The sequence below is a fragment of the Balearica regulorum genome, chromosome 3 (genome assembly GCF_011004875.1).
Source record: "Balearica regulorum gibbericeps isolate bBalReg1 chromosome 3, bBalReg1.pri, whole genome shotgun sequence".
Lineage (NCBI taxonomy): Eukaryota > Metazoa > Chordata > Aves > Gruiformes > Gruidae > Balearica > Balearica regulorum.
This window is the reverse complement of record NC_046186.1, coordinates 98,834,768-98,906,856: the sequence shown is the minus strand read 5'-3', so window position 1 is coordinate 98,906,856 and position 72,089 is coordinate 98,834,768. Positions and strand designations below refer to the sequence as shown.

Below are 72,089 nucleotides of genomic sequence, written 5' to 3'. Positions count from 1 at the left end.
GGAAAAATGCTTTAATTCTTGGGCTATACAGTAATGGGATCTACAGTGTGTGTGAGGTGATCGGAGCTATACATCCCTCTCATTACAAGCTTTCCAGAGTCTGAAGTCAGTTAGGAATGTATACTTCCCTGTCTGTGTCTTCACAAATGTATGGTAAAATACCAAACTAACCTGGTGCTCTAAAAGAGAGAGCTGTGAGGAGGAGTGAATTCTGCAGTGCATTTTGTAGTCTGAGAATGATAACTATGTGAAGTCCCCATATTTTCATTTCACTTGCTTTGCACACATTCTGAAAGGCTCTATGAATGTTTGGAGCATCTTTTGTGTATAAGAGTATGAAAAGTCAAGTATTATTAGAAAACCTATTTTCATCTAGTTGTGAACTGAATATTCTTCTTGGCAATAAAATCAACATCTAAAATTATCATTTGGAGAAATGGAGAAATGGGTTCCATATGGGGACGATTATGTGGTCGTCTTCTCTTCAAGTAATACGGAAATCACTACCCTGATGAAAGAGTCAGGAATAACTTGTTTATTGGGCATTTATTTGGGCATCACAACACTAAAACAGGTCAGAAGGAATATGACCCAGATATTTTCTGTCTTGATTACTGGTTACGAATGTGAACAGTAACCTTCAGCTAAAACAAGCTTACCGTTTTTTGAGGTATCATCTCTCATGGTGAAAGGATTGTTCTGCCTCTGTGTTCAACTTAGTCCTTGTTTTTTTTCAGTGAAATATCCAGTAAAGGTTCCAATTGTGGCAGAGGTTTTAGTGGCGTGGATTCCTGTCCATGAGATCACCAGCTCATTGACCAATGATGACTTAGTAATGACCACTTGGTAAATGACCTACACTGGATTTGAACTGGTGACCTTAATGTGGAAGACTCTGAATGCCACTTCTAATCTCTGGAGGATTTAATTTCTGGTTTTTATTCTAAAATAAACTCTGTTCAACCTCAAACTTCTTCCTCGGGCAGTGTTGTGACAGTAATCTTTTCTCCTTTACCTGGAACTGCTTTGTATCTTTCACTGTGCTGAGTTGATCGTTTTCATAATTTCATTCAGAAATAATCTGAATATACATTTAATTCATAGGATATTAGAAAATGTTGGGTTTTCAGCTAGTGTTTATGGGAACGAGGAGAAAGAATTCTAACAGCTATATTCGGTATCCTTGAGAAAACACCATGCACTGAGGCATGGGAACAGCCCTAAGTTCCTTACTCCAGCAAAAGCCTAAGTCAACAATATTTGTGCCTGAGGAACTACCACAGGACTGGCACAAATATTTTGATGTTTCTAGTTACAGAAGTACATAAAAAGGAGAGTCAAAAATCGTTCCAAATTTCAGACTACGCAGGTGGAGCTTGTTTATGTAGCATGTTTTAAAAAATAACTATTCTGTAAGATTGTGTAGCTCTAATTGAGCCCAAATGTGTATCAGGTATACTGATTTAAAGCCCACGATGGTCCAGTTATTTGAAAACATTTTGACAGTGTTGACTTTGAGTGTTTTTTCAAGTAGTATTTATGTATTGATTACAATTATCAACCCTTCACTGAAATCTTCTAATTTCATCATCAAAGTAAAAAAATGAAGGTGAAAACTAAATTGTTAGTGTATCCAGGATTCATGAACTTTCTTAACTGACATTATTGCTCAAGACATGAACTTTCATAGTTATTTACCCTTTATTTTTCATGGCAAAATATTCAAGCTTTCATCTTCGAAAAACTTTGACTTTGTAAACCCTCTTTTGGGGAAAAGAGGGAATATGGGTGTGACTTAGGTGCAAAGTTTAAATTAATATTAGGAAAATATGAGTAATTAGATCCTATGAATCTCAGTTGATATGCATTTTTGAGAGTTTTTTCTTCTATGTGTTCCTGATTCTTGGCTTAGGGGGAAAAAATTTACAATGAAATCCTCCTTTATTGGTGCACGACCTATACGTCCAGGCACAAAATTTAAAAAGGTAAGTGAACAATCCTTCCCTGGAACATAGAACTTGATCAGACTGAGTGCACTAAATCAGTGCTGCTGCTTCAAATAATGATACAGAATAACTCAATATAAAATATTGAGTAAAACAAAAAAAAGGACAGTGAGTTCTTTTCTTCTTACATGTCTGCTAATTTGTTAAATACATTAAGGAGCTAGACATACAGCTCTTCTCCTGTATAAATTATAATGTGTATACTGTGACTTCCCAAAGATTCCAATACTGCCATATTTTGTGACTGATATTTCTCCATCTCTTTGATCAAAATGGCCATCTTCAGCATCTGGTCAAATACTTAACATATTTTGTAGAGCATAGCGAGGGAAAGATATTTTTAATTACAGATCCATGAAGCCTTTGTGGTTAAGAAGGCAAAAGAATCAAAAGTTTCATCTGAAGTCAAGCTGGCTGACTGATGAAGTGAAGTCAGATAGGAAATGAACAACCATACACATTACATTTTGTATTTTTATATAGTATACAAAACTGAGATCAGTTTTGGAAGACTGTTGCCCCTGACTTGCAAGACTGAGCAAATCTGGCAATGGCGTGGACATATGCTGAGTTTTGTTTTCCAATGTAAAGTCTAGGCATTTTTCCTACAAACCATAATGTCTATCTTATGAAGTCTGTGTTATGCTTTCAAAAACATTTTTGTATCATACATCTGCTATATAGCCTTAATCCAAGTGTGCTATACTTCTCATAGGAAAGCAGATTAAAATTCTTATTTCAAGACATTTTTAGCTAAAAAGGAGTGACCTTTTTCATTTTTTCCCAGTAAAATGTTAAATTTTTAAAGGAAAATTTAGGTTTTTGTAATTTAATTACCTGAACAAATAATGGCCCTTCTCTCCAGAAACATAGTCTCTGCTTTTCTCTGGAAAAGAGAACTTTTACGACAAATTCAAAAACTATGGAACTTTTATGATAAATAAATAATAAGAAGAAAATCTTTCACTTTTCTTTCTAAGTTTCTCATTAAAATGCTACTATTTTATGACCTGCTTCAATATGGTGATTTCTGTTTGATTTAGCTTGGAGCCAGTACTTTCTGAACCAACAGAGAAACTCCGTGTGTAGATTCACTTGGACACAAGAAACATCACTTTCATTCATGAGACTGTAGTGTTTGCTTCTCATGGCTGCTGAAAATTTTGAGAAAGCACTTTATTTTTGCTTACAGTTTACTCTCTCTTTTCCTGCCAATTTTTTATTATAAAATATAACTTTTGATAACTCTGAAATGGAGGAAAGAGCCTTGCAATATTGTCCTCTGAAGGATGAAATGTTTATAGTGTCTTATTTCTAGATGTAAATATGATTCATTCTGTGCTAAAGTGTCTAAATTTTATTTCCAGCCATATGACAGCCGGTTGATGGTGGTTTAAGGGGCTCACTAAAAAGCAAAGCTGGCAAAGTCTCTTTTCAGCTGATAGCTGAGTAGCAGGAATTAGCTGTAACACCAGCAGCTGCCAGGAGGCAACAGCACAGAAGACAGCAGCACGGCATGGAGTGAACAGAAGGGAAGAGATACTGAGAACTGGTCTATCTTGTCACCCACAGAACTCACAGTATAGCAGCCATGGGTAATGTAAGCTTAACTGTTAGAGTACCTTTCCTTTAACTCAAGGGGGGTAAACCCACACAAAAGATTTAGATCAAATTCATATACAGGGTTGCAGGCACCTTGTGTCACTCTGCGCAGCACAGAGATGCCTCCCGGAGCCCTCTCCTGTGGGGAGAGGACCCTGTTACAGGCAGACCCAAGGGCATCCTCTCCACACGGGCTGGACCAGGCTCAGCCAAAAGTGAGATCCTGTTTTTCAAGCTCGTCTTCTGTTTTCCCATCAGGTCGAGCAAGGCGATCTTGGTGATCTTGGGAAGCTGTTTTCCTTCTCTGCATCTATTTTCCATAGGGAGGGTATAAAGATTTGAGATATTCTGTTGAAAATATAGTATGTATACAGTAGATGTGATGACACCCTAGGCAGCTGTGCAGGGTTTCTGCATTCCCTGATGTTTTTCGGAGAAGGCAATGCTTCTGCTGTCAGAAACATATACACAGCTCATATATTTTTCATTCCAGTTCTATAAAGACAGTAGTCTTTATAGAGTGGTCTACAAAGGAGTAGTCAATGGGATGATCTTATGTGTAAAATTACTCCAAGACTAGCTCAAAAATTGTGAAGTGCTTTTGGATTCTTTTGAATGAAAAGCATTACAACTTGTAAGTGCAAAACAGTGATATGTAGGTGGTTGTGTGTACTGGCAGACAAGGGAGATGTCATCTGAAAGCAGCTAATAGCAGAGGTTTGTACCTGAAAACCTTTCTGCTACAGGTTTTACTCATTTCCAGCTTTTCCCAGATCTCAGCCTTTCTTTTGGTGCAGCTTGTGGGTGAATCAGTTGGTCTTTGATTCAAAATTCTTCACAGCTGAGAAAAACAGTTCCACTGACGTGAGTGAGGCTGGATGGAAGATGTATGGCTGTGTTTAAGATGGCAGTCTAACTAATATATAAATCATGAGTTTTTCTGTAATGAAAAAAATTTTACTTAAAATGTCACAAGTCTAAAATTGATTCTGCTAGTGTTTATATATGAAATTTCATATAATACATTTACATCTGTTTACATTATAACATCCTCAGTTACATTTAAAGTTGAGCAAATAAAAAAAAAGGAATTATCTACTGATGTTTTAAAGAAAAGTAGGCTCAAGTAATTCATCATGCTCCACCAAAGGCAGCTGGATAATAAGGAAAAACATTTATAGAGGTAGTTTTATATAATAGGAATGTTATCCTGAAAGCAAGTGCCATCTTACAATTTGTGTTATAAAACACTCAAAGCCTAATTTCTTTTTGATGATTATATGCTCCATTGTTTTCCCTGAACTGGAAATTAGATCCAGATAAAGCTCCAGTTCTCAAAAGGTGGAAGAAAAGTTGAAGTCAGAGTTGAGGTCTCATTTGAATTACAAGTTTGTGAGTAAGTCAGAAAATGGGCTGTGTAATGGGTCATCCTGTTGGGAATCTCATCTTCATTAGCTGCTGTCAGTATCATGGAAATGCTAACGTAAAACTCAATTTGATTTCTACTGCACATGTCTGAAATATTTCTAAAGTAATGGTACAGTAACTAGGCTGTTCTTGATATGGGCTATGTAGTTCTATCTGTCGCAGTGCCGTACTTTGTCCTGCATTTTGGATGTGATCTTTGACTTTTGTTTATTTGGTAATGAGAATGATTCTTTTGGCGACATAATTACAGCCTGCAACTTCCTTATCGGGTTCTGGTTCTCCCATAGCACATTGCTGCTGGAGAGGGGGAGGGAAGGGATTGATGTTCAGGTGGATAGCAGAAGAAATTTTCCAGAGACCTCTTCACAATCCCAAACAAACAGTGGCAGAAATAGCCCTTATTACTTGATCCCTATGACTAGTGACATTACTTTGATGACTACAAAGCTAACTGAAAAGGGTTTTCTCTATGACCTGATGACTTTTTCCTGTTATACAGTCACAAGTTATTACAGCTGACAATTGTATACAATGTAATTTTATATAGTGCTATTCTAAACAGACTGTTTCTTTCGCAGAGTGTAAAACAAATTAATCATACAAATTTGCTGTATGTCACTTAACTTCCAGGTTACATCTGTTTATATACATATGCCTATTTTGTTAGAGAATTTTATATAAAAGCTTTTAATGTCCAGACAGACTTTTCGAATATCTAATTACATTCTCAAAAAATGGGAGGAAGGGGATTTATTGAAAAGAAAATATTTGAAGTAGTGGAGGCTTATTCTTCAGGCACTAGTGGTCTCCAAGTATTTTTGGCAAGACATTCGTACTCTTTTAAGGTCCAGTTCTAATGCACAAAAGCTCAGAAGCTTGGGCATGTAACTTCTCCTTTCACAGTAACGATCTGCAGCGGAGGATCCAGGGACCCTCTGACTATGGGCTGCTGGGAAACACGCTCACCTATTTTCACGTTTGATTTTCCCTGACAGTTTTCCCTGAACCTTCAGTAGTACACAAGAGCTAACCTCAAACTAACATTAGTTTTTTTTCAGTGACTGGAGTTTGTGGGTTTTGGGGGAGGTGGTGGTTTTTTGGTTTTGTTTGGTTTGGGGTTTTTTGTATTTTTTTTTACCAAAGACTACTAAATTATTTCTTTTGTGAAAAACCCATACAGCTGTAGAGAAGAGTAAGCCATGTTTGGGATTTTGCAGCCTTGATCCATCTTTTTTTATGCATGAGGCAAAAGAATAGCATCAGGCAGAAACACGCATCCCTCGAAAGGCTCCATGATTTGAAACATGATGCTTCCTGTGGGAAGCTTTGTCATCGCCCTGCCCGCCCACCCATTTCCTTCTTCTGCTCACACATGGAGTCGTTACCACATCCAACAGTGTTTGGCTTAGCGGTCAGGTAGCGTTAGCACACAGTTTTGTGTGGGGCCTCATTGTACAAAGGAACCTACTATCAGATTTTCGCTGTTAAGAGTGCCCTGCTTTTTCTCCTTCCACCAGTGTTATTGAGGGTGGCTCGGTCCAAGTCAGGACTTTGGGCCACACCATCACAGCTACAAGACGTGCTTTTCTTCAGGTATAAATGGGAGAGAAAAGGGCTGGAAGAGGTCCTTATGTAATCACTCACGTGTAGACTTAGAAGACAGAGTGACAAATGTGGCTCCTGTGTAATGACTTGCAGGACAAGCCTCCGCGGAGGCCCATCTGAAGATGGCATAACTTAGAGCAACCCTATTACTGTTGCAAGCTGTGTCCATGGCTGAGATCCAAGCTGAGAGTCAGCAAAAGTAGATGAAAGCAACCAGCACTGTTTCCTCTATGCCTCTTGCACTAATGAGCTCTATTATCTTTATGAAATTGTTTCTCACCTACAGCTTGTGAACACAGTAATAACTCGGTCCTTTTAGCTGTTGCATATTCTTTAATATACTGTTCCCAGGGCAATTCAAGATCACCACAGCATAAAAAGATTGTTCTCCACAGTGCTTTTATGCTGTTGATTTGAAATACTTTGAAAACCATTAGATTGTTCCAGGCTTACCGGGACATTTCCACAAAAATAAGCTGCATGCCAAAGAATCTGAGATTCATACATTACAGGATATGGTCTCCTCACACCCTCCGCCTACTCATTTGGAAGTGTCTCATGGTTTTCCTGCATCATTTGACACATCTGTAGTCATTTAATTGTTCTAGCCTTTCAGACTGTATTGTGAAACAATTGCTTACAGGACTCATTAAAAGAAAATATAACAAAAAATTCCCATGCGTTGTACCTCCTCCACAGTAACATAAGCCTTGGAAATTTGCAGGGTATCCAAAAATATTTTTTTTCCCCAAACTGGACATTTTGACCTGTGTTAGAGTAGGCAGCAAGTATGCAGCATGAATATTTGGACAATATTTCTGTATGCCTAAACAAGTCATGAGTGGAATGGGAGTATGTTATACATTGCATGGGATTTTTTTAATTGTTATTTGTTTATTCCAGTTTTGGCCCTGACTCAGAAAGGTACTTAACCACTTTTTTATGTCAACCCTCAACTAGAAAAGCCTTTTCTTAAGTCCTGTTGAAATGAGTGGAAACTAAACATATGCTCAGAGGTAAGCATTAGCTTGAAAAATTTTGCTGACTGGGATATTCTCTCACACTAGTCTTTGGAAGTTGACCTGGCGAGAGATGTTATTGGAGTGCATTTATCTCAATTGGTATTGTGTCATACAGAAAAAACCACATTGCTAAATGCTTGAAATTCCACTGTTCCTTATTTCACTCCTTAGCAGAGAGGAGAACTCCCTGCATCTCCAGCTGCATACCAAACATCTGGCAGATCTCTAAATTCGCATCTGACTCAAGGTCATAGAACAAGACACTTGATATTGATGCTGAACTAGGCTTCTGCAATGTAATGGATGTATCTAGTTGCAAATGTTTAGAATTGATTACAAAAAAAGACATTTAACAGTTTCTGTTGAAACATGCATTATTGTAGACACAAATGTGGCTCGCAGGCTGATGGGAGCCTATCTGGAGAGCATCACAAGGAATATACAAAAATGCTGCTTAGGTTTTGAGGGAAGGATCACATCTGAATCAGTCCAGAATTGAATTATCCACTGACAAATCTTGATTGTGAGAATCTTTTAGGTGGAATTTGGTAGTCAGGCTGAAAATGGCAGACAGGTCAGCTGCCTTAGCGTGAAAATGTCTTAGCAATAGGAAAATAGAAATTAAACATTTTTTGCTTTCTACCTTCTTTTTAGGGGGTTTAACACACTTATTTTCTCTGAGGTGAAATGCTTTATTTTTTCTGAGGTAATGTTTTGGAAAGACTAGAAAATTTTTACCACATCCATAAATGTATTTTACACTGACTTTAGAACAGGATACATAATAGCAGAATCTATCATATGGTACCTGAAGCAGAGCTAGATGTATAGTTTTCTTAGCTTAATAGGTAGGCCCAATTGATGAACAAGCTTCTGCAACAATGGATTTGAACATATTTAAAACAGATGTCAAATGTATTGTGCTGCTCCTCAGAGTACCAGGGGAGTCCCTCTTTATTCTAGTCTGTCCATATTTTTATGCCACACTTACCATTACATTTGACTGCCTGGAGACGTGAATCTCCTCCAGTTCAGCTTTTTGGGCACACAGATGTAGTAGAGATGAGCTTTCATTCAAGCTCAGGCTCTCAGGCTTCGCGGTCACTTGCAGAGGTCTAGAAAGCTCTTCCTTGAGAGCTGGGGATCTCAAATGCTGGCCCCAGTGCTCGGGACTAGCAGGAGGAATATCAGCCTTTCCTGCAAAACAGCAGGGCCAGGTGGGATACGTGCTGGTCAGATGCCATGAGATCCCGTGGGAGCAGAGGCGTCTTTCTGGTTTTTCATTCTCCATCCCTAATCACTTGCTCCTTGATTTCTTCCACCTCTGACCCCAGGACCATATGCTGGATTTGGCAAACACCTCATCAGCTTTAAGTGAAACATAGTAGGTTCCACAAGTGATCCTTTCCAAGGTAACTTCATCAGAAAATCACCGACTTTCTCTGGATCCAACCCTTGCCCTAATGAGTGGGAAACACGATAACCCATAGCAGTTTTGTTGGGACACCCCATTGCTAAAGATGTTTAGCAAGTCTGCATTGCCTGGGGAGAAACAAGGAAAATTATAACTTAGCAAACATGGGAATAAGGTTTGTGATGAATGTGAGCACTTGCAGGTAAGCAGAAACAGTACCGTGGCTTTGCAAATCCCTCCCCAAAGGTTAGTGGTGTTTAATAATGCAGGTGCCTCTCTTTGCACCTACTGTTACGCTCTATGCCTTATAAACTGTACCTCAGTATTTCACTATTTTCATTGCAAGGCCTAATTTGGAGTTCAGACTGTACAGGGGAATAGTGTGTAAGCACAGATTTTATCGTACTTCCCATCTCAGCTGGCTTTCCAGCAGAAAGGTGATGTAAGTACTCTGAGGAGCAGTTTGGTTTTATTCAGAATACAGAGTTTTCTATAGGTTTTCTCTCGTGTCAGTTTGTTTTTATTGACGAATTAGAATAGAGACAGCTACATAGGTGTTTGTTAATAATTGTTTTTTAGATTAAGCACCAGTTTCATGTTCCCTTCCAGTAGTAGTTGAATTGAGTGTATCTAAAACACTAAGGCTTAGCAAAATCCAGTGGACTAGACTGGGCATCGTTCGCAAAAAGAATCCCAGATGTAACTGTGTTATAGCAAGTCATCTTCCTGGGGCCTGACACGCAATGTGTTTCTATGCAGCAAATTTAACAGGGCATATGCAGTTTGCATCGTCTCTTTTTCCTCTTAGCCAGTTTTTCCAGCTAATGGAAAGAGAATGTCATTGGCTTCATCTTTATTCCACCCTCATTCCATCAGGCCCAAACTCTGAGTTGGATAACTCCCAATAGGATCAGGACACATATGGTCAAAACATATCACTTAAGTAATGCTTCTGAATCAGCACATGCATTTGCAAAAGATATTTTTACTCTTAAATTTTTTTGTGAGATCAATTCATTGCTCAGCTTACATTTCTTTATGAATAAATATACATGTAAATGTGCATATATGTATAAGTAAACCCATTTTCTCTATCCTACTAGACCTCCAGAAGGTGGTGCTTCCAGCTCTGTATATGTGAGCTGCAAACAGACATTTACTTTTGTATATGCAGTGACAGGAAGTGGGATGTACCAGTTCACATCTGTTAGCCGTTAAACAGCGAAATACTAACAACAACAATAATAAAATATTATTTTAGCCAGGCTGAAAAGAACAGACATCAGACATAGAAAGCTGAAGGTGAGTCAAAAGAGGGCCCACATCCAGCTGATTTCTTCAAAGGCAAAATACTATGTACTCTTTCCTGGTTTTCAGTTCTGGAAATACCGCCTTCTTGAATCATCATAACATGCCATCAGAATGAGTGGGTTTGAGGATTTCCTGTAGAAAACTATAGCAGCATTCATTCCTGCAGCACTGTTCTGAGAGGAACAAGCACGGGTCTCAGAAATTGTTGGATTCAGAAAAGCGACACTTTTCTTACATTTTTTTTTTTTCTCCCCACTCACCTTCTACACTTCGGTCTGCTGAGTTTTTCCCAGGAAACTGCCAAACGACTGTAATATGGATTAATTAGAAATGCATGCCATTTTTTAGTAGATACTACCTGAGTGGTTATCAAGGGTTGTGGGTGTTTTTTAATAGCTCTTGTGTGATGTATTGCATCGCTAGAAAGAACAAGAGGACTGACTTTCACTAAAATCTGATCAAGTCAATCAGAGTAAAAGAGGTTTCAGATGATCATGCCTCAGGACATTGCTTTGAGTGATAAAACAATCTATTATTAAATTTAAAAAGAGAGATTGCTCTTTTCCTGATATGCATGATAGTTGTTACCAGATAGCAGCTGCCATTGCAGAAAACTCTGGCAAGCTGAAGGAACATCATGATTAATTGGAGAACTGGTATTCATAGAAAATGGCTGGCTGCCAATGGACTGCAAAAGTAAATAGCATCAATTAAGTCAGCATAGCTAATTTTGTCCTGAGCTAGTAATTATTCTCTGTGCACAATGACCTCTTTATTAAAATAACAGAATACTGTAGAAAGTATAAGTTTACAACTGTTGAGCATTATTCAAGCTATTTCTTGGTGATTTAATAGAAATAAAGATAAGCACTGAGTTTTACCCACTTTGGTCCCTTTGGAAGATGACTATTTCTACGTGAGTTCTCTATTTGTACTGTTTCTGTTTCATCGATCTGTTTATGCGTAAATAAAAAAGGCAAGCGCTAGGTAGAGCATTTTATAAACATCGATGTGCAAATATTTGGTACAAGTTTGGATCTTAGTTTTAGGCTGCTTGTTTGTTTCATTTTTCAAAGTCGCAGTGTGTTTCTCAAGTCTGAAGTCAGGGACCGTGTGGTGGTGATTCAATGGTCGTGTGTTGTTGGTCATGCCTCACTGAGAGGACAGCACCGAGCTTGGCCTCTCAAGTCAAGTGTTCATGTCCTGTGCTCAGAGGGACAGGACAAAGGGTGTCCAGGACAAACTGTTCCAGGCTTTGAGGACCTGTTGATGCAAACAGACTGGCAGGAAAGAGTCTGTACCAAACTTTGCTATTTCAGTAGATATCGCAGGGCTCAGTGACTCAAAGGCCCCTGTACCGCGGATTGTGCTCACTCCCATTTGGCAGGAATGGTAAGGGTAAGCCTTAAGTGCTGAGCTCAAATATAATGTGGTGTTGGCTGTTCCCCGAGGAATAGGAAAATGACCCCAATGACAATATCACTGTCTTTGCCAGGTGAGAAGGGAATGGTCTCTGCGTGTTTACACAGTGTCAGGTCGTAACCGCGCAGACATGTACATTCAGTGTTTTAACTGTCTCACGGAGAAAGTCAACAAATTATCTGAATCCTGGCCAGACTTCAAAAGTTCAGAGGTTTGGTTCAGAAAGAGCTGCAGTCACTGATCCAAAGTTTATAAAAGCTCTCCAGATTTTCTGAGACTGTAAAACTGGGCTGGAGCAGCATTTTTCCTGTAGCTTTCAGCACTTCTGTTTCCCATCCTAGCTGGACAGTGGAATTGAAAAAACAGTTCTTCAGAAATTCCAAGAGCTTAAGAACATTTGGTCCCAGTCTGGTTCTAAAAATGAGTAAAGATCTGGGAGGCTGTCTGGTGGGGTCATATCTAACCTACCTAGTCTGTCCCATTTTGTCTGCAGCTCTCTTCAGACTGAGCAGTGGTTTTGTAGCTGGAGTCTGGTGCGACGCTCAGCATGCACCCCAACAAACCAGCTTGTTGTCTTTTCCCAGCTGTGTAGAGGTTCCTATTGATATTAAAACTCTTGATTCAGAAGCAGATGCTGTTTATTCTTTGCTAGTTAGCGCTGTATTCTGGTGAAGAAAGAGCCCAACAGTTTGACAGCTGCAATATTGCGATGTCAACGGGGAGTCTTAAATTTCGGAAAAGTAGAAAAGCATGCTCCTAATGCCTGGGTGTTTCAGATAGGAAAATGCTGTTTATAATATCACATGACCAAGGCATGGGCTAATCAAGTCATGGGAAGAAAATAAATTTCAGCTCCTGCTGTTAACTCTTTCACAACACTGCTTTGGGATTATCTTGTAAGGACTAGCTATTCATCCTTTTCCCTCCTGCCTGGAAAATGCTTAGGTTTTTTTCCAGAGGATAGATGTAGAAGTGCTGGACCACTGGGACAAGTGGGTCAGTCACCAGCATGCTTCGTGCATGCCAGCAATGACCACTGTAGAGGCAACAGCCTCAGCCCTGTTGGTTCAGCTGAAAGAGAATTTGTCGGGTTTGAAAATTTCATTTCCAATTTGTCAGGCTACATAAATACATACTTAGCCATTCTCACCTAAATCCTAGGGCCTTTTTAATTTTTTTAGTTCATTAGGAAAACTAGACTTTAACTTGAAGTCCTGGGCAGTGAGGATTGGTATTACTAGACTAATAGTTTCTACTGGCAGTAAAAGAGAACTAGCTAACATAGCCTCATAAGAAATTTCAGGTATGGAGAGGTAGGCAGGCTTTTGTAGAGACCCCTAAAGCCGCAGATTCCAGTTCTGGCCTTCAAACTTAAAAAAAATTGAATTGCAGCGGTATTTGCATTAAAAGGAGAGAAGATTATGTTTAAGGCAATTACAAAGAGAGAAGAAACGTTAACATTCAGTTCTGGACCTGAACTCAGATATTAAGCAGTTCAGAAGATTTTGGATCTGAGACTCTGGTATGAGTTCATGCCTGTTGCTGTGTACAGTAAGAAACTTCCTGCAACTGTGCTCGTGCCTTCTCTGAGGAGCAGACACTACACGGGGCTTCCTGGATCCTTCTGCAGGAACAGGCTGCAGCTGCGTGCGGCCTCTGACTCCTCCAGGGACAACATGTTGTATATTCCGCATGAAGGAGCTCTGAGAGATACGTATTCTCGCTGAGACAGAAATCTTCCTGTCATTTCCCAAGGGATTGAGTTCTGCCTAAATATTACAGCTGATTCCCCACAGACCTTGGAAAAAATCCCTTAAAATCTTATCTGCAACTTTTAACCACTTGGTATGTTTCTTTTCATCCCAGGAAGAATTTTCTGATGTTTTCTTAACTGTATTCGAAGTCCAGGATAGTCAGGTTTATACCACTGTAATGGTACCTTCGTACATTCTACTAGAGTTTTCCTTTATCCGTGCATACAACAGTAATGCCCTACAAGAAATCTAAGCATAATTCATATTTGTGTAGTACTTAGAACTCTCTAAGTTGAAGGGAGCGTATGAATGCAGAGTTCACTTAATAGGGTACATTTCCTTGTGGTGGACACACAGTACGGTTAGGCAATGAACTGTGAATGGCAGTTGCTGCTTACTCATGTCAAAAAACTTGCATGGGGCTTAGCAGAGGTACGTTTTGTGGAGTGAAACTGGATTTCGCATCGTGTTAAATAAATATGATCTTTTAAGCTTTCTTTTGTATGAATAGAGAAAGTTTAAAAAATAGTAGCTAGTTAATAAAATTAATGTAAAACTTTGTCCCCTTACCACAAGATAATTTTACCAATTACAAGTTATTTGGACCCCGAAAGTAGGAGACATTGGGTTTAATATTGTGTATGGACTTATAATGGCCTCTTAGAGATTAATTTGATCCTTAGTAGATAAAATTTTGCCTCTCTCGTTTTTATTCCATATTACATTTTACTCCAGTTTCAACCTTCTCATATGCTTGGTTAAAAAATTTAGTGTAATAGTGAGGCTGAGAGATTCAGCAAGACTTCCCACTAAAAATATTATGCATATGCACTGTGTGTGCAAGTCCACACTAAAATAATATCACTGATGTTTTTGAGGCAAGTAATTATGAAAGTGAAGTTTGAGACTGCGTGTACAATTTCAGTTCGGGTCACGCATTTGCATTTTAATCATATAGTTTGTTTTTAAGCCACAAGTCGCTTGCATTTTTCAGCACAGAAGATGTGTCTGCTCTTAGGATGCACCAGAGCTGTGAAGTCAAGAAGGCTAGTGCCTTTGGACGTGGATTCAAAGATTATATTATCATCAAGTGAGGCAGAGGACAACTCTCTGCCCATCTCTCTTCCAGAATTCCCATGAGATGACACTAAGCAAGTCACTAAAACCAGACTTTATAAAACATCGCTCAGATTTTCACATTTCTTATTTCTGAATCCCACGTTTAGAGGTGCAGCAAAGGGCAATAGGACCTGTACTTTGGGCAGATAAGTATCATGAAAATTAAGTCCCAGGTGTCACAACTAAAAAAATGGAATTGTGACCATTATTTCAGCTGCAAAATGGAAACTATACCATGAAGATCATTAATACATATGAAACACTCAGATACTATTGTATTGAATATGACATAAAAAGTCTTGAGGAAATTAATAAAGCTATCTTGAGAACAGCTTTTAAATAAAGTGTAGTATGTAAAGGCCATGATCGCACACTGAAGAATAAGTCAAAACAGCCAACTGTACATTGTTTTTTTGTGAGTACTTTTCATTTCTATTCATAAAATGAGGTGAGGACCCACTCAAACCATCCCCCCCCAAAAAAAAAACCCAAAAAAACAAACCCAACCCAACCAACCCTGAATGTTTAATTGTCATATTATATATTCACTGGGGGACCGAAGTAAGGTCAAGTATATTGTAATTTCTGATTTTCTGAGTGTTTGACTTGGCAACTTTAACACTTTTTATGTGTCACATATGTACTGGGAGAAAAGTGCTCTAAATTCATGGTCAGGTCTTTTTTTTTGGTATTATTCTTACTTCTCAATGTCATGAAATAACTCAGCGCATCCCAGTTTCACCTCACTTTTAAAATAAATACAGTATTTTAGGTGTGGGTTTGTACTTAGTAAAGAATGTAAATTTGACATAGAAGAACATTAGTTCTTTTCAGGGAAAATTTGGTGCTAGCAGCTTTCAGAAATAACTATTTTTTCTCATCAGAACCTGAGTAAAAAATGAGCTACATTTGGAAATACAGCTGACCTCCTCCTGCGAAGACACCAGCACTGTTTCTTTTAACTTTCTAAACAGTGTTGGGCAGTTGTTCAGGAGGGAATGGGAGCAGGGAGAGATCAAGGGAAAAGCTCCTCTTAGCGAAGCAGAGGGTGAGAAACAGACCACCTCTATGGGAAGTGCTGTTTGCCTCATGCTAGCAATGTTCCTTGCTCCGCGTCAAAAGATAACGTTTCTTTCTTGATTCTGGACCATTGTCATATGCTGCTGTCAAGGGAGCAAGAAAGAGGAAATAAGGCAAAGGAAAAAAAAAAAAAGAGACCTGTCCATGGGAAGGGGATAACAACTTTAACAGAGCTTGCAGCAGAAACCCACATGTGTCCCCCTGAGCCAACTGCCCTGAAACAACCAGCACTGCGACAGCCACGCGCAATATCCTGCTGGGCCTCCGTCCAGGGCTCAGTCGCCCTCGGAAAGGACAAAGAGGTCTTCAAATTGCCACTCAGTTATCCGAATTACCTGCTTTTCCTCATAAACCAACACCATTGTTCTCTTCTAGAGGGTCTTATGCCGAGTTGCCAAGTGAAGGGGTGTCTGCTGAGGTTAAATAAAGGGAATGTTGTTACAGAAGTATTTAGACTCTACTCAAAATGCCGAAGGTGGCAGGGGCTCTGGATTTTAGTTATCATATTGTAAGTTTTTTTCTCCTCAGGAAGTTGTTCCTGCACAAGAAATTTGCAGGATCAGGCCATTGTTCACACAGACCTACGTGCTGCAGCCCTTACATGGCACAGCCGTTCATTTATTTGGTGAGAAGTGCTGATAGGGAGCAGTTGCCTTGGCACAGTTTTACCCAGCCGAGGTGAGGTGTAGTACTGGTCCAGATATGCCGCACACTAGGTGAGCAGGGAGCTCCCCAGCTTTCCCCAAGGAATGATAGCTTCCAAAAGTGTCAGCCGTGTTTACTTCACACCAAAGCACTGGAGATACCAGGGTCTGGGAGGAACAAAAAGAGGGTGAGAGAGACTAGAAAGTAATTTTCCTTATTCTCCAGTGGACATTTGATGAACTGATTTTCTGTGACTTTCTTCGTTGCTTTTCTTCATATATTTAGCATCCTAGTTTGGGAATGGGGAATAATAGGTCTAGGGTGTTTTCCACTGCCCTGAGGAAAATGTTAACAGGAGTATATCAGAAAGATGGAGAAATGTGTGTGTCTGCCCTTTCAGTGTTTGTATCTCTGACTGTGTTCTTTTGTGCAAGCAACAAACATATATTACAGTGTTGTATTGGGAGTGACTGGATGAAACCATTCCACATTGCCTCATAACCTTTTTTTAGCTTGAAAAAGACCCCTTCAGACTTTGAGGAAATTTTCATTCGTTGTGAGTTTAGGATGATACAGTTTATTTTAGGAGAGTTGCAGTAAGGAAAAGGAATATTTGTTTTGTTCACTCTTTTCTATAGTCTCTAAATAGAAGGAATGAAGTGGCAGAGATGCAGTGTCAGTGTCTTTGTTGAACTCTCTGGCTGAGGATGTTCCCTAAAGGTTGCTTGATCATCTCTGTTCAACTGTTCACAGTAAGAAAATGTCAAAACTTACCATTGCCCAATACTTCTCTACAAGAAAGCTAAACTAGGGAAATAAAACCTGCTCATGGTCAGCGTAGGCTTGATCCAATAAGAAACTAAGTCTCATAGATAATGGATGCTAATGTCAGTGTGAAAAGTCCACATACCTTACAAACCCAGATTACAGTTGACAACAGGCTGATCGTGGTGACAGCAAGCAGGTAGATGGTTCAGAGTCTTCATACTTATTTGCTGTGATTTCATCACCGTGGTAACACTTTGACCATCTTTCTGTGTAGGCATTTCTATTATGTACTCGGTCCCTTCATCAGCTCCATTTCCTTGTTCTGGCTGCTTCGGGCACCAGGTTTATTTCTGGTGGTTGTTTTAGCTGATGAAGCATATAACCTTGGATCAGCAGAGTGTTTCAGATTTGTCTCTCAATATTGTCTGTTTTTCTTGACTAGGAAAGCCTGGGGTAAACACTACATATATTAGTAGTGAAATGCAGTACAGATTGCCTCTTCAACAACTCACACAGTCTATTTCGTTACAGAAAAAATAAATACATTGGGCAGACAACAAAATTGCTTACAGCTATGTGTGGGAGTTTACAAACTAACCAAAGAGCTTTGATTCCTGTGTCCTCTAGTTGCACTAAATACCAAAAGATAATATCACAGCATAGCATAAATGAAAACACTGAAGGCAAGTAATTTGTTTGTTTATCACTGTTTTGTTTAAATTTACGGATACACATGTTCCACTCTGGATGCTTATAGAGTTGCATAAATATGGTTTTGCCAGGGTAGGTTTCTTTTTTATTTTTTTGGAACCACAAATTATAATGTTTATCATGCTGATGAAGCAATGGTTGAGGGACAAATACGACATTAAAAATAGACTTGGATTTCCCAATCATCTGAAGTGCTGGCTTGCAAGCCCATGCAGCAATGTTGATTTGTGGGTAGTTAATTTTCTTGGCCATTGTTTTTCTACTGTGTGATGCTGTGAGGTTATTTCTAGGCAAAATGAAATATACAGTTATACATAGTAAGAGAATTGTATAGTAGAAAATGTTCTTGGCACACACACGCTACTCAGAATGAGTACATAACGTGCGCCTGAATGGACTAGCTGTTTTTTGTTTGTTTTTCCATTGGCAAGCCAAGAAATAAAACACAATCCATTTTGAACTTAATTTTTCCATTTTTTTTTTTTTTTTTAAGATTAAGATACAAAATCTTATTTTCCTTTGGACCCATTTCCAAGACTCTGGACCAAAAGCTTACTTAAGTGATATTTCCATCACTCTACAGATGTTACTTATTCACTTTTCAACCCAGTTCAAAAATCTTAAAAGATCCAGATATTTGAGAAAACAAAAAATGATTTCCTTACGGCAGTATTGAGTTCAGGTTTTGACCCTGATATAAATATAGAGGTGAAATTCACCAGGGGACAGAGGCCAGCAGAAAGCCATGCACAAACACTATGTTTTGCAATGTTTGCATGGGGGAATAGCTCAGTACCTCCTTCATCGCTTCAGGTTTGCATTACCTGGAGCCGAGACAGTATGTGGTTAGACAGGGCAGAGAGCATAAGCTGGGGTTGGACTTGGGTTGGACTCAATGTCTGAGGGCTGGATTCGAGGCTAATTGAAATAGAAAGGAGGTTTTCCTTTTATTTCATTGGTCTTTGGACCAGCCTTGGATTATCTGGCCCTAACTCGTTTGCTCAACAGGAACAGAGACTGTGGATGCTGTTCCAATACGTGAACTGAAGCTGCTGATTCAGAAGAGCTGCAACTTACTCCCAGGTTGTTTTTCCTCAGGAAATCAAATTATTTGAACTTTTAGAAGGTGAAACTAATTCCATGCACAGGAAGTAAAAGACAGAGTTCAAGCATTCCTGGTACAACAAAACTTATCTTTCAGGGCTTGTTAAACATTCTCAAGCTGAACAGAAGTTGTGGCACAGCGTCCTGTGTTATAATTCCCCATCATTTTAGGAATATATTCTCTGATTATTCTGCCTTGAAATGGAAATACTGGGAGATGGATAGAAGCAGGATTTGGTCTATGATTTCTAGGTACAAAAAAAGTCACTTCTTTGATGAGGTGACTGATCATTTTGTTTATAAAAAAGAAGGGAATAGTGAAAGAATTCAAGTGAATTGAGCAATTTGCATGTTTAACACCATATATTTTCTTCCCTTTTTATCCTCTCTTACATATGTAAAAGAAAGGATATCCTCTTTTACTTTGGAATTTTGCATTTATGTGAAGCTGTAGATGCCCCATCCCTGGAAGTGTTCAAGGTCAGATTGGATGGGGCTTTGGGCAGTCTGGTCAAGGTTGTCCCGGCCCACGGCAGCGGGGGTTGGAACTAGATGATCTTTGAGGTCCCCTCCAACCCAAACCATTCTATGATTCTGTGATCTAGACAATTTTTTAAAAAATTCAATTTGTGTAACTGTCATCCTCTTTCTGTCAGGCACAAAGTGTGTTCAGTACAGATGAGGATGGAGTCGGACTAGGGTCAGAACTCTCTATCTTTTGGATTCATGCCCTAGACTGGAAAAAAAATGGTTGATAAGTTGCAGAAAACAGATTGGGTTTATTCTTCTGACACAACAGTTAGAGATTTCTATCTGCTGCTGCTCAGGCTGTCAGATCTTCCTAGAAACAGTGGTTATAAGCAAACTGGTAAAAAAGGGGATTAAAAGAAAAGATGCAGCAAGTTGAACAAGGACAGCAATCCAGAATGGACACCTAAAGAAAAAAAGTCACTGCGTTCACATGTATTTGTATTCTTTGTAGAAAGCAAGATGTGGCAAATCATCAGTTTTCTAACCAGACTGTGCTAGTAATTTTGTTATTCCAGGGTTCTTTTCCTCCTCCCTCCCGTCCCCAGCAGTGCTTCAAAATTAGCTGTAATTTTCATGGTTCAGTTATTAGAGTATGAAATGCATAAGGTTTGGCGGGTAGCAACAATGAACCCTAAAATTAAGAATTTAGTACTGAAATGTCTGTATTATCCTGGATAAATATCCCTATATTTTTGTTGGATGGGTTCAAGAGAGCTAAACAGGCTGGGAAAACCTGAAGTCTCCTAAAACTAACTAGGTGAGGGGAACGGAAAGCAGTTATTTGACTCAAGTAGTGGTTGGAGAGTGGGGAGAGCAATAAGGGGAAAACTGAGCAAGACACTTGAGAGATGCTGTAATAGAGTTGGAATACAGTGTTAATATCAGAGGGCTGAGATGGAACTGCTTGTTCTCTCTCTTTATACTTTCTTTTCCTTACCTTTGTACTGCATTATCTTACATTCATATTTCCTGGACTTACTTAACTTTTCTTTTTTTTTTTGGTTTTTCTTTTTCTCACCAACTATCACACTTGACCCACTGTATGCACTCTATTTCTATACATCTTACAGCAGCTTTTGGACCCAGATAAAACCTGGATATTGCTCTATACGGTGCAGCAGAGGACTTCAACTTGTGCTGAAGGTTGTAGCAATTCAGAGAAGCACTTATTTCAGGTGTGCACTTAGGTCCCCCATGGAGCCGTAAGGTATTTACTGGCAGACAAGAACATGAATAAGGATTTTGTTACTATAGGTGGAATAGTGAGTGACTGCCTACATAAATGCCTCCAGCAGTCCTCATTTTGGAAATCCCTTTGGGCTGAGCGCTGGACTGGTGGTTCTGTCTCTATTATTGTGGTATTCTGACCAAGAACAATTGCATGAGATGATGTCGTATGCAAGATATGCAGTAACTCGTATTTCTGTTTGCCGCAAACATTGTTTCCTAGTCTTTTTCTATTTCAAACTGGCACTCTCCCTTAGTGGGAAGTTCAGCTTCCCTCCAGAGTGCTCACAGATATTTCTGCTTGAAAGGGACTTCCCTTCATCCACACTTCGTTCTTCACCTGTTATCTCTTTCCATCTTTCTTTTGTCTTCTTCAGGGTCTAACCTGAAATAGAAAGAACTCCTGCTCTGTACTGTGCTTTGTGTTTTCCTTCCCAAACTCATTACCTCTGATCTCTTCTTGCTGTATTCGCTTGTTCTGGCTATGGAGCATTGTTCCATCCAGTGCATCAAATTTACTTCTCATTTCCCATATGTTCAGCATCATCAGCTGTTATCATTTGTCAGGCCTGTATCCTTTGCCTGTACTTCATTTTCCAGAATATCAGGCAGGGTCCTGTCCTCTTCCCTTTTACATAACCAAAAAGGCAACATCCTACTGACCAAGGCAACTTGGTTGCACGGAGGCTGCAACAGAAAAAGTTCCACGTGCTCCTTATAAATGACCCACCAAAGCTGGTGGAGGTACAGAGAATTTTAGCAGAAATGTTAAAATTAGTATCTTAGGAGGGCAAATGGATAAGTCTGGTTGCAGAAACACCAGAATGAGTAGAAAGTTGCAGAAGGGTTACAAGAATGGTATGTGCTGATGGCAGCTGGATTAGTGGGTCGTGAGGATCTTAGCACACATGTGTGTGCAGCTTTTCAGGTCACCCAGATTGGGAGACAAAGTAGAGTGAGTAAATCCTGGTGACTCACAGAGGTGGAACAGGATGGAGGGATTAATCACTGTCATCCCCTGAAGGGTGCAAAAAGGCACATCCAAAACCAGCACAGGGTCGTCAGCTGAGGAAGAAGAGGAGACATGAGGAGGAGTTGATAGTTGACAGGCCCTCTGCGTCACTGCAGAGAAGCCTGAACAGGACAGCTGGTGTCATGGTTTAGCCCCAGCCAGTAACTAAGCACCACACACCCGCTTGCTCACTCCTCCCCCCAGCACCCCGAGGTGGGATGAGGAGAAGAATTGACAGAAAAAGGTAAAACTCGTGGGTTGGGCTAAGGACAGTTTACTAGGACAGCAAAGGAAGAGGAAAATAACAATACTAGTAAAAGAATATACAAGGCAGGTGATACACAATGCAATTTGCTCACTGCCCGGAATCTGATGCCCAGCCTGTCCCCAAGCACCAATCCTCCTTCCCTGGGCAGCTCCCTCCGTATATACTGAGCATGACATCATATGGCATCAAATATCCCTTTGGCTAGTTTGGGTCAGCTGTCCTGGCTGTGTCTCCTCCCAGCTTCTTGTGAAAGTTAACTCTATCCTAACTGAAAACAAGGACGTTTTCCACCCCTTGTTCTGTGTCATGCCCAGATTCTACACTGTCCAATTAATCACCACCACTCTTCCTGTCTTTGAGAGAGATATATATACACATATAAATATATATATACACACACACGCAGATATCATTCCCTTAGTCTATGGGCCATCCTTTTCAAATGTCCATTGAGTCCTCCTGCGCAGGTCCCTTGACCTGACTTTGTTTTATGGCAAAGCTATCTTTCAGAAGGATTTGAACTATTTTCTTCCCTTTTTCAGAAACTTCTCCCATGTTGCCCCATATGATGATGTTGTCAAGGTATTGTAGGTGCTCCAGAGCTTCACCCTGTTCCAGTGCATTCTGGATCAGTCTATGGCAAATGGTGGGGCTGTTTTTCCACCCCTGGGGCAGTTGGTTCCAGGTGTACTGGACACCCCTCCAAGTGAAAGTAAACTGTGACCTGCACACTGCTGCCAAAGGGATTGAAAAAAATGCATTAGCAATATCAGTTGTGGTATACCACTTGGCTGCCTTTGACTCCAGTTCATATTGAAGTTCCAGCATGTCCAGCATGGCAGCACTCATCGGCAGTATGACTTCATTCAGGCCACCATAGTCTACTGTCAGTCTCCACACTCCATTAGACTTCCACACTAATGGAACTGTTAAAGGGTGAGTGAGTTCTGCTGATCACTCCTTGGCTCTCCAGCTGATGAATCAGCTTATGGATGGGAATCAGGGAGTCTCGGTTGGTGCGATATTGCCACCGGTGCACCATTGTGGTAGTGGCACTTGTTCTTAGACCCTCAGCAACCCCACAACAGAAGGGTCCTCCGAGAGACTGGGCAAAGTAGACAACTGTTTAATTTCCTCCGTCTCCAAGGCAGCTATGCCAAAAGCCCACCAATACCCTTTTAGGTTCTTGAAATACCCTCTCCTGAGGCAGTCTGTGCTGAGGATGAATGGATCCTGCTGGCAACTAAGTACCACGCGGCACCTTGCTGACTCCTCCCCCTTATATGCTAAACATGATATCATAAGGTATCAAATATACCTTTGGCTAGTTTGGGTCAGCTATCCTGGATGTGTCCCCTCCCACCTACTTGTGAAAATTAATTCTATCCCAGACGAAAACCAGGACACCTGGATATGAGCATCTGGGTGCTTGTATGGTGGACAAACCACTCATATCCAACAAGCCTTAGCACTTGTGAGTGGGGATGGGGATATGAGGGTGTGACTGAAATCAGCTTTGTTTTAAAAGAAAATCTCCCTTCTCCTTCAAGTTCTTGCATGATTTGCTGTATTGTTGCTGCAGCACTGTAGCATTATTTCCAGCAAGCGGGGCAACTTTGCCAGCTCTGGGACGGCAGGGAGTTGAGCTTTCCCTGGGACAGCTGGGACAGCTCTGACCCTAACCCAGAAGTGGGAGGAGGAAAAAGGAGGAGGATAGGATGTAGTCCTCTAGCACGTACACAGGGCAGAGAGAGTGCAAGTCTCCGCATCATAGGCATGGGGACTGAAAATCTTATTCATTGGGCCATCAGCTTCACCTTTTACAGTGTAACTGGGGCCTGGACCTTAGCCCTGACCTCCAGGACTGATGTTACTCCCTCTGTGTTGCCAGCATGCTTTCCTACTCTTGGAAGAAGTAGGAAAATGCTCTTTCTCAACAAATACTACCGACTCCAGCTAGGGCACACTGCCACGCTTTTATCATTTTCTGGATAAAACAGGAAGAGGAGACCAGTATTCTGCGTAGAGGGAGAAGCATGCCTCTCGTTGACAGATGTGTCTTTGATGCTGGAACATACAGTACTTGGCACAAGCTGCACCCTGTTTAGCGAGTCTGGGCTTCCTTAGATGAACTGATTTGCAAGGTGCTACTCAGTGATCTGAAATCTTAGCAAATTATGTTCCTTCATAAAGGCTTACCGTAAAATTGGAAATGATTGAAAACCTGACTATTGTGTTCCCTGTTTTCATTTGAGGTAATAGCCATATAATCTCCTCCTCTTAAGCATCACATTCCAGATTATTCACCATGTTTTCTAGCTAGAGAAAACGTTTGATGATGTCTAAGTGATTTAGAAGCAGAAGAGTGTTTGCAAACACAAAAACATGCTCCTGAGAGGATCTAAGTAAGGAGCTGGGGGCCTACAGATCCTAGGGTTTAGATACTGGACACCAAAGTATCAAGGTAACCTCTTTACTATAGGAGTTAAAGGCTGCAGATAGATTAGATGTGTACTTCCAAAAGTGTCAGCATACTGAGCAAGGAACCCTTAGTAGGACCACAGCAGCTTATAGTCAGCCCATAAAAATCACCAAGATCTTCAATTTTAGGTCAAGGCTGTAGAGAATTGTTTATGTCTGCTCTGAAACCAGTGACTGGAGCCCCCTTTTGAAGCAGATGCTCTGACACGGGAAGACAGGCAATTTAGCTGGAGCTGCAGTTCCAAAGTAGACTATTAGTTTAGCTGTAGGTGGTTTGTAGGAACACTTGTATTTTATGTCCAAGGCCATCGCAATCCTAAATTGCAGTTTTTACTCCAAGAACATGTGTAATTGGCATTTCACAAATCTGTAAACTTACACTAAACGGATCTCTTACAAAATGCCCGTTAAAAATTAACTCACTTTCATGGCGCCTTTAGAGGTTAGTTAAAGTTTAAGTGCCATTAAGAGACATTAGAGTGAGACACAAATGTCCTGATATGTCCAAGGCCACTTAGTTATTGGAAGAGAATAACTAGTAACAACAGGGAATGAGATGGTTGGGCTGTCTTCTGTATTCATCTCATGCTTCCTTCGCTTCCACTGTCCCATAGCACATTGTATGTGAGTTCCAACCTGCAAACACTTTTACCCAATTAGCAGCCCCTCAGTCAATGGTCTCATTCAGCTGTCTCAATTAATGTCGGCGTTTACCAGGTCCCTTTGCCATTTGGATTCAATAGGATATTTATGTAAGTGAGAGCTGGTGATAGGGGACTAGTAGGACTTGACTGGGCTGATGTTCAATTTAATGCCTTTTTTTAAGCATTAATGTCTCAGAAAGATCCTCTCTTGCTTTTCTTTTAAGCTGGTATTCTCAGTTAATAATTCTGCTTCATTTAAAGTTAATGCCAAATTAGTGCTATTTTATAGGGTGTTTGCTCTGTAAATGGAGAGCTGGTAAATCAGTGTGCTAATTTCTGTTGTCACCCCAGTGTTTAATCTGTTTTTGTCAGATGATTATCTGTTATGTACACAACAGTGTAGTTTCATACTTGTCGTTTGCTTCTCTCAGTTACAAGATCTGTGTGGCACTCCTGTCTCAAGGCTTCTTGCTTACAGACATCTGACTGCGGCAAGTTTCAATTATTACTTTATAAGCCTAGAAGATATGAAGTTGCAAAAGAGGAAGAACATTTTAAATATAACTGTGCATTAAGTATGGTTACTGAGTCATTGTTTCGGTTTTATGCAGTACATATTTCTGGCTAGTGTAAAATGCACTAAGAACCAAATTTAAAAACCATCTGCACCTCCTGTTTCCGTCTAAGGCATTATTTATGTTTTTGGCTTTGTACCCTGAGCTAAATACAGAATGTGTAAAGACTGTTAATTAACCCTTTGAGACATGAGTTTCCCATCAATGTGTGGAACAGGAACATGTTTTTAATTAGGTAGTAAAACTCCCAGGATTTATACTCGCTTAAAATTTGCTCCATAATGAAACCAAAGGGACTACATGTTAAATGAATTAAGAGAAAAAGGAGAAGAAAAAAAAAAAAAAGACTCTGTGTTTAAGTAACGCTTAATTTGTGTCACCTTCCCAGCAAAGCCAGGAAACTCAAATTTTTTAGTGGTATGTTATTAATCCAAGATATTTTAATGAATATGATCAGGGCTGGATACAGTTTTTCTCACTTGAAGAGGCAGCCTCACAGTCTTTATCTTTTCCCTTTTTTCTTTTCTCTAACTTTTTTTGTAAGATCTGTTCATGCCCTTAGGAATTCCCCAGAATGCCCAGTATTCTCCCAGTATGGTGGATCAGACAGTCAATTAAAAAGGAGTTCTGTGTAAAGCTGAGCTCGGCTCAAGTCCAGCAAAATGTTTGAGTACTTGTCTAACATAAAGCAAGTGAACAGTCCTGTTGAAACCGATGGAATTAGTTGCATAACTGAAGTTAGCCACACACTTAAATACATTAAGTATTTAAGAAACACTCTGGCTGGTTAGTGATAAAATGGGACACTGGTCTTGTGATGTGCCATAGCCTGCCATAACCCAAAAACAACAGGATACTTCAGTGGGGATGTAATCTTACCTGTAGCATTATTCAATCCTTGGTTAAACTTTATAGAGAGATTTTAATATTGATACATGTAATAAAACAGGCTATAAATGAAAAGTTACCAAAGCACAGGGCTTGTGTTCTTATTCTGCTGCATTTGCTACTCGGTCATTTCAATTTTAAATCAGAAATTCCAAAAATGCCTAATTCAAGCAAAGGTCTTAAGGGTCTGGAAAATATCATGTTTTAAATAAAAGCTTGTTTAAATTACACAAGCACAAGGGAGGGAAAGCAGTTCAAACTGGGAAGCCTGTTTGTTTTTCTTTGTTCATGTTTAACTTAAAATTAAACACAATATGCTTCTCTTTTTTCTTCTTTCTTTTTTTTTTTTTATTTTAAAGTATTTTGACAAAACGCTTCACACTCCTATATCATATCTTTGAGTGCCAGGTTTCAGTCTAAGTGGATTTTTGTGGACAAGTGATAAAACACTAAAAATAGTAGTTCGAACTAAATGTCTCCAGACCAGCTGAAAAGAGCTTCAGCTGCGTAACTGTTGGTCCAGAGAAGCTCTGTCGGCTTTCTGTTCGGTACAGTGCCATGGATAATTTTTACTCTTCCCTGAAGAAAACTTCTTCCCCACTTCCAATGTCCTTTGTAATGATCCTGGTCAGAAGCAGGGACTGATCCTACTGGCTTCATAGGGAAGCAGAGCCACTGCTTAGAGAGGGCTTGCAGTCCAGAGCCTGTAAAAATTAAAAGAACAAGACCTGAAATTCAACAAATCGGCTCATCCATGATCTTGTTCCTAGTGCAGTTATTTGCACCTATGCTAACCGGGTATAAAGTGATGACATTCACGTATTGTTTAACCTTGTATTTCATCCAAAAGCTGGTGTAAATGAGCCCCCAAGTTGAATAGCGATGGATAACCAGGTTCACAGGGTAGGCAGGGAATATCTTTGGAGGATTATCACTCCATGAGATTTAAGCTACAGTTTCAAATACACTTATTTAAATTGGCATATGGTAGTATGACTTTCAGAAGCGGCACCCCGTCCTCAGCCTTCTGCCACAAAGTTTACCATGAAGCCACCCAAACAGCCCCACCGGCACGATGGACGCAGTGTTAGGGCTGAGGAGCTGGGGACAGGGGCAGGCTGTGGCCACCGCTGTCAGCCAAAGAGCTGGCGTAAACTAACTGTAGGTGAAACACCAGCTTTACAGGGCAAATCTGCTGTAGCACTGGTTGACCACAGAAGTGCAACTTGGACAAATTAAAATCTTAAAACTCGACTTGAACAAATTGCAATTTAGACTATGTGCAGTAAACACATTTTTAATGCTTTCATATTAAAAAATATTATTGTTTATAATTTTATATTAAATAAGATCCCCACGTTTGGCAGCAAAGTGTACATAATAGCTCTGTGCATGCCCACTTGAGACCTTCACATCCCCCAGCATGTTGTTTTTCTGTACATCACCTGAGATATTCAAGTGCTCAGAACTGGCACTGCACTCTGAAAGACCTGAACCTCTGCACTGGGATTATGAATAAATACATGAGCAACAGGTTTGAAATTAGGATAATACTTCTCTTACATTAAGGTAAATTGCCTATTATGACAGCTTCATCACCTCAGTGCTTCCTTCTGCTTTGCTTTCTGGCTCCTGACCTTCTCCTGTACTTTGGGGGTGCTCTGCTGGGAGAGCAGATCTGGTGACTCACTTCTGTTGTTTTCCCTTTTGGCTGCTCTTTGGCCTGATGCTCAGGCTTGCAGTCCCGTTAGCCTCATCTGGTTTTCCTCTGATCCCTTGACGAACTGATTCAGTTTGCTAACACAAAAGAAAAGTATTTGGTGGTTGGGTTTTTTTTTTTTCTGAGTTAGCGTTCTTTTAATGTAACATCCTGGGGCCTTTCTCAGAAGGGCTAGATGAATATGCAGTCCTTAGGACTACTAAGCGATGTGCTAATAGGAGTAAGAATTTTAGCATGTCTTAATATACTTTTAAATAAGTATATCTCTGATGGTTCATATTTCAATATTTTCTGTGTTGCAGATATTTCTATTCTGGGTTTAAATATCAAAACTTTTTAGCTAATGTGATCCTTAAGGAGGAACAACTGAATTTTAGTGCTATAAGTAATTAAGCATTTAAAAGACCTGAGCTGCTGCCTCCTCCTCCAATGTTTTTTTTTTACCTTGCATAGTCATCTATACTTGCTCGAAATGAGTGCAAAGTGGGTGAAATAATGCCACCTCATCAGCTGGTAATGTTTTACAAATGTGTAAATGACCATACAAGCTGCACAGCTGTGTAAAAATCAGGCTTCTTATCTTGGTTGATTGGGGAGAAGCCATTATACTTTTTAGAAGATGTCTTGCAGGCTGCTCCTTTTTTCTTCGTGTTCAGGGGGTTCTTTCCTTGCTTCAGGCTTCTAGTGAGGCAGCAGTGATGCTAAAGGTCAACAGAGAGAAGGTAGGATATACCCTATAGGCTTGTATGGTCTTTTATATTTACTTAAAATAACCAGGAATTGCTGAAAAAGCTATGCTACAGCAAAGGGGATTATAAATCAGGATCTTTCATGTTGTATCTACCAGTTACACTTGTTTATACATTAAAAGTTTGAAGTCTCTTGCTGGTTATTGTGGTATAATGGGAAAAGGAGCACAGTACAGTTATTTGCTAAAACATACTGATTATCCTCTCTTCTCTTTGTTATCTGTGACACTGGAAAATTAAAGGTGGCTACACAACTGAAATCTGTGGCTTTCGGATCCTGGCAATGAATAATCAAAGCAAATAATGTTGTGGGTTTTTTTGGTCTGTTTGTTTGCTGTTCATTGAGAAAGTTGATAACAACACATAAATGCATGTTCCTATTTTTGCTGTGTCTTCTGGGGCACAATTGGGCCAAAACATTTTACTTAGTTTCAGTGTGTAAGTGGACTATAACAGTATTCCACTGTGGTTGACTGGGCTCTGTAGGCGATATAATGTCTTGACTTTATCCTCTGAAACATATGTTCTTATATGTTTCATGTGTATCGTGTTTGCAGACCTATACAACTAACATAATCTGTTTCTTGGTACTAATTTTATCTTGTTTTCAATTTGATAGCATCAAAGCATTCTAATATAATTCAAATATTATTTGTGGAAATACAAGGAGAGAGCAATTCTATACTCTATCACAGTAAAAAATGGCCTACAGAAGTTATGTAGAAAAATCTTGTGTAAAAGGGTCATCTTCGAATTTTGTTTGTTAATAAGAAGTTACGTAGCTAGGTGGGGAACAAGCATCTTGGATAACTGGGACTTAAGAAGATGGTTAAACGCCGGAATGGTTTCTCAGAAATGCAGTGAAACCCCTGTCCTTGGAGGCTGGGTAACTAAACCTTTGCTGGTACTTACTGGTCTGATGTAACTCTTAAGCTGGATCTGCTTTGACCAAGGGCTTGAAGCCGACAAACAGAAATCTGTCCCAGTTACTTTGTGTTTCTTTGATTTCTGAGATGTGCTCTACACCCACAGCCTGCACTCTTAAGTCACAGGCTAATCTTTTGGCTCAGAGGAGTACAGGCTATAAGCTTTGATACCCGGGCAGCAACAATTTTCCAGTGACGTGTTAAATGATCTCAACAGGTAACCAGGTACTGACATTTCTGTGCTGCAGTACGTAGCTGGTATACGTTGGTGGTGCTGTCACACAAGGGGCTGAGAACTAAATGCAACGAGCACGGAGATCTGTATGCAATTCTGAAGTTAGACTATTTCATGCATGTGAGTGGTTGAGTGACCGCTTCCCCGGCCAGCCTAATTCTGTGAAAATCCTCACCCCACCTGCCGTTCTTATCGCTTGCTAGGTCTGTATACGTCTACAGAAGAGATCTTCCAGCTCTGGAAATTCTTTGTCTCAAACAGTGTTATTTTCTGAAGGGTATATAATTATATAATATTTCATTAACTCCATGAAAGGAAAAAATCATTTGTATCAGATATGTTTGATAAATATTTCTTGTGGAGAAAGCAAAGCTGATGTATTTGCATTTCTTGTAGTATCTGAATCAATAGGCTGTTTGAACGTTATTTGCAAAGTAAATGAATTATTATAAAGATATCTCAGACATGTCGTTCACTACTGTTTTCATGTATTTTATCTCTATGTCTGTACAGCAACAGAAAAATGACTCGAAATAGGTCACTCATCATGTGAAACTAGAATTCGAGTGCGGTGCTTGCGGGCATTTGAGCTATTTGATATGCAGAGGTGTCTAAGAACCAAGCGTGGGCTACGCTTCCTATAGATCTCCAAGATAAACGTCATGCTACGTAGAGTTTATTTATTCATTACAGTGGTGTGTGGAAAGGCTAAGCCTATACTAGGAAACTCAACAGGTCCTGCTCATAGCCTTGAGCACTCTTCTGCAGGTGTCTCATACCGTTTTCATTGTTAACATGTTTCCTGGGACAATTTTGACCCTTGCCAACTGGCAGTCTCCTAGGAAGCCCTTGGGCAAGCTCCAAGGAACAGCATAGGCTGGGGCAACACCTAACAGACAGTGAGACGGGGCACACATTTAGGGTAGGGGGAGAGAGTTGAGCCATATTGGAGGTGAACTGCGTCCTGCCGCTTGCCCGTGGCCTTCAGTGTTCTTGAGGCTCCTTCAGTAGAATAGACAAAACACTTTAGATTTTGCTCTGTAAAATCACTTTATACTTGAAAACTGTCCAGCATGAATTAAATTTTCCTCTCAGTTGTCCTCATCTCCTTTGAGGCCAGCTCTGTACCGGGGATGTCTGCCAGCATAGCCGTGTCAGTCTGCATACGAATAGGTGTGATTCCTGAGCCCAGCAGAACATTCCAATGGAGCCATGGCTGCCTTGTCACATTATTCTTTAACGCTATAGCTGGTGTAGTTTTATCAAAACAATGAACAGCTCTATAAGTTGTGCCCATGATATATTTGAGACTGAGTGCCGTATTTCTGTACCGGCAGTGCTGCAGCTCAGGACGCAGCCTTAGAGCATGATACAAAGATTAAAGTGATACAACTGGCCTGCAAGGTAGTTTGCAGGCGAGCTCTGTTACCCGCCATCCACCCCCCTGGCAGATTCTACAAGCAAACATTCATTACCCCTGCAAGCTCTCTGTGTAGCTTTTTGCGTGCTTATTTCTCCCATACAAGCAAGAGCATGTTGTATATTGACTCAATTGCTGGAGTGAAACTCTGTTTGAACTTTTTTCCGATCCAAATGTGAAAACATAACTAACTGAAAACATAATTCTTGGTCTAAGGGAAAAGCAGCTGCAGTTATGCAATTATTTTTTTTTTCCAATGCCATGCCAAAAAGGTCTGCAAAGACCTGTATGGGAGAGGAACTGTAAAGTTTCCTATTTAATCACTAATAGGAACCTTTTTTGTTGGTGGCTGGTACACTGCTGAAAACTGGCAGAGCAAATTTATTTTTGCACTCCGTGGACCAAACTCATCTCTGGGATATGGAGACTGAAATTCCACTGAAGATTATAGGAATGGTGCCCACGTGTAGAAATATTTTTACTCTAACCATAGGAGAGAGAGAGAAAAATACTTGCGTTGCCCAAACCTTAGCAGGAAGGCAGGGATATATTACTTAAGACTGAAAGTCAACGTTGTCTTTGTTGAAGTTGATTCATCAAAGCACTCTTATTTGCCAGAGGTCATAACAAATCTTCCTCATTACCTATTACATAAAGGACTTAGCAGAAAGGTTAGTGTTGATCAGGTTATTGCACCATCTGATTCTGTGCACATACTCCATGGTGCCAGCCATTAGCCTGTTGATTGTTGCTCATAATAGTAGGTGCTCAGACTGGGGTTTAAAGCTGAAAAATTAGTGACCCTGCTGTAGTAATGCCCAGAGGGTGGAAAGCATGGAAATGTGTATATGACTTGATGATAAAATATGTTGAAGATGTATTGTTTGTAGAGGTCTGCGGGTGTGGGAGGAGGTGCTAGCCATGATTCATCGTTTATTTACCCTTCTCTACTCCTGAAGTCTCATAATCACTAATTATTAATTATTATAGTCTTACACATGACTTTTTTTCCTGAAGCAATATTCATAGACCAGATAGATGTCTGAAACTTTAAGGAAATTTTGCATCCTCACATGAACTGATTAGCTGCATCATACCTTACAGTATTGCATTTGTAGTTCATCAGCATTTGAAAGGAGGTTAGGGAAGAAACTGGGTCTCAGAGAAGAGAAGCGTCTATCCGTTAGTTTTGAGCCAACAGCAAGAATAAAATTGCTCTATTGTAAATTGGTGCGTGCCCTGTTTCAAGCAGCAACCTTGCAGTGAAAGAAAATATTTTAGCTCCCATGCTATTTCTCCCTTGAGTAATGCCCTCAGTTCCCTAACTCTTAAAAGAAAGATGCTCAGTGAGGTGACACCAGAGTAGCCTTTCACAACTGGAAGATTTCCCTGTACTAGGAAAATCTTTGGTTGCCAATGTGGACAGTTTTTAGACACCATAACGCATCTAGAGCACTGTAAGTTGAAAGTGGAAGGCAGCATCAATCACAAGAAGGATAATAGGCTTTGCTTTCGTCATGGGTGCCTCTCCTTGGGTATACATGCCCTGTCTTCCTGCATGAGGCTGGATCTAAGGAGGTATGCTCAGGAGGGACTTCAGGAAGGGATCCACCTGGTCTGAGTCTGTATTGCCACCCTTCCCAGGTGCTCACAGGATGACTGGATCCATCATAAACATTGATAGCCTTTTCTTGGAAGGAAGGGAGCAAGGGTAATAGTATGTCATGGAGTAGAATGGAGTAAGTGTAGGTTGGAGGTCCACAGCTGGGGCAGGATGTGACAACTGAGACTTAAGGCAGTCATTTCACTGCTAGCATGTAGTAGCAAAAAAAAAAAAAAAAAAAAAAGAGCATAGCTGCAAGGGCTTGTCTTGGGACTTCTTGGCAGGAATAGAAGGAAGCACATTTATGAAAGCAAGGTATTCTAAGACAAGCAAGAAGAGTGCATTAGCCCATGTCATAGCTACACATCTCATATTTTTATTTCCCCAGATTCTGGAGTATTTGGATCTAATTCTTCTGTCTTGCCAAGCTTTTGTCTTCAGTATTTTGGATTTGTGAAATGATGGCAGAGAGAGCCAGCACTGAATGTGCAGTCTGGCTAGACTGCTGGATGAAGGAGTGGTATATAATTCAGTAACAGAAACATTGTACTAGAGTTTCTTTTGAGTTTGTTTTGGAGGAAGCATCATCGTGGACAAAGATCTTGTGGGCAAGACAAGACTTCTCATTTTCTTAAAGTTGTCTGCCCTTTATGTGTCTTTTCTCCTCTGGATGGCAGCACTGTTGAGGAATCTTTGTCTAGAGTACGGGTGATGGGATAGATTAGAAAGCTATTTCTTTTAATTGTTGAAATTCATTCTTATGCCAGCAAAGTGAAAAGCTATGGGTAATTTTCCTGTCACATAGACTTTCCTTAAGGATTAAGTTCCCTCCTTTGAGTATGGATGAAGAATGGTGCAAAAATAAAGTAAAATAGCAAGGGTTTTATATAATTTGCTAAAACTTGCTGCTTTTATAGTCTGACTGATGAATATTTATGCAGAGCATAGAACCAAATTGTAACTCATTATACTTACTATATGTAAATAATATAAAATGCACACTCCTAAATGGGTTCTCTACATCTGTAGCGTGATAAAACAAAATAAATATAAACATAAAAATAAACATAAAATATGCTTCTTGAGTCTATGAAAGTAAACAGAACCCAGAGAGATCTCAAAAGATGTGTACAGATGAAAATGCAGATGAACTTGGACCTTACTGTACCCACTCTTTTATCACCCTGATTTTCTTTGACACAAGCCAAGAATAACATAACATTTTCCATGAGTCTGAAAGCAGAAATTTTTGCTGGAGTTATGATTCATTTATAGCTGTAGTTAGATGGCAGGAAAGGCTGTCTGTGAGCCACATGCTAACTGAGTTGGTTTTCCATACACACATACATATGGTCATACATTCCCTATATAAAGGTACATTTGTGAATGTGTGTGGAGAGTGCGTGCACACGTATGCACCTATAATAACTGATGTAATACTTGCTTTGGCAGCGGACAGAGACAGGAGAGTGGAATGATACTCTAGGCCCGCTTTTATTCCAAGTTTCTGTTTATTAGACTAGACCTAGTGCAATTTATCTACTGTGTAAAAGCACAAGTATTGGGACGTGGAGGAACCTATGGGATGGATCCTTCATTCTTTTTGCTTCACCATCCATTAGTAGCCCTACCAGGAACTCCACTTGCACGGTCCTAAGGGATAAATGCACTGCAGAACTGCTGTTAATGGCAGCACTTGTACCAAGCCAATGAACACAAAGATTATAAGGCTAGACTAAGACAGAAATAATGGTGTAAAGTGCCATCTTTGTTTTCAAAACCAAGATCCCCAGCTGTGCCGTTTGCAGAGACTACTAAAAATGGCCATAGAAGGAAGATAAAGCTTGGGTTAGAAGAGCAGTCAGTATGGACAGACTTATTTTTAACCCAGCCAGGCTACTTAATCATTTTACTAATAGGTGAAAATTAACTTAATTTGGTCAGGCGAAAAATGGCTGAGATGTGTGAGGCTTGAGAGAAAGGAAAACAAGCCTGGAGTACTAACTAGAAGTCACTTTCTGTGGCTCATTCTTCACAGCTGGACTGCATTTCCCATAATATACTGTGTCTGTAGGAATTCCATCATCCTCTACTTAGGATTCAGCTAAAGGGAAGACTGTGGAGGTCATTGGAGGTGAAATCTAGTATGGAGCCAGCCCATGGAGGCAAACAGCAAGAGACATCCAAGCTATAGTTTTCCATGAATCATTGTGGCATCTCAGGGGCAAATTATTGCTGAACTGACCCTAAATAAATTGTTGCTTCTTGACAGCTGAAATATCTTGACTTGGATTCACCTAAAACTGCATATCTTGTTAAAATTTTCCTGGTGGACAGTCAAAAATATAATATTTCCTGTAAATAATAAAAGTGTTTAAATAGAAAACTGCTTCTCAGGTAATGTCACTTTCCATCTATTTTATCTAGTTCTTTCTGTATGGCATATTTCAACTGCTGAATATTATTTTAAGTAATAAAAAGGATATGTAAATAATGCAAAGAAAATACCAGAAGAAGTTAAAAAGGGTTTGGGGTTTTTTTTCTTCTTTAATTGGTCATACCCTTCTAACTCTTTTTAGGTCTTCTCTACTGTTCTCCCCACACAATACCAGCTGTTTGTCTGGATGAATTTTAACATGATAGGCATGCTGATAAAGGCACAAATACTAATATATATGCTTGCAAGGAATTTTTTTTTCTCCAGATGTCTTTGCTATGCTATCTGTGGGCCAAACTACGTATCACTTATTTATACTATTGAGCATTTACTAATAGAAATACTCAGAAGATTCAGTGACCTTGCTTGTGTGACTAACAAACATGAAGAGAAGGAAAAACTAACACTTAGAACTACTCTTTTCCATTTTCTTTTGAGTTTTTTCTTCTATTAACTTAAATATAAATGCAAATCCTGAATGAGCTTGCTTGTTTTCACCCTTGAAGGGTGAGGTTGATTCCTTGAGCCAAGGCACGCTTTTTTTTTTTAATGGCCCAAGTTGATTAAGCCTTTTGTTTGTCTATTTTTAGGGAAGTTACAAAATGAGGGGTTTCTTGTAATTTTAATTTTTTAAAATTTTTTTTTAAGACCACCTCTGGCATCAAATCTCTGCTTTAAAACAATTCAATTGTTATGGTTTGGCAAACCTCAAGCAGGTCTGTTTGGACAAAAATAGCTTTTTTTAATAAGGAAATGAGCTGAAGTAAGATGAATATAAATAAGTTTGTATATAAAAACAGGGCTATTGTTGGTCTATGTCTGAATAGTGCTCTCATTTGGGCACTTAATCTGTCTGGCCAGTTTTTGATGGTTCACATATTTGGACAACCCCAGGCTGAAAGAGACCTAGATCCCAGGTTCCCACTTCCCAGGATAATGCTCCAACCGCCCGGTTATTACAGTAAACATGGCTTGTGGTACCAAACATCGTTTAAAAGGGTAACCTCTGCTTGAGAATTTTAAAATACAAGGCAGAGTCTTTTGTGAAGAGATGTCCTATGCTGCTGACCTCAAATAGGGAAAGAAAAATCTTGCTGAAGTGAGGAGTGAAGGGCAGAAACCCTGGGAGGGGGAAATATCTGGGGCAATGCCTCACATTCAGCATTTTCTCTTGGGCGGTTTCAAGTAGCTGCATGCTGAGCACACTTATGTCAGTTGTGTCTCCTTGTTCAAAGGCTGCTTGAGCTTCTATACTGAGGCTCCTAACTCTCATTAACTGTATAGAAATCCGAGACACCTACCGCCTCTGAATGCCACAGGGAGGTAGGCAATATGCCATTTTATTTTGATTGCATCTGGCTATAAATGACTTTGGAACATGCACTCAACTGATTTGTGCTCTTTACTTCCAAGAAAATCCCAGCTGTGATGAAGCATTTGCAGGGTCAATCTCATAACTTGACAGCGAAGATGTTAAACTGGAACAATTTTAACTACTGTCTTTAATTTTCTATCTTAAAATGATTTCCTTATAAAACTTCTCTTTGATGGAATCTGAAGGTTTCTGTATCTATAATGAGCAACATTTTCACGTAGAAGGCAAGAGAGCAAAAAAGAAAGGTTGTCCTTTTTTAAAACATACCTGCTGTATTAGTAACGTGTAAATCAAGGGGCTGATATTAATTTCAGAGCCTTCAAAAAAGTCTCTGTGGATTGTATCCATTACTGCCCGTGGCCCTGATTCAACTTTTATAGAAGTCAATAGGCGTCCTGGCTGTTTCTTCCCATAGCTGCTTGGATCAGGCCCAAGGCAAACAAGAATAGCCATGGGGAGATGCTACGAATGGTAAAATTTAAAAGAAAAAAAGGAAGGGAAAAAAATAGTTAAGCAGCATCTGGTGGGTGCTAGCGAGAATGCCCTACATGAGTATAGCACAAACTAAACAAAGGTTTTGTGCCCGTGATTTCTTTAAAGAATATTACACTTCCTGGGTTTTCCGACTGAAATTCATAAAGTGCGGATAAGGTTAAACAGCTCACACAAAATCTTTTCTTCCCTTGCTGAGCAGCAGTTGGCAAGTGAAGCCCGGCTGCAGTGCCGCAGGTACGGGGAGGGGGCGGCGGGGGCCGTGCCGCCTGCTGGGATGTCACCTCCCGCCTGCCCCGCTGCCACCAAAACCCTGCGCCTCGTCAAGGAGACTGGCAAGAAGGCAGGCGAAAAAAGTCAGCCAATTTCTTTGGGGGTGCTTTGCATGAGGGCTCCTCTTCCCTGCACGCAGGCTTGCACAAAAAGGCTCAGAAAGGAGGGTGACCTCCTGATCGCCAGCGATGGCCAAAAAATAAACAAGAACTAGCCCCGAGGCAGTCCCTCTGTGGGTGCGAAGAGATCCTCCCACACCCCCCCCCCCCCCCAGGTCCTCGCTGCGGTTTATTTATAGATAGCCTTATTTGTTTGTATTGTCAAGAAGCAATAATTCCTAGATTATTTCTTAAGCGTCTAGAGAATAAAGATCAAATGCTGCCAAGTGTACACATGACAGATAAATGAGAGTATAACACCAGAATCCTCCTTTGTCATGGAAATTGTGTTGGTTTCCTGTTAAGAAAATGAAAAGCAGATGTTAAAAAACATAGCCGGTTGTGTGGATACTCATGCTGCATTGGGACGGCTTGGATTGAGAATACTCAGGGGAAGGAGGGTGGTTTTAATTTTACTTTTTAGAAGGAAAAAAAAAAAAAGAAAGAGCTGCCATTCAGATGTTACTGGTAAACTAGAATATATCACCTTCAGCTGGCTGTTGTGATAGGAAATATTAATGAGGATCCTTTCTAGATGAGAGCGCTCACAGCAATACTGCAAATGCTGGGCTTTTCTGTCTCTTATAGTGGGTACTTTCTGTAATGAACAAGAACTTGGGTGAGTCAGAGCTTTGCCTTTTTTTTTTCTTTTTTTTTTTTCCTGCCCCCTTGGATTCCCTCTAGCTGCCAGCCGATCTTAGCTATCCCTCATCAGCTTTTTGAGAAACGAATAGGTTGTGACTTTCCTTATAATGTCATTTCAAGGTGGAAGGCGGGGAGAGGGAAGGGATTAAAGCCTGCAAGGAGGGGACGGCAGGTTACTGCTTTCAGGGTGCCTCTGCATGGAAAGGCTCCTACCAAAGGAGAGAAAACAGCTTTCTGAGTCTCTCTCCCCATCCTCTTACCACCCTCTGTAGCAGCTCTGTGTGTATCAAGGAGAGAGCAAAAGAGCAGAGGCAATTAAGCGATGGAGAGGGCGGTATGGGAAAAAGCAGCTTGAAAATACGTGATTATTTATAACGCTGCTTGCTCAGGTAGTTCCCTGAAACACACATCTCTATTCTGTGAGGGTACGAAACTATGTGAGATTTAGGATATGCCAACCGTGGCGGTGGAAAAGGCCTGATTTTCCCCCGCCGCCCCCCATTTTTCAGATTACTCTCCTGATTCTTGGTTGGTCTGCAGCCTTTTTAATGACCTGTTGCTGCAGTGCCGCTTCCTGTTTGTACAGTATGTTGACATATGGCAAGTTTGAAAGACTGCCCTGTCTTCCCTGTAACTGATATTAAATATATAAATATTATACATATATGTATGTATACAGGCTCTTAGCAGGAAATGGGCAGGGTTGAGGCAGGCTTCAGCTTTTGCCATGGGAGCAATCCTCCAGGTAGGGAGAAGGAGCTCCCCAGGAGTGCAGCTGCCTCCAGGGACATCTCCCCCAGAGCTGGGGAGGGTGATACAGGGTGAGCAGGGAGCGACAGCAGGACTGGGAGAGAGGAGGGTCAGCACCTTCCCCCAGCACCCCACCAGTCATTCGGGAGTACCAGTGCTGCTCCACTTTTGATGTAGCACTGGGTCTAGCCGTGCTGTTCCAGGTTGTACTGCGTGAATTTACCTTGGCCATCGCCTTGTGGCTACTCCTAGTCCGTGTTATGCAAGGGAAACGCGTATTGCAGCCAGTTGCTGAGGAGTCCCAGGGAAGGCATGCGTGCACGCTCGCTGGAGAGCTTTAACTGATATTTCTTCTTATGCAGTTAAATGTATTAGGACTGAATGTTCCTGAGAGCAAGGTGGGGGATGTGAAATACAGTCATATTTCACAACAATAATCAACATTTTCAAGAGTTTTCAAAAGTTGAAAATAGTCTCTTTTATTTGACAAATTCTCAGCTGTTGTTCTTGTGTTCCTTCAAATGTCTTCTATCTTTGCCTTTTTATTTTTCCTTTCGCATTTTTTCTGCCTCTGTAGTTAACAACTAGTTGCAGGGCTGCATGTATGTATATGAAAGTTTTAAATGTATAAAAATGTAGCATTGACAATCTGGCTGCAATCTCAGTGGGCTCTAAGAACAGAAGGTAGACTCCTCACTCTAACAGCTTTGCTGAAGTTGCTTAAATTCATAGGAAGATAGTATGGGTTTGGTGTATAGGTGAGAGACAGATTTTTTTAATGTCACGTGCGGTCAACTCTGCTATGAAGTACAATAAAAAACTTATTTACCCTAGGAAATCTGTATTTTTCCCTGCATAAGCATGGATGTGTATGTAACCTCAGCACATACTTCCTTTTGATTCTGCTTCTTCTCTTCCTCGCTCGTCGAATGTCTTCAATCCATGCAGCGGGGACAGGCAAGCTCCAGATTCCAGGATGAAATTAAAAGGTCACATCATTTTGCAGTTGTTGTTACTCCACTTCTAACCTCAGGACTGCAGGGGAGACCAAGTCTTGAAATGTTCAGGACCTTATTTTTCATATGAGTATCCAGCAGTATTTATCTGAATCATCTGATGCAAAACTGTATTGGAAAAGAAAATCTCTTCAGACTATGTTTCCCAATTAGTGTTACACTCGGAACAGAAACATTTCATGTTTTTCTTTGGGACTTTATTGTTTCCACATCTATCCCAGGTGGAAACTGGAAAAAAGGAATGTGTGAAAATGTGTAGGCTATTACTTGTGCTATCTGGTTGCTGAAGTGAAATTATGTCGATGGTATATGTACTTAATGATCAGATCACCCAAAATGGTTCAGGGAATTAGATTTTTAAAAAAAAAATAATTGTAGATAGCATCAGAAGAACCTGTCGGTGACAGTTGCTTCAGAGAAGTAAACTGGAGAGGCTCAGAACTTCATTGTCACACTCTGAGGACTATGTCTTTTCACGTCATATTTAATGTACTTCAAGGCAACAAAACAAAGCTTCCTCTCTGCTGACACCAGCTCTGTGCTGTCTGTAACTCACCAGAGCGTTTGAGTTCTGAGGACATCCATTTGGCACACTTCATAACCCCAAAATTCTTGGAGAGATGTAATATTTTTTGTGTTGCTAGTTCATTTCACGCAGACAAAATCACCAACCGCAGCCATGAGTCTTTCGAGGCAGGAAGAGGAGATGGGTTTCCCAATGGGTCCTTGGTGGGCTGAATGGTTCATTAGCAAGGAGCTTAGCCTCTCTTCCAGGGAGCTGATGGCTGGTTTAGTCTTCCCATCGCTGATTTAACAGCGCATGGAGTTGCTGGTTCTGAGGGGAGAAGGATATAAAACTTGGTATCCCCCAAATATGGCGTTCTACCAGACTCAAATATGACTAAAATCTTTTTAACACCAGCAAAACTCTTGGGTTGTTTTAAAGTCTTGCTGTAGGAATATTTACGTATGAAAAAAAAATTGTTTGTATGGAAGAAACATTTTGCTTCTGATAGAACAAAGTTACTGGGGAAAACGCGTTTTTTACATCCAAGAAAATAACAGAAGAAAACTCCCTTTATTTTTTTCTAGTAGAAAGACTGTCTTAAAAAAAAAAAAAATCAGGAAAAATAATGCACCTTTTAGGAGGAGGCTGGGTTCTGTCTAGTTTTAAATGGCTTCCCATGAGTTCTAAGCTGCACTCTTTGTAAAAATACTTTGTGCCTGTCCCCGCAGAGGGGAGCGGGAGCGGGAGCTGGCCCCGGGGCGTGCTGCGGCTCCGGCCGGCTCCTCTCGGCAGGATGCGGGGCTGGGCCGGGATGCGGGACCCGTCTGCCCCTGCCCGCCGGTGCAAACCGAGTGTCTTCTGGGGCACCAGCCAGAAACCCCTGCGGGTTTCGGCACAACTAGCCGTCGCGGGTCGCCGTTTGAAGAGCCTGCCACTAAATTCCTTGACAAGAAGGTGGCGCTGGCACTCTTAGTTTGGGATTTCTTGCAGGGGATGACTTCGCATCCACAGAGGTACCCTTTTTTTTTTTTTTTTACAGGCTGCGTCAAGTGGAAAAACAACTTCCCTGCAGCTGTTTTATGTTGTTTGGGGTTTGGTGATTTGTTGGGGTTTTTTGTTCCGATTTTTTTTCTTTTTTTTTTTTTTTTTAATGCTTGGCATTAATCCTGCTCCCCTGCAAACAGGGTCTTTTTTTCTCTTGTGAAATGCAGCTTCAGCTAGTTCATGTCTTACACCACCTTCATTGTATCCCAGCACTAACCAGCTTTGGGAAGCTTGTGGTTACAATGGGCTTCTTTGTAAGGAGGGTGTGTGGCTTTGGGGGTGACCTCTGCGAGCAGTGGTTCGTTTTGGTAGGGTGGAGGACATGGTGCCATGAGGGGGGACCCCTGTCCTTGTGTCAGCACATGGGTTTTCTGGTTTTGCTGACTTAAGAGCTCAGGGTGTAACTTCAAACTTCACTCTGTTCTCAAAGCTGCTTCTTTTTCGTGCCCATCTCTTGCTTGTTTGTGCCTAAGTCCATGCGCTTGGCACAATTTTATCGCGGTGAGATGTCCCCTCTTCTCCAGGCGGCCTGTGAGTGATGGGTGTTAATGAGAGTGAATTGGATTCACTTTAACCTTGAACTTCAAGGCATAAAAATTCATTGTCCTTTTCTCTCTCAACACGTTAATTTTGGTCTTTAACCAAAACCAAATCATTTTGGTGAGTACCAGCCATATACTTGCAGGGCAAATGATTGGTGTTATTTTCAGTATGCTTTAGGTGTATGTGCATGATGTATACATAAAATACGTGCTCCCACTTGCAAGGCACTCTAGCGTGCCAAGTATTTCTCCTTCTAAGACTGCTTGCGTACTTTGCCACATATACTGACTACAGTTTTCATGCATCATAAAATAAGTATCGGATATGAAAGAGTTAAGTCTCTATTGTCACTGGCTGTTCAAATGGCCTGTGTGTACATAGCTGTATTTTTTTCTTCTAGACAGAGTTTTTTATAATTTAACTATGGCATTAAAAATTCAAGTTCTTAAATCGTATGGGATTTTTTTATGGAGGGAGTAATTTAATAATAAAGTACTATCTTTGTCACAAATTTATCTATATTAATTTCTCTTTTAAGTCAGTGGGGGAGGGATGGGAGAGCTGGGGACAAGGCGGCGTGTATGAACTCAAGGCTGCATTTGACAATTTAGCCGAGCACTTCCTGCCAGTACAATGGTTACCCCAGTATGCAATTTGTGCAAAACGGGTAGATGATTTTCTTCATAAGCATTAAGTACAAAGGGTACTCCATGATGCCATCTAATTGCTTAATCCCCAAGGAGTTCTTCAGGCATTTATTTAACACTAATTGCATGTGTAAATGTTCTTAATTTACAGCGTGTGAAAGTTGCAATGAATGCACACAACAGAGGATGTCAAAGTGACACTCATGGAAAGATGCCGTTAAGGCAGTGTTAAGTTACTTCTAAATAGGATTAATCATTTATTAAAGTTCAAAGCTCATCAGAGCACAGGAACAAGCATATGATGGCTTGTTATTGTTCAAAAGCAACTTGTGGAGGGGAGTTGTGCCTCTAAAATCTCTATGATATAACTTAGTACATTGCAGCAAATGATGAACTTAGACTTAAAAAGCTAAGCAGGGCAAATGATTCAGTGCAAGGCGAAGAACTTGGCTTGGCAACCGTTGCACAAAGGCTGCTCGGGCTGTTAATTAGTGCTTTCATTGTAATAGAGCCGTGGAGTCCCAGGCACTGTATAGAGCTGTAGTTGGGGGGAGGGGGGTCCCTGCTCTAGAGCTCGTACTGCTTTGGCCCACAAGATGTGGGAACAAATCATGTCTCAGGACAGATAAGTGGCATTATTTGGAAAGGAACCTGCAGCCCTGATACCTGGTGCCCTGTCAGCTCTTTCCCACCAGTGGAGTCAAAGCTTTGATCCTCTCCGCAATCTTGAATATCGCTGTAGATATACACACAGGAACACAAATAACAGTTGGCACCTGAGCTTTCAGGAAAACGTCCCAAGTCCTAGGTTCTCTCTGTTTGTGCTGGATTTCATAGGGCAACGTAGCTCAGGAAATCATACAATAAAGAAAATTATACTTTTTGTGACGTGATTATATGCTCTAGAAACATGATTGCCTGCGAGCCCTACTTTGTGGTGCATACTGCTCAGGCATACAGAAGTAGCTTGGGGGGCAGGGGGGAATGATATTTTGTGGTGTCACCAGGAGGTGAGTTCAGGAAGCCCATGTTCAGTCAGCCTGCCCACCCGGCTCAAACACAACCCTAAGTCACATACCTTTACCCTCTGTGAGATGTATCCGCTCTGGGACTTTTCTGGTTCTTCAGTGGATGCTGATACTTATACCTGCATCTTAGTACTTTCAGAGAGGCAGTAATTCCCACAGGGACTAGAGTGTAATACTTCACGTGGAAAGGCATTCCAGCTAGAATTTGTCGGAATGAGTGGGGAAAGATGGAGGCTTACATGTGAATTTCCTTGTCCATCTATGAGATGCCTTGAGCTCTTATTAGCTACAGGAATGATGCTCGTTGAATACTATCTGTTTAGTATACTATCTGAGGACTGAAAATGTTCATTGTCTTTATTCTGAAAGCTAGATAGGTGTATTCATGCATTTATATTCACTTTGTGAATGTGTCTAAATCTCACATAGTTTCATACCTTCAAGTTCAGTCTTGATTATCCTTAGACCCATGAGGAGCAATTGTCTCATCTCTGGCTGAGATTTTAATTTCTGACATGGCAGAAAAAGTTTAAGTGTCTGATTTGCCACAGCCTTCCATGGTAAAGACCAGAGCTGCAAAAAGGGCTAAGCATCCTGTTGCATTGTAGCTAGGTCTTTCCTGTGTAGTAGAATCCATAACATAAAATTTAGTGCCTTTAGTGCAGACAGAATTACACGTGTCAGAATGGGATCTGACAATATTGAGTGGGGGGGGAAGTGTCATCCACAGTTCCTGGCAGGCCATGCTGAAGAGAGGCATGTGTTTCAAATTTAGCCCCACTTCTGTACTTGGAACTGAGCATTAAAGTGTTTTTTTCAGCCATCTTAAAGGAGGAGCATGTAAAAAGGGACAGAAGAAGAGTTAATGACATCTCAATGTCAAAACCAGAAATTAACATGTATGTGAATTCTGGTCCAGGATTCAAGCCAGGTCTTTAGGCTAAATGGCTTCATCATCCCCATGTGAAACTGCTGAAGAGAGCTGGAGGAAGTTTATGCGTGATGAGGAAAACCTAACTTCTCTTGCATTTATCATAGGCCCTTTGTGATTAATGGAAAGAGTCCATTAATTCAAGTATATGTTTTTTGGTCTCTAGGGAGGGAAAAGTGGTTGTGATTAAAACCCACCTTCTACTCATATAGTTTAATTTCCTCTGTTTTCCTCAGATGAGACCAAAAATTGGAAGAGGGGTATGGATGGCCCAAACAGTTTAGTTTAAAACAAAACAGAGCGGCCACAAATCTCTGCCTTCCCTTTACGCTGAGCTGTGCTGGGAGGCTTTGGCGCTCTTTGAAGGGTTGGTTTGTCTCCTCGCTGGCCGCTCGCTTTTTGGCAGGAGCGGCGTGTACTGAGTTTGCTGTTATCCGCAGCTTCCAGAGTAAGAAGACCGCAGAGGAAGAAGCCCACATCTCACACAGTGCATTCAGCAGTCTGTGCTGCAGCAGCCCTGTAGGTGTGAAATGCCAGACAAGGGCACAAGCCTGCACCTCCTGCAAGGCAGGACCTGAAAGTGGAAGGAAGATGTGTCACGTTGGTGGGGTTGGCCGCCCATGGGAGGACACTGGGGGGTCTCTGCAGCAGAAATCTGCTGCTGTGGGAGAAAACTAAAAGGTCAGTGCCCTTGGATGTCTTCATGCTAGGCGAGCTAAGGAGGAACAACTCTGCTGTTAACAGCAGGCAGAGTAGCACCAGGACACATTTAGGTAATGTGTAATTGGGTGCTGTGTTTAAACTGATGAAGTTGTACCTGAACTCTAATGGAGACCAAATTCTCACTTTTCTTTCAGAAGTTCAGCCATTTGAGCTGGCACAGCCTGCACTGGGCACTCTGCCTCTTTGCACAGCAGAGATGTGTGCAGGCAGCATTTGCTCCTGCCTGTGGTCTGCAAAGGCATGTGATCGTCAGTGGGAAGCGGGGAGGTACAGTCGTATCCCCGGAGGGAGATGGGCTTGCTCTTCTGCTGGGGTGCTGCTGAGCCTGTTGGAGGGGATGATGGGGACCAGAGAGCCCCAGTGCAGACCTGGCTGGCTCTGACTTCTGAGGTGAAGGAAGTGAGTGAGGAGGTGAGGCAGTGGTGAGGAACAAGGAGCAGGCAGGTCTCAGTGGATGGGAGGACTCAGTGGGAACTGGGCACTGCTGCTACTCACAGAGTAACTGGGCTGTGTCTAACCAAGCACCAGTGCCTAAGGTCCCTCCTGCATGGAGGCAACTTTGTGGGAAGATCCATGTGTAAAATCTTTCCTTTTCTGTCTTGTTATATTTGGAAGGGGTTGTGCTTGAAGAATTAACTTTCTAGATTTTTTTCGGGGGGGGGGGGGGGGGGGGGTGGGTGTTGAGGGGGTGTTTGGTTTGGGGCTTTTTGTTTTATTTTGTGTTGTTTTTTGAAGGGATTTTTTGTTGTTGTTCAAAAGCTTTCCGGTCTCTTTTGGTGACCAACCTACAAGAGAAAGCCTAGCTAGCTCCGAACTTGCTGGCCCAGTGTTTCACCATAGAGTACTGTAAGAGCAAATGTGACATGCCTCTTTGTACCCTCCTTAAAACCCCCTTGTCTTTCCAAGTGTGCGTTTGTGCAAAAGCAAGCCTTTCGAAACCAGAAACCTATGAAAATGAATCCTACAATTGAAATAGCCAGTGTAAAAGTAAGACACCCTTAGTAAGGACAAAACCATACCTCCTCTGAGATGTTTATAACCTGAATGTTATGGAGAACCAAAAAGAAATCTGCCATTAGCAATATAAGCAAACTGTCTCTCATGTCATTTGAGTACCTTATTAAGGACTTTTCTTATTGACTGGACTGGGGTTATGTCTGAGGTAAAATATTATTCAAGATAAGAAGGAATATCCAAAAATTGTACCATTAATGGTTTCTAAAATTTCATCATTACAGTGTGTATGCTTATAATTGCCCCATTGACACCCTTTAAATGTCCCCAGTAAAATGTGATATAAGCTTTTAAGGTTCCCCAAATGAACATCTAAATGGATCTATAATATAAAAATTTAAAAATAGGCAGTTGAGAGAAGCCTTTATTTAGCATTGATTTTACTGTTGGCGGATGAGATTCTGAAGCGGACCTAGTTTTTAGAAGCAATTGCTGTGCATTTTCATGGAGTTTTGGTAAGCTACCATTTAAGCAACTGGATCATCTAAAATACCTTGGTACCATACAGGTGTGTACATTTAACCTGGAGGGAAGAGGGACAAAGAGCAGGACAATTACAGGATTTCTCTTCTCCCCTTCCTTTCCCCCCCTCCCTTGCCACTCCTGCTTGCCCAAGAGGAAAAAGCATCGCATTTCAGATCCTAGGAAGTTGCACTTGCCCTGTTTGTTCTCTGATATAGGCCTATAAACAGAGACATTCAGTCTGTAAACAAGTCAAGCTTACAAAGTGACTGAAAGATAACAGTCCCCGATCTAACAGTGGGAGCGGAGGGAGGGAGCAGGGGGAGGGATGATAGAGAGGCTGCAATAAAAGCAGGAAGGTCTCTGTTGGTCCTCTTGAAGTCAGTGGTTAAAAACATCAAAGCGTGGTGTGTGTTTTTTTCAACCAGACTGCTGTGTCACTTTATAATTCTTCACAAAGCAACCATCCAGCCACTAACATACTGCAACTGTTAGTGTGAGCTGTGCTTTGATTTAGAGGAACTGTATCCAGCTCCGGGCGTGTTAAACTAAGGAATCTCTTGTAGGTTTACTTGGCATGCTGTGTGCCATTGAAGAAACTATAACTTTTCAGAGCTGCTAATTGCAAGCTGTTCAGGATTTTTTCCTTTCATTAAAAAAAACAACTCACAAACAAATTGCACTCCCCTTCTCGCTCCCAAAACCCAAATCATTTTCCCAGACTCTGAAGTCTTCAGAATTTCCTACATTGAAATTTTAAGTGAAAAAGAAGATGGTAATGGAAAGGAAGGAAAAACAGCTATACCATATATATCAAAGCAAAAATGTACATATACTCAGCTCGGTTCTAAGAAATATAAATTATTCAACAGCTGCTTCAGCAGAGAGATATTTTTAAAGTTCGAAGCCAGCAGAGTGCGTCAGTTCTCTTAGATGGGGGAAGGTATTTTGTTCTCTGAAAATAAGAGATTCAGAGAATTGCATGGAGCTCTTGTCTGCCCTTGGAAAAGCAGCCAAATAGAGATAGGCGGGAAGAGAGGCAAAGAAGGGCGGGAGCCTTTAAAGTGGGAAGAGGAGCAGCATTGTTCTGGGAGGGGAATAGGGAACTTTCATGTAAACGGCGTTAGAAGTTTCTCTTCAGTATGCTGCATGGGCAAAGCACTCTGATTTTATTATTGCTAAAAAAGCTGACTTGCACTGAATACTGTTTGGTTTTAGCATAGGAAGAAGAGAGCAGTAATATCTCTGTAGATGGAGAGAGCAGTCAGACCAGAGCCAGCCTTTGGCCTGTACTAGAGCAGCCTGGTTTGGGGTCAGAGGCTAGATTTTTAGCAGTTTCCCTCCAAGGGGAATAGCTGCTGTAAGATTTCTGGCTCCTGCATGGAGTAGTTAGGTAGGAGGGGTTGTTGCACTTGGGAGGAGCAGTGGAAGCAAATGTTCTAGGTGGGGGAAGTGGTTGGTGCTGATGTGCTCCATTATCAGGTATGATAAGTAAAATTTCATGTCTGGGTGATGATTTAAATTTCCTCCAGATGTGAATCAGGATTTTAGCCTCGATCCTTCACTACTGATCAAAGCCAGCAAGCACTCTCAGCAGTAGTGAAGCTGCAGCAGGGATTTTAAATGGAGGTCAGCAGCGCACAGCCTGTTCAGGGGACGTATTTTCCGAGGGCTTCCGTGTCCAGGCAGAATTTGAACGGGCCACCAGTTGCATCCACAAATCGAAACACACCTACATATTTTTTTTCCTCTGGCATATCTTAATGATAGACATAGTCAAGTACTTAGATGGATAACTAATGTGACTTCTGTAAGCCATTTCTAAAGGGTCTCTTTTTTTCTTTTTTTTTAAATCACTAGCACATCTTTGCATGTACTTCCACTGAAGAGAAAATTTGTTCCTCCTTGTGGTTTTTAACAACTGAAAAAATAAATAGAAGGCTACTTAAACTTACAGATCACTTCCGGTGAACTTGCATTTCTATAAGGTGCTGATGCTTACTTCCAAAACATGTGTTCATTTTTTATTATCAGCTGTTCTAAAAATGCTCCATATAATATCACTAACAGTAATCAGCTATCATAATGTGAATGCATGTTTTGTCTGTAGCATAGAATATAAATCAAAAGACTGGTGAAATTATTAGGTAAAATCACTTATAAGTGGTAATATACTAGAAGAAAGAGCTGCAATCATCCTCTGTCCAAACTTTCATTCATATTAGCTTAAATTGAGACTTTGCTTTTAACTGATGGGATATGTGCCTAAAGCGCTACACAGGCACTTAAAGATGAATGTGCACACACCCACCCAGACAAACATATGTAAAAAAAATTAGGTAAATAAATGTAGGTTAAAGAGCTTGCCTTTTTGGGAACCTTAAAAGGTTTAAGTATTGATTCTTCAACAAGGTGTATGTAGTGGCTACCTGCTGCAGACCATGGATTGGATACAGGTCCCCCAAGTGTTCCCTCAGAGTCCCTTGCAACCTCTCGCAAAAATATCGCAGTCTTGGTTACATCCCAATTGACGTAAAAGTTCACTAGTATAATAAAAAGAAGATCTTGTCATCACTGGCTAGTCCAGTGGCAGGAGGTCATTGTGAGAGATCACAGAAACTTCTTGAGAACAAGCCTAATTTTTGAATGTCTACACATAGTTCTGTTTTAGAAACTTACTCAAGCCACATTATTGCCCAAAGGGGCTAGTGGAAAATCAGAACAGAGGTTGCCTGGCAATTTAGAGGATTTTTTTTTTTCTCCCCCGTAGAAGTTTTCTGGCAGTGTGAATAATGAAACAAAGTATTTACAAGCATCCATCAGATAAAAGCCACAAAGTTACTTCAAAGGTATTAGTGCATCTTTTTATTTGCTTTTCTTGTCCATTCATATGCATGACGTTGTGTTTGGAAGACTGTCCATGACAGAGAAATTCCAGAATGCTTGCATGAATAAATATGAGCAAATGTTCATCAGATGGTCATACCACAAGTGGCTTGCTCAGTTCTCTTGCCTACTTTTCAAAGTTTGTTGTCCATTGAGAGCAGACAAAACACAAAATTAATTTGAGGATTTGCTTTTTGTTAACAGATGCCAAAGTAATGTTTGCAAGGATTCTTTTCTGGACATACACATTCTAAAATATATTAATGGGATATGGTCATACAAATATTATAAGTAACAAGTAGATTGAATTTCATTTAAGTTTTTTCATGAATAAAACCCCCTTTTTCTACTGGTAGTTGAGACCTGTATTGGACCACAAGTAGTTGTGAATACTTAAAGTTAACTTGAGTATATTGAAAGCCTCGGAAATCTGCCCTATTTTAGGTAGCTGGGATCCAATAATCCAATTTTTTTTTTTATATGGTAGCTTGTTGGGTTTGTTGTTTGGTTTGTTTTTTTGTTTTTTTGTTTTTTTTTTTTTTTAATTCTTCTGAGGCAGTTCAACAGTTACCTTCAGGAAGAACTATTAATTGTAATTTTAGGTGGTCCTAAACCTATAAATAGATTATGTAAATTTTACCTGCTGCAGTTGCTGTAGAAATATGGGTGCCATCAAAACCATTGAAATTAATATGGGTCTTTCTGGTGATTTAAATCTACTTTAGTTTGGGCTGCGCGTATCCTGCTGACAGAACATCTCGCTTTTCTCAGTGCGTTGTACACTTGGTTCCTTGTGTCTCTTCCCATCTGAACGGATGCATTTAGGTGCAGCTGGCAGGGCTGCGGTGCTGTGAGCCAAGGCACGCTTGCCACCAAGCTTGCATGGAAATCCACTGACTTCCACTAAGCTAAGGGAGCGTTAGCACAAATATGCGTGTATCAAACTAATCCACAGAGTATTTGGAAAAGCTGTGGCACATGAGTTGTTGGATAAAAGCAAGATCCCACGTGTGATTATTCAAGAAAAATATTGTGGTCAAACAAAAAGTTTTGGTACTCCAATGAAACTTATTTCTTATTTAGAAACCTGCATCAGCAAGTACCTTTTTCTCTTCTTCATTGCTCTCATATATTGAAAATAAATATATATGTGTTTTTCTTGTTATTATATTTATGTGATCAGAAATAATTAGCATATAATAAACAAGAATATGAATTATTAATAATAAAAAACTGATTGGTTAGTATATGTTTTTCTTGTTTGTGAGCCTGAAGTTTCTGAGATGGTATCATCTGTAAGAGAGCGCAAAATAACAACAAGTGTCACTTCAGAAAGGTGAGCTGGTTTCTTAGTGGGCGTAGAGGAGAACAGAGAGGGCTCTATGATTTGATTTCAGCTCACTGAAAGCCTGGGGAACTGTGGATTTTATATGGCTGGAGCTCAGCGGAACAGAGCTTTGTCTTGATAACTCAAAATGACTAGATCATGCCTGGTAGCTGGTCCTGGAAACCTGACCCTTGTCACAGGCTGACTACATCAATTTGCAGTAGATTGATGATGTATAGACTGTGGGTGCCCCAGGGGAGGCCCAAGAAAGGCCTGAGAAACATTGTATTGTTAATCCATACCCCTCATTAGCTTCTGCTGTGCTGGATTTCAAGTAGCTGGCAGGGCTAGAGGAGTTGGAGGGAGAATGTGGCGTTGTCCGGTGGTGTTATTGTTAGTTGCCTTTCGAGTGAAAGGATGTTTTAAAATACCTTTTCTCCAAAGTTTAATACATCAAAACTGGCAGATTTCCTTATTTTTCTCTCTACCCCTCTTGTCAAGCGCCTGGAATTCCTAGATTTTATTTGTATATTGATTTAGCACTCTTCCCTCAACAGCCCAAGCTTTATCTCTTCCCGATAACAGTCTCTCTCTCTAGCCTTTCCCAAGTAGTGGCAGGCATATTATATACGCTGTAATCAATTTACGTTTCACTACCATTCGTCAGCTCTTGCGCTGCGATGGAGGCTATAGCCCTGCCTTTGCTGTTTCTTTATGCACTTCGAGACGTGGTGCTTAACCGTTTCTTCTCAGTGCAGTGCAAGGTTTTGATTTGAAGGAGGCTGTAGTTTTAAACATGGTTTCCATCAAACAGTCACATCTTTGTCAAACTTCAACAGAATTAACCTTAACTGCCAAGGAAGTTTTGACTGCCATCATAAAAATGTTTGATTAGTGTTAATAATTTATTAAATTGGTTTGTCCTGACGCTGCCAACATGTTGGAAATCTCTCAACCATTATAACATTAACAGAGGCTGTAATACAATGCTCCTTCTGTTCCATGTTTTATTTCAAGACCACATACTTACGAGCCTGGTTCTGTGGTGTTCCAATATGCTCTCATTAGGACTGCATTAAAAGATGAAATATGACAAATATTAAAAAGCGTGGGAATATGGAGTAGAGCATGGTGGGTGTAGTTTTGTGGGCAACTCTGCTGCGATTAAATTTTTGCAAAGCAAACCTGTTTTTGCAATATGGGGAAATAAAATTACTAGGTGAGTATTTAACTGAAACAGGCCTGATGTGTCGATTGCTTCATCCAACCTCCTGAAATACATAAGCTTAGTTAGAATTTCTACTAAGATGCGAAAGCTGATATTGGGCTTACTTACACTGAAGCATGCCATTCAATTATATAAGAAACAAAGTCCTATTTGAGAAAAGTATTAATGCCTTGAGAATAGATTGATCAAATTTTTATTTGATCGTTTACATCTGCACCTGAATTGCTGGTGGTAGGAGCTCTCCTGTGTTCTACCAGAAACACCTGTTTTGGCTCATGCAAAGTCAGGAATTGCGTGTAACGTATTCCATATAAAAGGCCATTTAAACAATAATAAGGGTTTGGTTTATTTTTTGCAACTGAATGGAAGATAGTTCAAATGGAGGCTCAGTTTATCCTTTGCAATTTGCTGATAATATCGGTGAAATTAAGTAAGCAATTACTCCCCTCCCCCCCCCCTTAGTACTCATGTAGGAGCTCTAACATTATCTTAAATGTGTAGACTGAAGTTGCAGGTTGGATCAATGAAGCACAGAAATGTTGACAAGTGAAAGCAAAACTTTCATTTTTCCATCCCAGTAATGAATATACATTGAAAACAGTTTCAGTACCTACCTTTGAATTTAATTCAAGGCTTTTGAACTTTGGGATTGTACTATTCCATAATTATTTATAACAGCTGGATTGGTCCCCTCTTAACTCTTCTCTTTTTGGTACCTGAAAAAATATGATGGGTACCTTAGTGAAAGGAAGAGGAAGTAATCTAAAATAGTCATACCTGTATGTCCTAAATTCCATGTGTTTTCAAATTAAGATCAAATCCTTTAAGCAAGATTTGCTTAGTTTTCTGTATTTTATCATTCCCAGGTATTCAGCTGCGTGGAGTACAAATCTGAAATAGCTGACTTTAAGTCAGAAAACTGATTTACAGCGAGGTCAATGACAGTACAACTTGGCCCTTCTTCCATTAGGATCCACTGATTTCTCCTTTCTGTTGTGTGCAGGACAATTTTATGGAAATTATTACCTTTTTGCAGCCTTCTTGCAGTTCTCTAAACTTCAGAAAACCGTTCTTAATAAACTAACAACATTGCAAATGGCAATTTGTTTTAGTATGTACTATGCCATGTAAGATGTTGGCAAGAACTGTGTAGCAACAGTACATTAATATGTAGAAAATAATCAATTGTTTCAACATCAGAAAGTAATAATCCATCAGCTCGATAAATTCCCAAGAGATATGTCAAATACGTGAGTGTTCGGGGAACAGACTGAGTGTAAACATTGAAACTGTGGCTCTGGAACTGCCAGGAATAGAGTTACTCTTGCTTATTTATGCTGCAGTTTGCCTTTGTTTCCTAATTATTTGCTGTGTTAATAATGAAAATTGTTGAATGTTCTGAAACCTCAAAACAGTTCTACATTTATTAATTACAACAGGAAGATAAGCAGAGCAAGTGACTACTGTGTAATGTGAGATATTTTAATATGAAGCTTCAAATGCTTTTTTTAATGGGTGGTTTTGTTGGGTTTTTTCTGCTCGGCAAAGTCACCAGCAATCAGACTGTTTCCTCATGGTTTGGGATCCTACATGCTGTTATTTGGAACATTAGATATTTTTTTTATCTTGAAATGTTTACCTTGGTTCTTGGCTGGAGTGGGATAAACTAAGACAAGCACTCTTACGAAGTGCCAAGAAATTTCGATCTTATTAAGAATATCCTCAGCTCCTCCTAACAGTATGCTCTGCATAAATGATCTATGAGTCTTTCCAAATTGTTAAACAAAGATTGCATATTACCTGCACAGAAAAGGCAAGGTGAGGAGTTTCATATTCATGGCTAATGCACTTTATTCATGGTTAATGCATTTCCATACATTTTTTTTCTCCACAGTAAAGAGCGTTGGAAATTTTTGAATTAAGTCCATAAGCTAATTCTTTTCAATTCCAGTGTTGTTTCTTTTCTAACAAAACTCTTGACTCAGTGATTTTGTAAATGGCCTGCAGTTACATGCCCCTGAGTGTGGTCTAATGAGGGTTGAAGGGTGCCTCTTAGATCATGTTGGAAAATTAAAGGGACATTTTTTTTTTTCCCCTCTAGCTTTTCAAACTAATTATTCTCTGGTTTTATACGAGAACAATCCTTATACATATATATGTTGAAATCGTCTTCAATGGCACCATTTTCCTGTCCACAGCTTTGATGTACTGCACATAGTTACAAAAAGGCTATGTTTTGGGAACAGCAGTCAATAGATCCCATCATGGTCCTAGCTGTTTAACGGTGAATTCGAATACGATTGTATGAATGAACTGAAGTTCAACAGAGCAAGACAATCTCTGTTCTGTTCAAAACAAAGCCATGCTTTTCATTGCCAATTTATTTGTACCTTTTACCCATATTTTCATCATTTAAGGACAGTACAGTTAATGAATAAATGGACCACAAATACCTCTGACCCACTTCTCTTCTTCTGTGCTGTGATTCAATGCTTGAATTTATATTGCCTCTTACCTGTATCTCTGGTCTTAATTTGCATGCGTTTGGTGACTTTGTTTACCCTACTGTTGCACTGGCTAATTGCATTAAAGCTCTCTAAAATAAGATATAAGCAAGACTGCATAGTTTGCATTTTTCACTAATAGCTACAATTTCTTGTTCTTTTAACACTTCTGACCAGCATAAATCTAACAAAAAGGACTATTGCCCAAATATCTGATGGTTAAAAACAGTGTGTTAGAATACTGCTTCCTTATAGTTAACTTTGCCCAGCATTGACCTGGAAAATTATAGAGGCTAGCATTCATATTCTTTGACTAAGTCATGTAATCTCCAAATCTCTGCAACAGAACAAATCCTGACAATAATCCTGTATGTAGGTTTCCTCTAGAGGGGGGTTTCTTCAGTTATTAGATTAATAAATACGTATTGTACAGTTATTTAAATGATTGGTATGACACTGGAATCCAGGAGTATATTGAATGAAAAAAAACAAAACCAACCCCTAGAAATGCAAAGAGAAGATGAAATTTGACTAACTCAAAACTAGCTACCTTTTTGACTGTCAGTTTGCCTCATTGTGAAAAATAAGCAACACAAGGCAGAATGATCCAATACAGAAACTGTGATCCTGCACAAGGCAAAACAAGAGGAAATAAAGGATAGGATGGCTCAAGACTGCTCATGAGGTGATAAATAAATGGCAGTATAGAAGGAAAAAAATCAGCAGAAACAGCCTATATTTAAATAATAAATGAGTAAAAAATCAATCTTAGAGAAGCACTAATTTCAAAGATAGTTTTGAAAATCAGAACAGCAGACAACAGGAAAGGCAATGCCATCTGAAAATAAGAAAGCCAGAGTGGAGAATTAAGATATGGGAATGAGACACCACCAGATATAGATCTTGTTACTTTTGACTAGCAACCAAAAGCCATGCTTAGTGTGCCATGCTTCTTGTTTTGTTTCCTAGCGCAATAAGGTTACGTATTCCAACCTATTGTAAGTCTAGATTCATATCCCTTCTTATCTCTAAGTTCATGTCTTTCTAGATGTGAATTTAACTGCATGATCAGAACAAAGTCATCAGACAAAGTGGTGCAAATTAATAGTGATATCTGCATAGGTCACAGTTCCCTAGCTCCTCAGGAGTTTAACATTTCTAAAAGCAAACGTTGGATATTTTATTATTCACAAAGCCTTTGAAGAGTTTGGATCAGTCTTCTGTGTTTCTGTGTTGTCATTTGTTTCTGCCTGCCCTACCTCCTTAGTTAGTAAGTTTTATGTCAATACCTAGGCAGGAAAAATAGAAATGTAGTTGCTGAGTATTTTCTTACCCATATCCAAGCAAATTATCCAGAGTAGTATCTTTCTTTTAAACTGTGATTCAATTTTTCCTTGTAAACGGAGGCAGAAAAAGCCAAGGCAGACAAGGACTCATAATTTTATCCTGCTTCCGCATAAAGACTCTTGTCTGACAGTTGGTGCGGCGCAGTCTTGTGTTACATGAGTACATCATGTGCAGAGTTCAGGAATGAAAGCTGTTCCACAAAGAGTCAATATTTAGCTACGATTATTTAAGTTACACTGGTATTGCATGGGCATCTTTAACAGGAAATGATGAACTTTGTTCCTTTCTAGTAAAGATGTTATCTTTATTAAAAGATCCCTCAGAGCTGCAGTGCACCTGTCCTTTTATATGCAGCCGCATTTGACCTGTTAGAAATCTTTGTAGTATGAGCAAACAATTAATGTTGTTGTCTGTTTGTGGGTTTTGTTATGTTTTGGTGTGGGTTTTTTTTTTTTAAACCTACCACCTTTCCTTCCTCTCCTTTATTCCAACTTGCAAACTGAAAATCACTTCCCAGTGCCCCAGTTAGAGGAAATTTCTTCAGAGATATAGCATCAGGTGATTTATGCATTTCTTTCTAGTATAATAAAGATAGGGGAACCTTTCAGCATAATTGCTTAATTAGCCAAATATTTATTTTAGATATATTATAGGTTGTATTGCTCTACAGCATATTAGACAAAGTATATATTGTGAGACTGGGTGGAACCTGGCGGCTACCTTCATTCATCCTGACCCGTCAGGCTTTTATCAAAAAACACTCCAGGGAGGTGAGACTTATCGCTCCCATGGGAAACTGCAGAAAACTTTTTATTATTGCTCTGGCAGGAGTCTAATGGAGGGTAGATTTTCACTGGTGCAGGTGTTGACAGTACTGCATCCTGCATCCTTTCTGGAGCAGCTGATTGCACTAGAGCGCACTTCTTACAGGTTTAACTCTCTTACAAGCACCGAGGGCAGGGGGGAGGGTTGGGATGTGCTGATTTGCCTCGCTTTTGTATTACAGCATTGTGTTATTTAAAGGAAAATGATGCTTAGTAAGCAGTGAGATTGCAGCCACATCCTCTCGGTGGAGAGTGAGCCCAAGGGCAGGAGCAGGTCTGAGGGCTGGGCAGAGCAGCCCATGGAGGAAGGTTTCTGCAGCTTCCTCTGATGTGCCTGTCTGCAGGGCTCTGGTGGGTGCCACCAAATTGTAAAAAGACTCTTCCATGATGGAAACTTGAAAAGCAATGTTCTTCTCCCATATAGAGACTCTGTCTTTTAAGTGGAAAGGCCAGCACACTGCAAACTTTGGAGCACCACAGACATCTTGAGCTCCACTGATAATGTATTTGAATTGACCCATCCTTGTGTTTCAGAGCACTCTGGAAAAAATATCACATGGTATTTTCTGTCTCAGGATGGAAGACACGAGCAAGAGAAGAGACTTGCTGCAGTTATAGGGAAAGTGGGAGAAACTGGGATGAAACCTAAGTCTCCTGATCTTTGTGGTGCTTTCAGTAGCATCCCAGCCCAACAAAAAGTATACAGCTGTTCACATTGGCTTTACTTGACTTGTTTAAAGTTAAGTAAAGCAAGTACTTAAATACATTTTTTGTATTTAGATGTTGTCACTGCAGGCATGCCATTATAACCCACTCATTAATACTTCTAAAAAAGAAACATGATATTATTTTACGTACGCGCAAGAGAATTTTCCTCCTCTGGCTACGCAAGAGAATTTTCCTCCTCTGGCTACATGTTGAGAAGTGGGTGGGGGGCGGGAGAAGGATTAACAGGGTGGGGGTGGAAAAATGTATTTTAACAGAAGAAAGAGCATGCACAGTTACAGTCTCACAGCAAGAAATAAACATTGTAATCATAAACAAATGTAACCTTGAGTACAGAAGACAGTGATTTTATTGTATTGACATATGGCACTTGGGCAACAATGGAGGATTTGTTCTCTTGCATTAGTCAGGACACATTGGCAGGCAGGCCCTTTCTGTGGCCATTGCTTCCAGATAGCTTGTGTCAGAGCTTGGATTATAAAATGTCTAGGAATGTACAGACAAAGGCAAGGAGAAGGCTTGCTTTGAGCAAACATGGGGGAACCTCTTCACCTGAAGGTCTGAGTGTGAATGTTCTTCAGAACAATGCTGGAAACCAAACCGGCATTGAGAAAATGTCACTTCCATCTGCGTGTTGTATCTTGAGGTATAATAATCCAAAACCAGCTCTGCAGATCTATGCAAACTGTGATGAGACAAACTGACAGTGTGGCTCCACACAAGACTCTGCCCCATCAGGTTCCTCATACAGATCCTCTGGGATTGTGTTTCTAAATCTGGATCTCAGTGAGAGGTGGGAACTGTTGCTTCTTGTAAAAGAAGCTACCCCAGGGGAAGGAGACCTTTATTGTGTGCTCACGGACACAATCTGGATGGCACAGCTAACTGGCAGACAGTGCTGCGTAAGGATGTGAGAAAAGCCTTGGCCATCCACGAGTCACCAGCTTTTCAATTAAGCAAAATCAAGAATAAATTTGAAAGGCAGTACTCGCTCTCTTTCTTTCTATTTCTGTTCATCATATGTTAGCTGTACTTTCAGATTTTTGATAACTTGACTGCCTTGTGGTTCATGAAAGGACAGAGCTCCTTTCCTGTGGGATTTTTAGTCCTGTGTATTTACAAAGGCAGAGAGTGGCAAAAAGGTGATATAAATTTCTTTTTTATGGGGGAGAAGTGAGGCAGAGAAAATCAAAATGTCTTGACCAAGGTCTTTTTGGGTATTTGTGCAAAACTGGGTATTAGAGCAAGAACTCCAAGTCCAGTGCAGTGCCTATTTAATGCATTGTTTGTGTGTGCTTTAAGAGTATCTTCCAACTCTTCACTTGTGTCTTTAGAATCCAAACTAATTCTAAACAAACCCCCCTGTTTTGTCAAGATCAGATTGCAGATGCTGGATGCAAATGTAACATGAAGCTCAGATCCTGTTTGCGTTTTCTGTTTGTTTGCTTGTTTTTAGTTCTAACACTAGGAAGCTTTTAGGGATGTTAAAAACGAAAGCAAACAACAACAAAAAAACCTGATTCAGAGTTATTCTATTCCAGTGCAAGCATAAAGAGGGGGTGTCTGTTGTATCAGTACAAGGAAAAGAAACGCCAAGGCCTTCAAGTTCCTTTTCCTGTAAAGTGTTTCCTCCTCTGAAGTAGCACCCCATGAAGGAACTCCCATTTAAGACTGTAAAACTGAAAAATGTTTTTGTACATTGACAGCATAAGCAACAAATTCTGGGGCAAATCTTCAACCCAATAATGCTTCTTAATACCCCACTGGCATATAGAGCCCGGAGAGAAGCATTTAAAAGGTGACCTTTTATTTGTCATTGTTGCTGTTAAGATCAGACCCTGTTTCTTCTGAGACACTTTTCTGAGAGAGCAGCCTCACAGCAGCTCTCTCTCAGAGTCAGGGAATAACTCAGCCTGGAAGGGGCCTCAGGAGGCTGCCTGGTCCAACAGCCAGGCTTAGAGAAGGTCCAACTTTGAAGCTAGATCCATCTCCGAAGATAACTTGGGTTGCTCAGGACTGCATCCAGTCAGGTTTTGAACACCTCCAAGGATGGAGACTCCTTGGTCCCCCTGGGCGCCTGTTCCAGTCTGTGACCATTCTTACGGTGAAAAAAATTTTCCTAACATCTAATTGGAATTTCCTTGGCTGCAGCCCTGTGTCTATTGCCTCTTTCCTTTCACTGTGTACCTCCAGAAGTTTGGTTCTGCCTTCATTAAAAGTGCCCGTTATATACATGAAGAAAACCATAAGATCTCCCTCCGCCTTGTCTTCTGGGAGGCTGAACAAACCCAGTTCTCTCAGCCTCTCCTCTTATGTTATGTGCTCCAAATCCCACCAAGTCAGCAGACTGCTCCCTTCATCCAAAGCAAAAACTCAAATTAATTTGCAACAGATATGTCTCGGCTTTCAAGACATCAGTGAAGGCCAGACATGAGGGGTAAGTTATTTCTATGTTTGAAGGGAAATGTGTTGGCATAGACACAAGATACCTTGTTGCTAATGTAATTTTTGGCAGGTATATTCACTCAGACAAGTTTGTTAGATGCCAAAAGCAAAGCATAGTGTAACTTACGTTTCTCACATATGGCCTCACAAGCAGCCCTGTGTTCAAAGCTCCAGTCAGCCTGTGTTGCCTTGGCTTTTCTCCTGCCACATGGCAATGCATATCCGAGAAGAAAATTCAGTAAATTATTTGGTAAATAGCAAAAGAAATAATTTTTGAGTGCTCCTGTAACCTCTGACTAGAATTTCAATTTAGCTGTATGAATGCCCAATATTATTCCCTTTATTCCAAAACATGCAAAAATGTTTGAATAAAATATATGTATGGTTTGAATTATTTTGCAGTGATTCTTCACTGATTTCCCAGATAAAATTGATTCCTGCTTATAAAAATCCTCTCTGGACCTTGTCCATCACCAGCTTTTATCTCACTTGCTCCATTGCGACCTGTCTTCATTGTAAACAAGGTTTCAAAGACGTTGTGAGGACAGATTGAATGTCCAAGCAGAGAAAACAAAGCCTAATTGTGTAGAAAGTTTACTTTGTGGGGTTTTTAGGTGTCTTTTTTCCTCTCACAGAGTCAAATGGGCCTATACTTGAATGAATTTAATTGTTGTAGAAAAGTTTTCTTTCTGCATGCCCCGCTGGGTATCTTGCTTATCTTTCTTTAGTCCGTGCTTTTATGCCAGGTGGGGATGGGGAAGTGATTTCTCAGGCAATATGCTGATATTACACCTTCTTGGCTGTGGAGGGCTGGAAGGGTTTTGTATTCTGTGTATATAGCTCTGAACCTGTGGGTGACCAACAGACTGTCAATATTATATATAGCATCTCCAAACTCACTTGCTCACCTATTTGCAATTGCCATTAACACGGTTGCTTAAAATTGTCGTTAGGAACAAGGATGTTGTTGTGTTTCTCTTACTGGTTGTCTTGCAGTTTAAAAAGCTGCTTACCTACAGAGTCAATGATACCGTAAGAGCAATCTCTGAGGAGGAGAAATGAGGAAGGAATTAATGTGAGGAGGGAAGCATGCAGCATTTACTGCTCTGCCAGCTCTCATAGCGGCTGCCCTTGTGATGAAAACCAGTGGCGTGTAATTCTGATGGCTCAGCTTAGCAGGGATAGCAAGAGCTGTGCTTGGCACAGCACTCGGTCATTTTGTCATGACATTACTAGCCTAACTTGCATTGGTTTAGAAACTTCCTCCTTGCTAAAAGTACTGAGAGAGTTTCATGAGAAATTTCTACTGTCCATGTTGTAGAAAGGCAGCCTATTGCAGATTTTTAAAAATCTGCTTGACTAACTATAAATCATGATGTGATGCTGATCATACAGTTGTGCCATGAAGAGTAATCTTCCATGACTTTACCAGAGGAGGCTTTTTCTTTGCCACTAGCAGTGGCATTGAAGATGCCCACAGCCAAGATTTGGAGACCAGGACACCCTCTATTCAGGTGGGCCTTGGCACCAGAATTTAGTTTTAATCCATGTTTAACCGATGGAGCTTAGTCTTCCACTTCCCAATTCCTAAATCAATGATAGATATTTGGGTCTTCCTTTTTTCTCACTGGGGCACTGTGAAAGTGACGAGAGTGGCCATTGCTGATGCTCTAAGCACCTAGAGCCCAGCAAGGCTGGTACCAGACTGGGTCCCAACCAAATGCAAGTGAACAAGTTACTCTAAAGGGAATCTCCTTACATGAATGTATGTCAAGTAATTTGAGGTGCCTTTGATGATATGATACACAAGTTGAGGTCTCACTTGCAATGTCTGTGTCCTACAGCACTCCTTTCAAGACCCAAATAAGATGTTTTATTTTGTTTTTAAACTGTCATGCTGTATGCTCCCACTTAGTCTGATCTTTTCTACTGGATTACAGCCTCGCTAGCTGTTCTTCTGTAGGCACCTGTGATTTGTTTTCTGCTTCCTAAGCGTAATACTTCAAAGTAATTTTTACCAAAGTTCGTCTTCTAGTTTTGGACATACTGATTGCTCTAGAGTGTTTTATCACCTTATTATATTCCACTATTTCCATACTATTCAAGAACCCTGGAGGACAGGAGTAGAACCTGAATCTATGCTTGCAGAATCTCCTTACTTGATTGCTATCTGCATGCTTTTTGCCTGCCCTACTCCATTGTTGAAATCATTCATTAAATAAGAAGTATTTCCAGGACGAATACTCCAAGGATACTTCAGATACTTGTTCCTCTGTGGGATTTGTTTTGGCAGCGAATCACCAATAGATGTTCTTCAGTCAGTTATGAACATACTGTATGGTGTTTACATTTAAACAATTTCTTTCATTAATTTTGATAAAGTTGTGTACAACGTGTCAAGTCTTATTCAAGCTGAAATATATCTACCACTCTACTGTTATCTACTAAACCTATTAATCCATCAAAGAAGGAAATTGGACTGACTTGACGTGGGTTTTTTCTAGCTCTTTTTATCACTGTTATATTTCAGTAGTTGAAAATTGTTTGTTTAATCATTTGCTCCAGAATCTTTCAAGGACTTGAGTGGTTTGCAATTTCATCAGTCATTCTGTGATTCCTTCCTCTTCTTTTCTTTTGATCCTCGTCCTCTGTACAGTCTCAAAGGTGTTTTCCTATGGTTCAAAGACCATTTTGATTAGTTCCTGAAGTAGTCAAGACCGGATTTCATGAAGCCTTGCTTATTTGGAGATATCTGTCTCGTCTAAATAATCCGTCTTCTGTCCTCTGGTCAGTATTTATTTTCTTTGGCATCCACAGAGAAAGAAAAGTCTTTCTTTTAAGAATTAATTTCTCCAGCTACTTCATAGGTCTCAAATGCAGAGTATCAAACAAGTAATTGTCATTACTCTGAAAATGGCGGTATTTACCCTATTTTTAGAACTACTGAATTGACTCGCTTGATCCTTCACACACAGTGAACGGTAAAGGAATAGCACCCAGAAGTTTTAGGCTCTTTCTTATGATATTCAGCACTCATACCCTCCATCATGGGTCAAGCTCTGTGCAAGCAAGATGAACCTTTCCCAGAGCACATGAGAGTGAAAACTTAGGACAGGAGGCAGGCAATATAGACAGATACGACTACTACAGGAAAACTCAGAAGTCAACCATAGTCTGCAAGATAAGCAGCAAATCAGAACTTGGCCCTAAATTTTCGTCTCCACAGTTCCTAAAAGAACATTCTGTGCACGTGCAAGATCAAAGTTTCCTTGGTGATGTTTACTGCTCTTGAGATAAAGAAGCCTGTGCAAATTCATGCCGTGGAAACTGCAGTTACTGAATTTGACCAATTGCAATTTCCATTCAAGCACCCTTACAAACGAAACGACCATCTCAGGCTGTCCTTGGCCTCATCGCACACAATTTACAAGCTTGGTTTATCCCATCAGCCTTTCAAAGAAAACTAGAAATATGGTATTCCTTCTCGTACACTGTGAGAGGATTCACATGGAAATGTAATATTAGTAAAATATCTTTAGTCTCTGTATATAATTCGGCATTCAAAGCCACAACCAGACCTAGAAGCAAGATCAGATGGCTTTCTAACACCCACTGAGCATTTCTGCGGGCTATTCTGTTAGCTTTGTGCATTCTTGTATTTTCATCGTGCGTATTTTTGTTCTCATTCAGGATTCACCCATCTGAGAGGAATATATTGAGCTTCTACATGCACAGTGAATACATAATCAGTCTTACTTTTCAGCCTGTATTTTGTATTGTGTATTTAAAGCTCTCTGACCTGTTTTGTGAATGTACAGCATGATCTGCAACATAGATGAATCCAGGCTAAATAAGAACCTGAATATTTTATTGTTATCTTAATGAGGTAACTACAAAATTTATCTTCCTCGTACCGTCACTTTAAACTGACAATTAAAAAAAGCTCTACATGGAATTCCCCCCCCCCCCCTTTGTCTGTTTGTGATATACAGAAGTAAATCTAGGGATTTGTGAGCTGGACTTAAGGAACCATCCTGCCTTGCATTATTTTGTAGTCTTTGTGAGGACATGGTATATAGCTGTATCTGTTCAAATTGAGGATAAAGAACCGAGAAGGTGAAGACTGCTAATGAAAAGACTGGTTCACTTATTCCTAGGCAGGCAGATTAAGATATCTTAAAACACAGTTACTCATTGTTTTAGGAGTGTGTGTGTATATAGGCTAGTGATGTCAGGTAGCATAGATGTAGGAGAGTTTGAAACTACATAGTGCATTACATTGTGCTATGATCTTTTTGACATCTGAAAATCTGGAAGGGAGCTCACAGAGAAGTTAAGGATGTAACTGGCTACATGCTGATGGGTTTCCAAAGTAAAATCCTAGATTATCTAATTCAAAACAATGTTTGTATTTTAAAGAAAGTCTCCATGACCTGAATATGTGGAAAATGGGCAGTTACTAGACCAGAAAGTAGACAGGTTGTACTTGCATTTTAGTGGATGTTTCGATGCTGTTGGTGCTACACACATGGTTTACATAGTATACTTTTACTTTATAGTTTTGTGAAATTTTTACGTTATCTGTGGATCAACTGAATTTTTAAAATGACTATAACTCTTTTTCACTCCGTGAAAGCAGGTAAAAGATTTGACATAAAGGCTTCCGTAGCTTGTGCACTTCCTTTTAGATAGCGACTATATTGGTTTACTGACATCAGTGGTACCCAAGCCTGCAAATAAAATGTGTAGCATATCTATCATGTCCATCAGAAGCACAGTTTTGCAAATGTGTATAACCCAGCGTTTGGCAACACCATCTCTGTGCTTGATTTACAGATTATTTGATTTGTAACAATTCCCAGCCTGGGAGTCCCTCTCTTAAGCCAAACGTGCAGATTTATGCCTTTAGTCCTAAAGTTCCCTGCTGTGTCTGTGAAGGCTGTGGCCACCACACATGCACATGACTAAGCTTACTCATGTGAGCCGTCCCATTTAGATATGCACATACAAGGCTGCGATGCCATACCCTAACTGATCAAAGTAGTAATCCAAATCCCAAATTCTTACTTTCATTCAAGCACACATATAATCCTTAACATCCCAAGTAGTGTTTTAATTAGCCATTGAAAGCAATAAGTGTTAGGCTCTGAAACTGATTATACGTTTAAAAATCACTTGGGCTAATTAAATAATTCAGTTTCCATTCATGTTGCGTTGGCTCTTTCTCTCCTTTCATTAATTTTAACCCACAAAAAACCTCACTAAAATCACCCTTGGTGTAAGTGCATACTCACAGACTTTGCTCTAATCCCCAGAGTGTTGGCTATAACTTTTAACTCAGACCTAATTAACAGTGTATGTTCTTTACTGAAATTGGAGCATTTCTGTACATTACATGTCAAAACAGATACTTGTTGTGTGCTGTAATTCTCAGAATATTGTTCTTGTCCATGTCTGGTACGATCCTTAATTTTAGGAGGCACCACGTTACACTAGAGATTCCTCCAACAGAAAGCAAACCTTAATTTTCTCCTTTTTTCTTTCTAGTATATTTGTACTGTTTTTAAAACTGTGTGTGATTAGGAAACTGGAGCACAGTTTTCAAGAGAAGTGTCCTTTTCAAAACTACTACTGATGCCTTTAGCAGAGGGCACAGGACTTGAATGGGCATTGAGACTAAAGGAACTTTTCTAGATCAGGTGTGAGTCCCTGTGATACAGCAGTATTGGGAAGGTGACTGCTACCAATAGTTCTGCTCCTGTCACTAGTACAAGCTTTTCAGGTCAGCACAAGGCATCAGCACGTGTTCAAATTCTCTTTGCATTTAAAGTGGAAAAAGACTGTGCTTTGCAGAAGCCCTGCTTTGTACAAGATGGCCTGGTTACTCACACAATGAAAATTAAACATTAGCTAAAGCGTTTTACTTAAGCAATGCCCAAAACTACAATGAAAAAAAAAAGTCAAAACATCTAAGCAGAAATAGATAAGTGTATAAGCCTAAAATATATTTAGAGTAGCTGTGATGCAGCATTGCACTTATAGTCAGGATGCTGCTTGGATGTCTGGGCCTGCCAATCACAGGGATTAATGCCTGACTCGGAGAGAAGGGCCACGTACTTCACTGGGCCTCAGAGGAGCGATCGTAACATTAACATTTTTATACCTGGGTTGCTGAAGGCACAGGCATGTCAAGATTTTGGTATGGCTAGAATGAAGTATTTGTAACTAGATTTAGAACTCAAGTACCACTTACTATTCTTAACTGTCTTCACTGACTGTCTCCTACCATTTTAAGGTTCTCCAAATCTGCATTGTTGAAGTGAAGATGTGAGAAGGACCACTTGTGATGGTGAGGGAGGCTGTTAGATAGTTTAATTTTAAATGCAGTTGCATGGAAAGAGCTAGGGTTTTTTTTTTTTTTTTCCTTCCTGACATCTTAGAGACATCATTGGGATTCAGTACTTTTAGCACCTCATTTATTTAGTTATTAGGATAAAATTGAAGTTGGACATCTTATTTCAAATGAATCATTCTTTGTTGTTAATATTTAGCAGAGGGAACACTGTTTTGTGGTTTTTATCCTTGGTCATTGACACTGAATGGATTTGTCTGGAATAATAAAACAGGTTCTCATAAAATGAGCATGGGAGCTCCATGAAATTTGATTTTTGGTGTGAGAATCTTTCAGACAGATTAATTTTTAGAAACTGCTTGTGGATAGGCATTGATTATGGAACACAGTTATTTAGGATAGCTGAACACAACAGTGAAGGCTACATAATCTCCTAGAATGTATTTAAAGATAAGCAAATCATATGTTGAGATTCTGAATGCACAGAAGTTACGTGATTTTTGAGTGAGAGCAAATGGTGCTTCTCTGGACAACTGTAGTAAACCCAGCCCAGAATTCAGCAAGAATTTCTGCCTTCAAACTGCAAGAGAACGGCTGTGGCTGGAGGTGATTCTGCAACTCCCTTTAACTGAAAGACACAGATAACTTAATTTTCAAAAACAACTAATGTGTGTTAGAATGGCCCAACATTTGGATGTTCACTTGAACACACCTGTAAAAATCTGAGGATGTGCTATTTTCTGCAAAACCCAGGTTCTTTTCTGTTGGTTCATGTCTGTCACGTAAAAATAAAAGTAGCTTAGGCCATTATTCCAAGTGAGTGTCAAGTGTATAGTAGAAAAAAGAGGATAGCAAAATGAAATTTTTGCTAATTCTATTTGAGATGTGCCTGAAGCAGCATGGACAACTGCTTGAGGGACACCTGGGTTTGCCATTGATCTATTGACCTCAGGCAAGGTGCATCCCCTCTCTGTTCTTCAATTAATAAACCAGAGCTAACACTCAAGGTCGTCTTTGTCGCATGCTTTCAGATCTTTTGATGAAAGGAGCTTCACAGAAACAAATAACCACCCTGTTCACTGAGAATTTCCTATCATGGCAAACTTATTTTCCAGGTTAGTGCAAATGGATTCAGGAGTTCTGGAACCATGAAGCTCAATACGTGCTCTAGGCTAGTCCAGCTCTTCAAGTGAAACTTGTCCTGCAAAACAGACACTTTGTCTCCTAAAATGATTCTGAATGTCTGATATGTTATCTGATTATTCTGATTCAGATAGCCTCTGTTCTTGGTTGGTTGCCTCCCCCCACCATCTTGCAGAAACTCAGTCTTTGAACTCATTCCTGTCAAATCAGGTTGACATTGACTTACAAGATCAGAAGTTGCTATGGGGGTGGGATGGGTAGACAGAAAGTCTTGTGTAGCATGACTGTGTAGGTCTCATATCTTTAGGAAACCAGGGCAAAAGCCATGCCTGCCTTCATTCCATTTGCTTTGAAAAACAGAGAATGGAGTTGCTAAAATAGTATCTCCAAACTCAAAGCTATCTTTATCCTTTACAGATGGGATGGGATGCTAGCCAAAAAGTGGAAAAAAGAAATTATGACACAAATGGGACTGCTTTGTGCATGAATATAGCAGGTGAAATATCAGTTAAAATCTTCATCACTGCGTAATCTAATTCAGTACAACTGCTTGCTACAGAGGAAACGAGTGGAAGTTATATATAGGACTCCTGTTTCTGTGCAGTGTTGAGCTATCCAGAGAAGACAAAATATATAGTTAGCCTTGTAAGGGGCCACAGAAAGCAAAGGAATAGTCTGTCTTCCATGTTTTCATGGTGATGAAGTCAAGTCTTTGCACCAAAAAAGAGGTAAGGTAGATATTTTATGGGGGATAGGGAGCCTTCCTAATGTAAAGGTTGAATGGATTATGCAGGGAATAGGCAGGGCCTCTATCAGTACGTGGGTTTTAAAACAAGATTATGGAAATACTTGTCAGGAATGGCGTAAGAATACCTGATGACTACCAGGCCTCCTGAGCTCCATTTGAACCACCTTTTCTATGATCCTTCTGTAAAGTGGAGGTTGCCTTGTCAAACACAGATATGTAATGACATAAATAAGACCTTCATCCAATAAGCTGTTAAAGTTGAGGTTTGTCTAACTAGAGCTGTCAGAGCTGAAAGTTTGTGTAAAACAAACTGATAGAAATAAACTGTCCCAAACGAGTCATTCAGTCCTCAGAGGAGGCAGAACTGAAACCTTTGAAAATAGCCACAACTTGCCAATAGCAGCAGGACTCAGAAGCACTTTCAGGAACAATATGAGCACAACTTATAAAATGCTAGCATAGTCAATACTACATAACACTACTGACTTGCTCAAGACTACAAAGACTTTTACCTCACCCGGGCAACTCCCAAGCAGAAAGAAGTTTCCCGTCCTTGGCTTCGGTCATGAATCCGGGAAGCTGATGCCACGTGAGACGATGAAGTGTCATCCATATGCTGTCCACAGTTAGAGAAAGATAAGGTATTATCCAGCAGGGAAACGAGCAGCTGCTTGTTATGAACTTGGATGACAGAACGTGGCAAGTACTGGTGCATCTAAGGTCCAGATCTCAGAGCCTCCCTCATACATCCAGTCCTTATTTAATCTGTCCTGGAGCCAGGTGCTTGTTCAGCCACATAACAATTTCTTGAGGTACTGACAGAAAACTCTACCAGCTCAGAAGTTGGTTGTAATATCTTTGAGCACTGCCCAGTGGCACTGGATCTAGCAGCGGATTTTTTGCAGAGCGCTGAACTTAAGCTATACAGCATTTCACCGCTGCTGTTTCTTTGTCTCCCCCTTGATGCTACTATATACTTTTCCACTTATTTTAATGGACAGTTATGGATAAATATCTAAACAGAAAGTTTTGCAAAAAAACTTTGCTTGAAAAGAAAGCCTTTAAGTGAGCAATATTCCAGTTTCTACTAAAAAATTCCATCAAAAGCTTTTTATCAGAAAACTGTAAACCAACAGAAAATAGTTAATGAAGTTTTATTACATTTTCTGTTTTACTTTCTAGTTAAACTAAATTTACTGAGAAAAGTCTCTGGTTTTCCAGTCAGCACAAGTACCAGGCTTACAAAAGCATTTTTGCGCTGCAGAACAACAGCGTAAAGAGTTGCTTATGGGGAAATACTAACTTGTCACATTAAACTTACTGAACCAGGAGGGAAAAGAAACCCCGACAAATCCACAAATGGCGATACTTGCAGTCTGCCTTGAACTCAAGTATGACGAACAGTGACACTGCTGTCTTAATGTATTGCTGACAGAGCTGCTGTACTCATTAACCTTTGATGAAACAAGATGTCACTTTGTTCACATCAAATGCTCCTTGATGCCAGTGCTCAGAGACTGCTTTTGTTGCTGATGCAGACATCAGCTATTGTTGAAAACATTCTCTCTCCCTTCCAGCATTTTATTGCCCATGAGGATTTATAAGTGCTGATCATTATCAATCTGCGAATAGAGTCTGAAGCCAAGAGTGCGTATTTAATTTATGCAGTTTTAATTATGTATTTTTATGAAAAATATTTACTTTTAAGTGTCATTTAAGTACATTTAAACACCTGAAAATGTTAAATTCTTGATGTGCTACAGGATGCTTCTTTCAACTCAACATTTGAGTGATCCCATCATCTTTTTTGAGACTACTGAAACTGCTAAAGAAATATTTACAGCATTTAAAACACTACGTAGAAGCATGTTGTAGTGGGAAGAGAGACATTGAGTTGTGAAGTATTCTGGTCAACATCATGACTGAACTGTGGTGTAGCCTGGATTAGAACTGACGTCTCCTAATTCCTGATCTATTCTCTAGCTTTTTATCAGCATTGCCTCCTATTACCAAATTAAGAGCTGATCTCGCTGTTCTGTGTACAGTAAATACCATGTCACCTAGCAAGGAAATCCTGACAGACCGTCTCTAAACTAACAATAATTTATGCCAAAAAGTATTCGTTTTGTTTGGTCTTTATTTTGCATGATAAGTACCTTAATTTTGCCATGAGATAAATGAAGGGGGAGCAAGAAGGAAAAAGAAGAATTTCTGTTTCCTAGCAGATATATAAACTTTTAGTACTGAAACACACTGAGATCAGAGGTGCATGTTCTCACAGTTGCTTTTGTGTTCGTCATTTCAGTGAATAGGACAATATTTACAGATGACCTCTGATGACATTCTTTCCACTTTATACTCTTCAGTATTTTTTTCTTTGCATTAGGGGACTTTACAGTTTTTGCATTTGATTTTTTTTTTTTTTTGTACAGTTAGGTTTGCAATCATTACAGCTGTCATGCAATTGTAACATCTTGGGAAGCAGCTGAAAATAAGAGTGGGAATTCTTCTAATTTACAGTTGTGCAGAGGAGGAGTGTCTGATCAGAGACTGGTGCTGGAATTCTAGCCAAAGGCCATGTCATGCCTCCGGGTGCAGAGCTGTCAAAGCTTTGTGGAATAAAATAGCTCTAGAAGTGGCCTTTAAGAAAAAGATTTGAAGGAAGGTAAAATCACCTTGAAAACACCAAGCTGTTTAAGGCATAGGAGACATTTCAGACTCTTGCAGTGAGAGGAGACAGCAGAGGTGAATGTGAAAGAAAGTGTAAGTAGATGAGATGCAGGCAGAAGTATTTTCATGGGAAATGTAGGAAATATTATTAGTTTGCTTAACACTGAAGTGCATCTGTCCTTTATTGAGTGATGAAAGCCCAAGAGATTGACCATCCACACTACACCAGCTTTACAAGATGAGCATGTGAAATTCACGGAATAGCTAACTTACGTGAAATATGACCTTGCCACTAAACAGCAACACAATGGAAAGTGCATCTGAGAACACTCATGGAATACGATCAAGCATAGCTGATACAGAGTCCTTGAAAGGTGGTAGTAAATACACTCATTTAAAGACTTTCACCTGTTGCTTTAAATCATTTGTACCTCATGGCATGTCTGCCAGTGCTGTGACCCCTGCCGCAGAGTGAGGAACATCAAAGAAAGAAGTGAGCAGATCAAGTCTCAGGTGGGCGTTGCACCCTTCTTATTGATAAAAGAAGTGTCAGTAAGTTATAAAACAGGTGGA

At 40.2% G+C, this 72,089-nt stretch overlaps 1 long non-coding RNA gene across 3 annotated transcripts; it reads right to left on the bottom strand.

The window, feature by feature from the left end:
* Positions 1–34,768: 34,768 nt before the first annotated feature.
* Positions 34,769–56,772, bottom strand: LOC142601089 (uncharacterized). 3 transcript variants are annotated; one of them, XR_012834691.1, is made up of 4 exons: positions 56,595–56,772; positions 53,372–53,473; positions 39,624–42,497; positions 34,769–38,303 (listed from the first exon to the last, which is right to left on the bottom strand). It is a non-coding gene; the product is annotated as an uncharacterized LOC142601089 (long non-coding RNA). The 3 variants fall into 3 exon arrangements; XR_012834690.1 differs by having other exon boundaries at positions 39,624–41,251; XR_012834692.1 differs by having other exon boundaries at positions 40,230–41,251.
* Positions 56,773–72,089: the final 15,317 nt, after the last annotated feature.